The 67,618-nt window shown below is 46.7% G+C and overlaps 1 protein-coding gene and 1 long non-coding RNA gene across 10 annotated transcripts; both read left to right on the top strand.

Annotated features, from left to right (window-relative positions):
* The first annotated feature begins 14,845 nt into the window (after positions 1-14,845).
* Positions 14,846-25,486, top strand: NMUR1 (neuromedin U receptor 1). 2 transcript variants are annotated; one of them, XM_073807126.1, is made up of 3 exons: positions 14,846-14,981; positions 18,073-18,958; positions 21,614-25,486. In XM_073807126.1, exons 2-3 carry the CDS (start codon positions 18,313-18,315, stop codon positions 22,021-22,023), a joined length of 1,056 nt encoding a protein of 351 aa, XP_073663227.1. In that variant the 5' UTR covers positions 14,846-14,981; positions 18,073-18,312; the 3' UTR covers positions 22,024-25,486. The 2 variants fall into 2 exon arrangements, with proteins under 2 accessions (XP_073663227.1, XP_033715444.1); XM_033859553.2 differs by lacking the exon at positions 14,846-14,981 and adding an exon at positions 15,016-16,138.
* Positions 25,487-30,267: 4,781 nt separating this feature from the next.
* Positions 30,268-60,200, top strand: LOC109548034 (uncharacterized). Of its 8 annotated transcripts, XR_002174030.3 has the most exons (8): positions 30,270-30,885; positions 31,111-31,216; positions 33,624-33,720; positions 33,830-34,040; positions 34,132-34,226; positions 38,516-38,655; positions 39,610-39,733; positions 47,620-60,200. It is a non-coding gene; the product is annotated as an uncharacterized lncRNA (long non-coding RNA). The 8 variants fall into 8 exon arrangements; XR_012332941.1 differs by having other exon boundaries at positions 30,268-30,885; positions 31,108-31,216; positions 33,830-34,226; XR_012332939.1 differs by having other exon boundaries at positions 33,830-34,226; positions 47,620-60,199.
* The last annotated feature ends 7,418 nt before the right edge of the window (positions 60,201-67,618 follow it).

Here is a 67,618-nt window from a genome sequence, read left to right on the forward strand (position 1 = left end):
AAACACAAGCTTTAAATGACACAATAGACCAGATAGATTTAATTGATATTTATAGCACATTCCATCCAAAAACAGCAGATTACACTTTCTTCTCAAGTGCACACAGAACATTCTCCAGGATAGATCACATCTTGGGGCACAAATCAAGCCTCAGGAAATTTAAGAAAATTGAAGTCATATCAAGCATCTTTTCTGACCACAACGCTATGAGATTAGAAATCAATTACAGGGAAAAAAACGTAAAAAGCACAAACACAAGAAGGCTAAACAATACGTTACTTAAAAAACCAAGAGATCACAGAAGAAATCAAAGAGGAAATCAAAAAATACCTAGAGACAAATGATAATGAAAACACGACGATCCAAAGCCTATGGGATACAGCAAAAGCAGTTCTAAGAGGGAAGTTTATAGCAATATAATCCTACCTCAAGAAACAACAAACACCTCAAATAAACAACCTAATCTTACACCTAAAGGAACTAGAGAAAGAAGAACAAACAAAACCCAAAGTTAGTAGAAGGAAAGAAATCATAAAGATCAGAGCAGAAATAAATGAAATAGAAACAAAGAAAACAGTAGCAAAGATCAATAAAACTAAAAGCTGGTTCTTTGAGAAGATACACAAAATTGATAACCCATTAGCCAGACTCATCAAGAAAAAGAGGGAGAAGACTCAAATCAATAGAATTAGAAATGAAAAAGGAGTTTCTGTAAAAGGTGTCAGTAAAAGAAGTTACAACAGACACCGCAGAAATACAAAGCATCCTAAGAGACTACTACAAGCAACTCTATGCCAATAAAATGGACAACCTGGAAGAAATGGACAAATTCTTAAAAAGGTATAAGCTTCCAAGACAACCAGGAAGAAACAGAAAATATGAACAGACCAATCACAAGTAATGAAATTGAAACTGTGATTAAAAATCTTCCAGGGGCTTCCCTGGTGGTGCAGTGGTTGAGAGTCTGCCTGCCGATGCAGGGGACACGGGTTTGTGCCCCGGTCTGGGAAGATCCCACATGCCGCGGAGTGGCTGGGCCTGTGAGCCATGGCCGCTGAGCCTGCGCGTCCGGAGCCTGTGCTCTGCAACGGGAGAGGCCACAACAGTGAGAGGCCCGCGTACCGCAAAAGAAAAAAAAAAATCTACAAACAACAAATGCTGGAGAGGGTGTGAAGAAAAGGGAACCCTCTTGCACTGTTGGTGGGAATGTAAATTGATACAGCCACTAATGGAGAAAAGAATGGAGGTTCCTTAAAAAACTAAAATAGAATTACCATATGACCCAGCAATCCCACTACTGGGCATTTACCCAGAGAAAACCATAATTCAAAAAGACACATGCACCCCAATGTTCATTGCAGCACTATTCACAATAGCCAGGTCATGGAAGCAACCTAAATGCCCATCGACAGATGAATGGATAAAGAAGATGTGGTACATATATACAATGGAGTATTACTCAGCTGTAAAAAGGAATGAAACTGGGTCATTTGTAGAGACGTGGATGGATCTAGAGACTGTCATACAGAGTGAAGTAAGTCAGAAAAAGAAAAACAAGTATCTTATATTAACGCATATGTGTGGAACCTAGAAAAACGGTACAGATGAACCAGTTTGCAGGGCAGAAATAGAGGCACAGATGTAAACAACATACATATGGACACAAAGCGGGGAAAGTGGTGGGTGGGTGGGGGGGTGGTGGGATGAATTGGGAGATTGGGACTGACATATATACACTAATATGTATAAAATAGATAACTAATAAGAACCTGCTCAGGCTTCCCTGGTGGCGCAGTGGTTGAGAGTCCGCCTGCCGATGCAGGGGACACGGGTTTGTGCCCCTGTCCGGGAAGATCCCACATGTCACGGAGCGGCTGGGCCCGTGAGCCATGGCCGCTGAGCCTGCGCGTCCGGAGCCTGTGCTCCGCAACGGGAGAGGCCACAACAGTGAGAGGCCTACGTACCGCAAAAAAAAAAAAAAAAAAAAAAAGAACCTGCCCTATAAAGAAATAAATAAAATAAAATACCAAAAAAAAAGATCCTGCATGCTGCATGGCATGGCCAAAAAAAAAGAAAAGAATTTTCTCATAAGTCCCACTCAACAATTTCTATTGAACAGTATCTCCTGTTTGGGAAATGTAATTATTTAGCTGGATACATACTGTATAAAGGGTCACTTGGAAAAGCAAAGACACTAGGATCTGGGAGTGAGGAAAGAGCAAGAAAGGAGAATGGATATTAGGTGGGCAGCTTGCGTCTCTGTCGCAGGTCCCAACCCAAATCCCCTCTATCTCTTACAGTCCGGCCTCCACCTAGCAGTCAGAGCAATTGTTTTTTTGCTTAAATTTTAAGGCAGTACCTTTACAGAGTGGAAAGAAAAAAATCTAGCAGTGTAGCTGATACTGCTAGATACTGTACTGATACTGCTGGTGTAGCTGATACTATAGTAAAAAATGTCCCTCTCTCACCCCTACTCCCCACTCCCTCAGTCCAGAAACAATCTCTGAATTTTCAACATGTGAACCAGACCATAGCATTTTCCTACTGAAGACCCTTCCCTGGGTCCCAGAGTCTGCTCTCAGGCCCTGCCCTCCTTTCTGCCCTCAGCTCACGCGGCTCTCCTCCTGGCTCATAGTGGGAGGTCCTCTGGCTTCCAGTCAGTTACTGAGGGCACTGCCCGACAGCACTTCCCCTGTTGTTCTCTCCGCCTGGAACACTCTTCAGGGCTCATTTCAGTTCCATCTTGTTTGGCAGCAAGTTTTTCTCTTTAGGTCCAACCCTGGTCAAGGTATCCAAGTCCTGTACCCCACAGTGAGGGGCCCAAACCCCTGCACAGCTGAATTCCATGACTGTACTGTCAACAACCAAGGGACATGATGGGGCTGGTCCAGGGCACTGTGGGAAGGGGGAAGGGCTCCTGACCAAACATGGATGAGCTTAGGAGCTGAGGGATCATTATTTATTGAATATGTATCAAGGGAATTCCCTGGTGGTCCAGTGGTTAGGACCCAGTGCTTCCACTGCAATGGGTATGGGTTCGATTTCTGGTCAGAGAATTAAGATCCTATAAGCTGTGTGGCATGGCCAAAAAAAAAAAGAATACGTATCAGGTGCTCTCTCCTATGACCTGGTATCAGGAAGATAGAAGAGAATGAGATGAGCATGTTCTCCTGGACCCTCTAGACAGATCCAAGAGATGCAATAAACAAGAAAACGAACAAATAAGATCGTTCCAGGCTGTAATAAGTTCCATGAAGGGCATAAACAGGGGATGTAGCAGAAGGTTTGGGAGTAGAGGAGGGCATGCCAGAATGTGTGGTCAGGGAAGCCAGCTCAGAGCTCTGAGGATGAGAAGATGCCAGGGAAAGAGCCAGGGGAAGCTAGGACGAGCAGAGCAAGCAGCACGTGCAAAGGCCCTGAGGTGGCAGAGAGTGGTCTGGCCAAGCACAGGGAAGCAGAAGGTGAACAGAGTTGGGCAAGGCTGAACTGCAGGCTGACTTAAGCTGGGGTTTATTCTAGGAGCCTTGGGAGGATTTTCAGAGGACAGTGGCATGATCAAGCTGGCTATGGGACCTGAACTTCATGAGTCCTTTGAGTGGCTTCTGTAATTTTCCGTTTGCAGCGCTGTCTTGGGATAGCATTATGGGGGTTATTTTTGGTTTTCTGGCCAGCTTGGTTAAACCAACAGCAGGATGCATTTTATGAGTGCAGAGCAGCAGGGCAAGTCTCAGCAAATCTCCTACCTGCTTTTCTATGACCTTGGGGGTTGTCTCCCCAGGAGTGACACTCGTGCCCCCTGAATGGGGTACCCTTATCTTTGACATCCCGCCACTCAGCACCTCTCCGTCTTGCCTTCCACTGAGAGTAGATACATCAATCAGGGCTCTCTAGAAAAACAGAACCAATAGGAGATAGGTGATAGATAAATAGAGAGGTAGGTAAGTAGATGGATGGATGGATAGATAGATAGATAGATGGATAGATAGATGGATAGATAGATAGATAGATAGATAGATAGATAGATAGATAGATGGATATTGAAACCTTTGAGCCAAACTGGGCTCTTTGGCTCTGTTGCTCTGGGCAACTCTGTGTATGTTGGGAATATTAACATCCACCAACTATCTTTTGCTTGAAGATGAAGGCATTTGACTCGGGCTGAGCATGTCTGAATTTGGGAAGGAATAAAGTTCTGGGCACCTGGTTCCCAATCTGGGCCTGGAGGCTGGAGTGAGAAGCCTGGTTGAGCCCAAACCTCTCCCCTCTGCTGTTTGACTCTCAGTCTTTGCTCAGTGACTGTTGGTGAAGTTCACTGCCAAAGTGACCTGGGACTCGCTGGGCAGGAGATGCCTCACCACACTGGTCCCTTTGCCTGGGGGACCTCAAGAGGTGTTCCTGTCTCCCTAATTGCAAGTCTTGGCTGTGCAATCTTTGCTTTTTCTTAATCAGATACCTCAAGATCACACTCGAAGGGTCTGACCCTTCCCACAGACTCTGCTGAACTCTCACCCCACAGCCTTTCATAACCTCCTGCTTCTCTGTCTTGGTGGTTTGTGTGGTCAGATGACGCCCAGCCACAGAGACAGGAAGAATAAGCCCAAGGGGAAATGAACATGTCCCACATATCCCATCTCGGATAAAACGCAGAGGCAGGGCCTGGTTGTTTAATGGTCCCACCACTGTTCCCAGGCCTGAAAGTGTGTGTGTGTGTGTGTGTGTGTGTGTGTGTGTGTGTGTGTGTTAGCATGTGTGCACATCACACCAGGCTCATGCCACGCATGCTGTGGGGATGGCCAGCTCTGCGACTATTTTGGACTTTGGTTCAAGCCTTTGCCCTGGACAGTCAGCCAGTGGGCAGTCCCCCCAGCTGAGATCCGTAGGGATGGGGCTCAGAATCAGCCCCACCCCGGAGGACCTTGACTCTCAACCTGAAGAACATGCTCGCTTTCGTTTGGGTTCCCTCAAAAGCGAACCTTGAGACAAGAATTGGGTTAAGTAGTTTATTTGAGATGTGATCCCAAAAAGCGTGGGGTGGAGGAGTGAGACAATGACGAGAGGAAAGAAAATCCAGTGTTTATTAACAGACTAGCTCTGGCTTTGTGCAACTAGTGTTCAGTCCTACTGGGGACCCTCTGAGAGGCTCTGTGGAACATGCCTCAGAGTTGTTCCACCAGGGGGAAAGGAAGCTGTGGTGTATTCGTCATCTGTTTTTTTAAAAAATAAGTTTTATTACGATATAACTGTCAGGACTTCCCTGGTGGCGCAGTGGTTAAGAATCCACCTGCCAATGCAGGGGACACGGGTTCGAGTCCTGGGCTGGGAAGATCCCACATGCCGCAGAGCAACTAAGCCCGTGTGCCACAACTACTGAGCCTGCGCTCTAGAGCCCTTGAGGCACAACTACTGAGCCTGTGTGCTACAACTACTGAAGCCCACGTGCCTAGAGCCCGTGCTCCGTAACAAGAGAAGCCACCGCAATGAGAAGCCTGTGCACCACAATGAAGAGTAGCCCCTGCTCACCACAGCTAGAGAAAGCCTGCACGCAGCAATGAAGACCCAACGCAGCCAAAAATATAAATAAATAAATTTATTAATTAAATATAAAAAATATATAACTGCCATCCATACAATTCACCCATTAAAAGTATACAATTCAAAGTTTTTTTTGTATATTTACAGACATGTGCAACCATCACCAACCATGGTCAATTTTAGAAGACTTTCATAGCCTCAGAAAGAAATCCCACACCTTTAACTGTCACCCCTATCCACCACCACCCCACCTCAACCTAAGCAGCCACTAATCTACTTTCTGTATCTATAGATTTGCCTATTCTGGCCATTTCATATGAATAGAATCATATAATACATGGATTTTTGTGACCAGTTTCTATCACTTTTCAAGGTTCAGTCAAGCTATAGCATGTATCTGTACTTCTTTGATTTTTATGGCCGAATAATATTCCATTGTACGAATATACCACATTTTGTTTCTCCATTTGTCCATTGATGGACATTTGGGTTGTTTCCACGTTTTGACTCTCATGAATAATGCTGCTATAAACATTTGTGTACAAGTTTTTGTGTAAACAGATGTTTTCATTTCTCTTGGGAATATACCTAGGAGTGGAATTGCTGAATCATATGTAACTCTATATTCAATCATTTGAGGAACCACCTAACTGTTTTCCAAGGTGGCTGTTCTGTTTTACATTCCCACCAGGAGTGTATGAGATTATCAGTTAGCTATTGCTGCATAACAAATTACTCCAGAGCTTCAAAGCTTAAAAAAATAAACATTTATATAACACACTTTTTTCAAGGGTCAGGAATCCAGGAGCAGCTGAACTGGTGGTTCTGGCTCAGGGTTCTAGCTACTGTCTCTCATGAGACTGGAATTATCTGAAGGTTTGACTGGGACTGGAGGATCCCTTTCCAAGGGGGCTCGCTCGCTTGCCTGACAAGTTAGTGCTGGTTGTTGGCAGGAGTCCTTAGTTCCTCACCCCATACACCTTCTCCTGTGCTGCTTCAGTATCCTCATGACATGGCAGGTGGCTTCCACCAAGAGCAAGTGGTCCAAAAGAGAGAAGGGCAGAAGCCTCAATGCTTTTATGATCTAGGCTTGGATGTCACACACCATCATTTCTGCAATTGCATAGTTCAACCCTACTCAGTGTGGGAGGGAACTACACGGGGTGTGAATACCAGGAAGCGAGGCTCATTGGGAGCCATCTTGGAAGTTGCCTACCATGTGGGGCATTTATCCATCCATTCCCATCCCTCCATAGGAGGGTTGTTTCTGGGGAGTTAAGTCCCTGGAACTTTTGGCCTAAACCAGAAAACTCTGAAGACACTACCATGCTAAAGAACACCCTCAGGCGGAGAGAGAGGTTCAGGAAATTGTCACTGTGTATGAGCTGCATTTGCAGATGTTTATAGGAGATAAGGGCAGGGTGCTGACTTCACCTGTTATAGTGATCAGACCCGTCCCACGTCAGGTCTCCTGTGTCCTCCTTCCTTGCCGAAAGGCCCACCACCACCCAACACTTGCCTTCATGCTAACATCCCTCCCCTCCCCTGCCTGTGCGTTCTTATCTGTTCCTCCCTTACTTGGTCAACAGCTGTTTCAGCAGATTCCACAGACTTCTTTAACTATTTATTTGATTTTTGTTTGTTTTGTGATTATACAAGCAATACACATTGCTGAAAATACAAACAACACAAAAATATATTACTTAGGAAGTAGAAGTCCCTTATAATCCCACACTCTAGAAACGATCACTGTTCCCTGATTGTTGTATGTTCTTCAACAATTTCCTGAGCATAAAAACCTACCCTAGTTTTTTTTTAAAAAAACAACAACCTAGTAATATACATGCCTGGGATCCAACCCTTCCTGCTGCTATGTTTCTTACAGGCTCCTCTTGGCAACATACCTTGTCTGGGTGCCTTTCTAGGGCAACATGTGTAGATCAGCCTCCATCTTTCACATGCATGCACAGTGCCAATTAATATGCGTGTTCTACCATTTATTGTGCCCATTCCCTATTGACAGAGATAGCAGATGTCTTTGGGGTCCCCTGTCTCCTCCCCTTGGCCTGACTCTGATTTCAGCCTCAGCTGGGGAGGGAGGGTCCCTGCTCAGGCACATGCTTTGCATCTTCCTCTTTCTACTCCAAGACCTTCTCTGGCACACAGGAGCCCTCTGGACTCTTGTACAAACACAGTCAGGAAGTACAGGGGGAGCTAAGAGCTCTGGAGGAAGTCAATTAGAAACCAGCTGTCTGGTCCTACAGGCAGATGACTCTGGGAGGCATGCAGGGTACTCTTCTTTCAGGAGCTAAGATAAAGAAAGTTTAGGTTGTCTCCAATTTTTCATTATTACAGACAAAGTTATAACTCATACCCTCTTACATGTATCTCTGTATTTTAGCTACTATTCTTTCCCATAAATTTTTGGAGGTAAAGTTGCAGGGCGAAAGGGATAAATCTCAATACTTTGGTGGCTATTGCCAATTTGCCCTCCAGAAATGTTGTAATACTCATCCATGGTGAGGGAGCCTGTTTCCCTCTATCTTGGAAGCTGAGTGCAGTGAGGAGGGTGTCCTGCATGCTTCTCAGCTAGAGGAGGGGAGGGGGCAGGGACGGCTCAGAGCTAGACTTGAGTGGGTGAGGAGGGGTTGGCACGATTGGTTACATACTGAGGGGGGTCCACCTAGTAAGTAAATATGCTGAAAATAACAGAAGGCACATTTCTCACTGTCAGGGAGGGATAGTAAAGGATGAATGCTGTGGCGTTGGATTGGAATTAGGGGTACTGATGTCCGTTCATGTTTTTCAATGTTTATGGCTAGACATACAAATAAATATTGATGTGTGCATATATGTGTGTTATGTTTACCTACATGTATATTTATGTTTATACATGTATTCCCTAGTTGGGCTTCCTGAGAGGGCCTGGGGGCAGCAACACCCTAGTAGTAATGAGCACACATGGCACCCAGATCTTGGTTTCTAAACTCCAGTCTCTGCTAAAAAGAACCAGAGCTCCTTGGAAAATGGCTGATTCCAGACTGGTGCAGGGAAATACATGATGAGCCTGGAATATCTGACTGTGCCAGAAGACACAGAAATATTTATGATGAAGACATGTGAAAAGGATATAGCAGGCAACTTGAAGCGGTTCCCACTGGCCAAATCTGGGACAATTTAAACATGATAAATAATGATAATGGATTATTATTCATTGAATACAATAAGAAATCCTGAGTCCACAAGGATATAGTGAGAGGAAAATTTTTTATCTTAGAGTACAGTACCAACTAATCAATGAAGGAATGATAGAATTAGAATTACCATTTGGCAACCAATAATTAATTCATCTAAGAATCATAAATGAATGCTAAAATTAGTGGGTAAGAGTCTGATGAGAAATGGGATATTTACACAATCTCAAAGTATCTTCCATAAAATACAAACTAATCCCAAAAGGAAACGTAGTAGCTTTCTAGAGGAGAACCCCGGCAGGTACCACCCTAATCAAGGGAATAAAATTACCATTTTCAGTAACAGGGCCAATCAAAGCTGGGTGCTACCTCATAGGATGCGATGAAAAGGGCAGATCTCCCTTTCTATGATATTCCCGCCCAAAATGTATAACCTGAATGTATCGTAAGGAGACATCAGCAAGCCCTAATTGAGAGAAATCCTACTAAATAACTGGCTTGTAATCTTAAAAAATGTCGAGGTCACGAAGTCAAGGGATGATTGAGGAACTGTTCCAGACTGGGACAACTGGCAGAACTTGAAAGGGTTTGTGGATTAGCCGGCAGTAATGCCTCAGTGCAGTTCCTGAGGTTGATGGCTGTGTTGCGGTGATGCAGGAGGGGCTCCCCGTTTGCAGGAAACATGTACTGAAGTATTTAGGGAGACTGAGCTTCAGGCCAACAACTTACTTTCAAAAGGTTGAGGACAAGAAGTCTTTTGTACTTTTTTTTTTTTTTTTCCCCGGCTGCACCGTGCAGCTTGCAGCATCCTAGTTCCCCGACCAGGGATCGAACCCGCGACCTCAGCAGTGAAAGCGTGGAGCCCTAACCACTGGACAGCCAGGGAATTCCCTTTTTGTACTATTCTTTTTTTTTTTTTTTTTGCGGTACGCGGGCCTCTCACTGTTGTGGCCTCTCCCGTTGCGGAGCACAGGCTCCGGACGCGCAGGCTCAGAGGCCATGGCTCACGGGCCCAGCCTCTCTGCGGCATGTGGGATCTTCCCGGACCGGGGCACGAACCCGTGTCTCCTGCATTGGCAGGCGGACTCTCAACCACCGCGCCACCAGGGAAGTCCTTTGTACTATTCTTGCAAAATTTTTCTGGAATGTATTTTGTCATTAAAAATGCCACATGTACCCCGGAGTCTGTAAGAATTATTTCATCCTCACAGCAGCTGGGGAAAGATGGTTAATGAGGCCCTGCAGCTCACACAGGCAGTCGGGGCAGCAGGGGTTTCAGCCAGGCTTGTGCTGTCCTTTTAGGTCATTCAATGAGGGATGTGGCTGGTCAAGATCAGGGCTTTGCACGGGGAGTGAGAAGTGGGGAGAAATAGAGAGGATGGCGCCCTCCCCACGGAAGCAATACTAAAGCCTGTAAGTGCCCACAGGCCCACGCTGTTAGGCGTGATGCATCCCCCGCCGACACAGGGGCCACACAGGGGATGGGATCTGGGTCCAGGCTCCTGGCCAGAAGCCCCTGTTTGCCCCTGGTGGCCAGGAAGTGCCCATACTGGGCCTGGGCAGAGGTTGCCCTTCCATCCCGACCGCTGCACGAGGACCAGGAGTGGGGGACCATAGGGCAGAAGGCCCTGTACCTGGGGGCGAGGAGAAGGGAGCAGAGCAGGCTGGTGTTGTGGCTCCTGGCTCCTCGCACAGGGCCTGGGATCCTGGGTGCGTGGTAGGGGTGACACAGTGGAGGGCGTGACAGTTGGGGATGACAAAGTAGCAGCGATACGGAGGGGGCCTTGGGGACACCAGGGCATGTGACCAGCTGCAGTGCATCTCTGTGTCCAAGTCTTCCCCACCTGTCCTTGGAAGGCTTCTGACCAGGCTAGGCCTGACCCCAATGAAGGGCTTGGCCCGAGACAAGCTACCAGGATTAAGCAAGGAACTGCATTTTAAAATAAAAAAATATATATATATCTACATATATAATTATTATAAGAAAAACAAATGTTGACTGTTGAAAAAAATCTGTTTAACGGAAAACAAAAAGAATTATCTCCCCTCCTCTTACCCTAATCCACTCCCCAGAGAGAACCCCTGGCAACTTCAGAGCTGAGGGCTGCTGGGTTATAATATCCGTCTCAAGGCAGCTGGGAGGAGAACTGACATTGTCTACTTGAGGACAGGCTGTTTACAAGTCCGCCATGTTTTTGGTCCAAATGGACCAAAAAGGATTTCAACTTTCAGTTCCTGGATGTGGCCCCCTCAAATAGGAGTGTGAACTGGTCCTTCCAACTTTGCATAACTGGAATCTCTTATTTTCTTTGCAGACACGTGTTCTCCTGGGTGTAGTTTTCCAAAAAGGTTTTGTTGACACTTGTGAGCCTGTTGGGACAAGCCACCCCACCCCTAATGCCAGGCTCCCCTGTGCCCATGTGAGCACCAGCCCCTCTCTCTGATGCTGGTGCATTTGAAGAGGCCTTGGACCCCTGGGTGGCAGAGACTTGTGTGCTTTGTTTTGGTTGCTTGGCAACAGCACGTCTGCCAGGGGCTGTGGATGCCCCTCTGGGCGGGGCATCTGCCTTCCTCCACTCCAGAAGGCTTGAAGGCTCACCTGTCCCAAACAGTGAGAGTGCTGGGGTAGGATCCAACTTCACAGCATCCGGGGCGTCACCCCGGGGCAGGGGTCCATCAAGTGTCTCAAAGAAGTAGGGACATGGTCCTGGACTGGGGCTCATGTCCAGGGGACACAGGGCCGCACCACCAGCACTTTCACCTGCAAGGGGTCTTCAGCTACCTAATGGTCTTCAGGAAACCCTGCCTAAATTAGCCAGAGCCAGTTTTGATATTTGCAAACCAAGATCCTCATCTGGCACAGGAGCCCACCATCACCTGCGACAAGAATTGCAGCAGCAGCATTCCTGGCACGCCGCCTTCAAGCGCACAGACTCCTGGCCTTCTTTAACTTTGGGCCAACTGTACCCACACTGATGCCTAACCCCCAACACACTCTCCGTGTCCCTGTGTTTTGTGCCCTTCGCCACGTCTAACGATTGCTGGTGGATACAGCCAGCACTTTTCACTTACCTTGCGATAACCCCAGAAAGACTCACGCACAAACAGTTGTCACTTTTTCACTGCTTTTAGGTTCTTTAATTTATTTTCTCCAATTTAATGTTATTTCCTTTGTAATCCTGAGCCTCTTTTTGCTAACACTTTGAATACTGCTTTTGTATCTATTGGCTTGAAAGCGGTCTGCCTTGGGAATGGCAATACTTGGGAAGAAAGGTAAAGTGGTAATCAGACCAGCTGGAAGTGGTCTGCTCTCTATAATCACAAAGTGCTGAGTGGAAAGATATTATTCTTGCCAGGCTGACTGTTCCTTCTACCCTCACCCCTTGGTATGCCACCTCCTATGGGAAGGTAGAATTAATAATATTCATGGAACACTTTGAAACTAAACCAGAACTGAAGTATTAAGCGGTAAAGGGGCATTATGTTTGCAACTGACTCTCAGAGAGTCCAGAAGAATTGCATACACGCATATCCATACACACAGAAAAGGATTTAAGAAATGGAAAATTTTAACACTTGGTGAATTAGTGTCAAGGGTGTATAGGAATTCTTGGTTGTATTCTTTCAACTTTTCTGGAAGTGTGAAATTGTGCCAATGTCAAACGCTGAGAGACTGGGGTCACTCAGAAGCAGCTCACGGCCCTTCGGCAGGAGGGGCCGGACGGTCCCAAGTGGGCCTCTTCATGGGCAGGACAGGCGGAGGTCTCCGAGGTCCAGCTGCAGGGCCTGGCCTGCCCATGCCCCCCACAGCTTTGTGTGCTCCTTCCCTCCCACTGGGGCCAGCTCTCCCGCCCCAGCTTGCTGGGGACCTTCCCCCACAACCTGCTGAGTGACGCTCCTCTGTCTTCCGGCTCCCATACCAGCCCTGACTCCTGGCAGTTTTCTGGTGTCTCCCAGAGAATGCTGAGCAGAGTTATGACCACCATTTCTTGAGTGTGTCAGACCGAAGTGTTTAACCCATGTTATCCCGCTGAATCCTCACAACACCCTGACAGACAGGTGCTGTTCTTGCTGGTTTACAGAGCAGGAAGCTGGGGTCTGGCGTGCACAGTCTCTGGCAGAGCGGGGATTCTCATCCAGGCCCCACTGTCCCCTGCCTTCCTTTACTGTCTCTCTTCTTGGGAGTAGGCCAGTTTCTGTGAGCGGAACCAGGAATGGGGGCTCGGCAGTACTGATGACCACACAAGCCGCACGGCTTACTGAGGTGCATCCCAGCCCCCCACCACCTTGTGGGACCCAGACCTTTCCTCCTCTCTCCTGGCCATGGCCTGGCTCCGAGCCAGCCGAGCAGAGCCAGGTGGAAACGGCTCTGACCTGGGAAAGTGCCCAGGTGAGCACAGCGACTCTCCTGCTCGGATGTTTGCTGTTCCCAGCTCTCCGTGTTTGCTGAGCCCGATTACTGGTGGGTCCCGGGCTGTCCCCCTTGCCCAGGCTGCAGAACTGCCCCTCCGTCCCATCCAGCGCCCCAGTGTCCCCAAGCTCACCTCATCCTCCTTGTCTCATCCCCGAGGGCAGTAAAGCAGGCGGGGTGGGGTTTCTGGACCTCCCAGGAGTCAGCAGGGCGGGGAGGGCTATGGGACTCATCACGTGCCTCAGGCCCAGTGAGCCCTGTACACGCTCCAGGACCTGGGAGGTGTGCCCACCGGCTCCCGGAGGTCCCAGTGGCACACGCTTGGCAGATTTGCTGTCGTGTGGAGTTGGGCCCCTAGCACCCAAGTCTGGGTAGATGTCCACCGGCTAAGCTCAGGAGACTGAGGTATACACCCAGAAAACCTGGCACCCATCTAGGCCAGGCCTCAGCCTTGTGGGAGTCCCCGGCCGGACACGGCCCTGGGGAAGCCACCTCAGGATGGAGAGGGAGGCAGTAGATGTCATGGGGTTCTGATGGGACATGCTGCCGTTGTGCTCTCAAGCTCCAGCCCGGAGGCTGGGACACCCAGGGTCCTCTGGTCAGTGCCACAGTCATGATGGCCACTGGGCCTCTCCTTTTGGGGGGCTACCCTTTTAGCATGACATGGTGTTTGACGGCTGCTGATGCTGTGAAGATGCAGCCAGCTGTAGGAATTCCCAACAGGCGGGAGCCATTCTCCCTCTGGAAGACAGAGCTAAGGTCCTTCCCCATCCTTTCCTGGGCTCTGAGCGCCTCCAAAGGGTCCACAGTGGGTTTCGGGCCCTCAGAGTCTGTACGAAGTGGTCACAGTGGTGTGCGTGGGTGTGTTCCATTGAGGGGGGTAGGGGTCGACAAGGCTCATGACGTGCCAAGTGCGGTCTGTGACCCCATGGTGGGCTGTCTTCCCCTCACTGCTCAACTGATGTGATGGCGGCCCTGATCTTGAAGTTTCCATCCAGCCAGGCTCACGCATCTGAGGCTGAGTAGTTAAGTCTCAGGGACACCCCAGAATCCTTTCCCCCAGGGACATGGGCACTGTGTGTCCCTGTGCTGCCTGCAACCTCTCTGTGCCTGGGGCTGTGTTTACATGTGGAGTTCCTGGGAAGGCAGCGAGGGGGACAGGATCTAACTCCCGGTCTCCAAGACCCGGACAGTGACTCATGAGGAGGGGGTGGGGCAGCGAGAGTCTGAGGGAAGAAGGTTTTGCCTCCAGTTAACATTAAATAGAGATAATCCCACCCAAATCCCACCCGACGTTCTTGAGTGCTGGCCCTGTGCCAGCCCTGGGCTGAATCTTTGCAGTCCGCGTCTCACAGCGAGCACACAGTAGTGGTAAGGATGGTTACACGTCCTACAAGGCACAGAGGGGCTGAGTCTCTTCCCTCTACACAGCTCACAGCAGCCTTCCTGGGGCCTGGGGCTTTATACTTAACCCTTCCTGGTGCTTCTCACAGCGAGATTCTGGGGCCTGGGGCTCTCTGGAGGGTGTGTGTATCAAAAACGAGGATTTCTGGATCTCGCCCAGACTAAGTAAATCAAACCTTGGGAAGAGGCCCAGGAGCCAGCATTTCAGCCTGTGAGATCCACGCTTCTAAGCTCCCTAGCAAGTTCCTGATGAAATAACTTCAGCTAAGGAGCTGGTTGGAGGAGGCGGGCCAAGCGGGGAAGGTGCCCCCTGCTGGGCTGAACAAGTGCACAGTTTGGGGGAGAGGAGGAGGCCTCTTCCCTCTCTACAGTCTCCTCCCTCCTGTGGACCCCCTGCGGTAGGGAGAGAGGAGCAGGGGGAACATTTGAATGGCTGAGAGGTATTTGGGGTATTTGGGCTGGGAGAACATAGTGACAGGGGACCAGGAAGGCAAGTGGGGTGGGGAGGTACGAAACCAGACTAGACTTTGGTGTTCTTTTTCAGAAGGGAGTGGGGGGCCCTACAGAAGGTTTTCAAGAAGAGGAATGCCGCGGCTTCCCTGGTGGTGCAGTGGTTGAGAGTCTGCCTGCCGATGCAGGGGACATGGGCTCATGCCCCGGTCCGGGAAGATCCCACATGCCGCGGAGCGGCTGGGCCCGTGAGCCATGGCCGCTGAGCCTGCGCGTCCGGAGCCTGTGCTCCGCAGCGGGAGAGGCCACAACAGTGAGAGGCCCGCGTACAGGGGGAAAAAAAAAAAAAAAAGAAGAGGAATGCCATGGTTGGGGTTTCAGGAAGATGACTGGGCTGTGGGAGCCCAGACCAAAGGAAGAATGGAGGTTCCGGCAGCAGTCCTGTGGGGTGCTGAGTACTGGACCCAGGGGCTGGAGGACCCGAAGGGAGAGAGCGTTAAGGGAGAGGGCGTGGAGACTGCGATCCTGGGACTGAGATAGACGGGGAGGAATCCCATGTGAAGCCTAGGAGGCGGGGTGAGACCTTTAGGGGCTTGTTGACTTGGAGGGGCTGGTGGGACCTCCTTGGAGGTGCATTTGAAACGTGGGGCAGGAGGAGGTGGGATCTGGAGGGCCACCGTAATAAGGGATTAAGCTAAGAGTCAGCACGCTGGAGCGCAGGGACATGGTGTGAGACCCAGATCATTCGAACTTCATCTCTCTGAGGCTCAGTTTTCTCATCTGTAAAATGGGTTGTTGTGAGGGTTCTATGAGGTAAGGGTGTTCCTGGAAGCGCCCCATCAGACACTTGGAAACACAGTCGCTACGGTTTGGGTGGCTGCGGGGGGCCCCAGACGGGCGTGTCTGGGTTCAGCGGCCGGGTGGGCTGCAGGGGCACCACTGCCCCCTGTTGGCGGTCCTGGCCAGAGCGTCCCCGACCTCTGACAGGCGGGGCGACCCGGCGGGCTGCTAGTGCGCTGGCCGCCCTCAGTCTGCCCGTCGGCTCGCTTTGGCGCCGCGTCTGTCCGTCGATCGATCCGCGGACGCCCGCCCCACGCTCGGCGGGTGGGCTCTCGGCCCCTGGATCTCGCGGGGCGCAGACTGCATGGTAGGTGAACGGGATGCCGGCGTGGGCACGGGCGCGGCTGGAAGAGCGCGCGGGCAGGGTCTCCCCAGGGCTGTAGGGATCGGAGGGCGCGTCGGGACGCCCCCCTTCCCGGGGGACTCGCAGCCTTCTAGGGTATTTGTGTCTTTTTGTCGGCCACGCACGCCGCGGGGCTGGGGGCTCCGGTGCAGCGACCTTTCTCGGGGGAGTAAGGGAGTAAGGGAACCTCTCTCGAACCTGGGTTGGCGCCTGCGCATTCCCAGCTCATCTCCTCTGTCCCCGCCCGGCTCCCGCAACAGCCGGCGTAGGGAGTGCGGGTGCGGCGGGCGCGGGCGGAACGTTTGAGTGGATGAAGATGCCCCCCGATTCCAAAGTGCGGGGATTAGGGGTAAGAGAGGCAGGGAGGCTGGGGGAGGCTTCTGGGTGGAGGCTTCGGTGAGGAGAAAGATACTCAGGATTAAGAATACTTGGGATCTAGGAGAGAGACGGACCTGAAAAAGAAAGTCGAGTGGTAGGTGCGCAGGTACATGGGCCACGGGAGCCCCAACCCCCCATCTGAGGACAGGAAATGGAGCCGAAAAAAGAATCGAGGGAGAGGATCCAGGAGCCGAGCCTGAAAATCCGCAGTTGCTCCGAAGGGAGGGGAGGTGGTGGTGGCGGGCTTGGGGAATAGGCTCAGAAGGGCAGCTCCTGATCTTTCGCACCAAGACACATGCCCAGTGGAATCCCGTTCAACCCCTGCCCCATGTCCCTTAGACTGTCCTTCCCTTGCCAGGTGGGAAATAAGGATCATGTCACTATGCACCGAAGCTGAGCACCTGAAATGTGTCAGGCACACTCCTGAGAACTTTATTCTTTCATTTAATCTTCCCAGAAGCTATGAGGTAGGCTCTACTTACCCATTTTACAGGTGAGGAGACTGAGGCACAGTGAGGGCATGTCACAGAAGAGGATAGCAGAGCTAGCATTTGACCCCAGGCCAGTCTGTTTAGTTCCATGGCCTGGTTCCTTAACTACTATATCTGGTGGACTGGCAAAGAGATGGGAGCTGGAGAAAGGAGAGGGAACCCCAGAGCTGGCAGTGTCAAGGGTGTCAAATATTCCTACTTCAAACAGTTCAGGTGATAGAAAACAGAAACAAGGACCAACTTTTGGATCAGCACCATAGTTTTTGGCCTTTTCACTGCCTTGCTTGATCCCCACCGTGACTCAGTCCTCACAGTGAGTTGATGTAATCAGGCCCTTCTGTGCGTCAGGCAGGCCCTGTGTCAGGCAGGCCTTTCATGTCTTAAATTCCTGGATCCTTGTAATATGGGAACAGCCACAGAGAGATCACCATGCAAATAGTCCCACAGTTCGAAACTGGGGAGGCTGGATTTGAATCCAGGCAGCTGCTTCCAGAGACCTTGCTCTTAAAGACCATGTGATACTGTGCATTGTGCCCATTTTACAGATGCCCAAACTGAGTGTCTCTCCCAAAGTCCATGACTTGAAAGGGGAGAGACCCAAAGGGTGACTGCTGATGGCATAGCCCATGCTTGAGCGTCTCCATCACTGTTCAAAGGTTTCAGTAGATCGTGAAATTTAAAATTGAAGTCCCACTTTTTATCATTTTAAAGATATACTTGTTCTTGTTTTTTTTGGCCACACCGCGCGGCATGCGAGATCTTATTTCCCCAACCAGGGATTGAACCTGTGCCCCCTTCAGTGGAAGCACACGGTCTTAACCGCTGGACTGCCAGGGAAGTTCCTAAGATGTACATTTTTAAGATGAAATTGTGATGCATCTTACAATGGATGGCGGTGTTTTTCCTTCTCAGTGGCACACGATATATCGGCCTTCTTGGTGTTGATGGCATCTTTGGTTTGACGAATAACAACAGAACCAGATTCCCTGAGTGACTTTTCTGGGTGTCTCTCTCTCTTCTGTTCCACAGGCTCCTCTCTGCCTCAATTGCTCCACCCTCCCTGGAGACAGGTCCCTGGGTACAAGGACCCCGGTGCCCTGCAATGGCAGCAGGGCCCTGGGGCCCTTTGACCCCCAGGACTTGAACCTGACTGATGAGGAGCTCAGACTCAAGTACCTGGGGCCCCAGCAGACGGAGCTGTTCGTGCCCATCTGTGTCACGTACCTGTTGATCTTCGTGGTGGGCACCGTGGGCAACGCACTGACCTGCATGGTCATCCTGCGCCACAGGGCCATGCGCACGCCCACCAACTACTACCTCTTCAGCCTGGCCGTGTCGGACCTGCTGGTGCTGCTTCTAGGTCTGCCCCTGGAGCTCTACGAGATGTGGCGCAACTACCCTTTCCTGCTGGGCCCCGGTGGCTGCTACTTCCGCACGCTGCTCTTCGAGACTGTCTGCCTGGCCTCGGTGCTCAACGTCACTGCCCTGAGCATAGGGCGCTACGTGGCCGTGGTGCACCCACTGCACGTCAGGTCCGTAGTGACTCATGCCCACGTGCGCCGCGTGCTCGGGGCCATCTGGGGCCTCGCCCTGCTCTGCTCTCTGCCCAACACCAGCCTGCACGGCATTCGGCAGCTGGACGTGCCCTGCCGGGGCACGGTGCCCGACTCGGCCGTGTGCACCTTGGTCCACCAGAGAGCCCTCTACAACCTGGTCGTGCAGGTCACCGCGCTGCTCTTCTTCTGCCTGCCCATGGCCACCATCAGCGTGCTCTATCTGCTCATCGGGCTGCGGCTGCGGCGTGACCGGCTGCTGATCCGCAGGCAGGAGGCCAAGGGGAGGGCCAGGACTAGCAACGGCCGCAGGCTCCAGCTGCTGCAGGATAGGGGTCGGACACAGGTGACCAAGATGTTGTGTAAGTGTTGCTGCTGGGAAGAGGGGCGGAGCCAGGCACTGGGTATGGGGCTGGGGCTTCCAGGGGCCTGGGGGAAAGGGCCGAGTGTTTCGGTTTAGGGTGGAGGCTGAGTGTGAGGTGTGGAGTAACCCCCCCGCCCCCCACTCCCCCCGTGTGTGTGTGCATGCACTGCACGTGTGTATACTCTTCTAGATTACCCTTGAGAAAGTGACACTGGAAGTAAATGCTAATGGCTCATGGCGGGATCAGCTACATAATTTGTGGGGCCCAACGCAAAATGAAAATTCAGGGTCCCCTGTTAAAAAATCATTAAGAATGTCAAGACAGCAATAGTAGAGCAGCTGTCTTTTTTTAAATAATTAATTAATCAATTAATTAATTATATTTATTTTTGGCTGCATTGGGTCTTCATTGCTGCACACGGGCTTCCTCTAGTTGCGGCGAGCGGGGGCCACTCCTCGTTGTGGTGTGGGGGCTTCTCATTGCAGTGGCTTCTCTTGTTGCGGAACATGGCCTCAAGGCACGTGGGCTTCAGTAAGCTGCAGCACACGGGCTCAGTAGCTGTGGCTCTCGGGCTCTAGAGCGCGGCTCAAAAGTTGTGGCACACGGGCTTAGGTGCTCCATGGCATGTGGGATCTTCCCAGACCAGGGCTTGAACCCATGTCCCCTGCATTGGCAGGCGGATTCTTAACCACTGTGCCACCAGGGAAATCCCAGAGCTGCCGTCTTGAAGGTTTAAAGGTCAGGGCTCTGTGCAAACGCACAGGTGGCACCCATGAAGCCAGCCCTTGTTCATGGAACCAACCACAGACAGGGCAGAGGCGTGCAGCTAGGCTCCAGGATAACAGAGCTGTTCATGGGCTCTGGACCCTCCAGGTCTCTCATCTTTGCTCCCAAATATGTTTTGGTTCTGTCCTTCCCTAAGTAGCCTGGGAGGCAGGACCACGGGCACAGAGTTCCCCTTTCCTGAGGAGCTAACTGTCCTCTTCCCTTAGTGGCTATGGAAAATCCCAGGGAAGGATTCTGATTGGTGGGCTTGGGTCATGGCCTGCCACCGGGCCAGAGTGGCAGGATGCTGAGGTAAGCAGCCCCCACAGACCCACATGGGGATCCGGGGGGAGCAAAGTTCCCAAAAGAAGGGGAACAGGGTGCTGGAAAGGCAAGATAGTGAATTTCCTGCACACCATGTCTGTGGTTCCCTGGGGACCAGAGGAAGGATCATGATCTAAAAGAGGTGGTTGGAGGCATGTTTGTGAGGGTCTGTGCACAGAACACAGGAGAATCAGGGCAGAAGTGTGGATTGGGGCCGACCAGGGCACGCCCAGCTGGCTTGAGGCTCTGGAGCTTACTGTGGCCTAGGCCTGGTGCTTTTTCAAAAACAGTGGCCCTGGGGAAACCAGGCAAACTGATGCTAAGCCAGTCATTGATTCCCTCCCCATCCTGCCCTGTCCCACAGAGCCTGACTCAGGTAGGTGGGGTGAGCCAGGGCAGGACAGGGCTGGTGAGACCTTGGTCAAAGCCATGGGATTATGGCCAGCTAACTGGGAACTGCCCCATTCCCAGAGAGAGACTCACTCCTCTCCCCCCACCAGAACAGTGTCCCAGAGCCTATGGTCACTTGTACAGCCCCCTAAGATGGGACTGACCTGGAGCTCTGTGCTTGCCTCCTGCACTACAGACCACCTGCCTGGGTCTGCCTCTGCTGCCTTCTACTGCCCTGCCTACCCGGGCTGAGTCTGCTCATCTGAGATGGCTCTCGCGCTGGGAAAGTGGGGTGTTTCCTTAAGGCTGCCTTGCTTGCTGGCCTGGGGCTCTGGCTTTCTTCTCTCCCTCCTGCTCCTGTCTTGTCTTTCTGAGGGCCTACTGTGCATCAGGCTGTGTGCTGGGGATGTAAGCAATGTTCTGATTGAAATCCGGGATTAAGAGGAAAACCACGCTGGAATGTAAGGGGGAAGACACTGCAGGGGAAGGATTGTGAGCTGGAGATGCAAACATGAGAAACAAGAAACAAAAATCAACACAGACCTGATAGCAAAGACCCAGGGAGGGTAGGGTGAAAACCAGGGCTGGAGGGAAGCTCTGGAGAAAGAGTGAAGGATTGGCTGGCCTGGCCTGCCTTTTACTGGGGCTTGGGGTGGGGCTGTCGAGGAAAGGGGAGATAATGCAGGGCAGGATATTCAGGGGCACCCAGGAGAGCTGGGGGCTGGGGCTGGGAAGGCTTATAGGGCCAAGACAGGCAAGTGCGTGGTGGCGGGGGGTGTTTGTCTCGCTCTCCCTGTAGCTCCCTGGCTACTGCTGTCTGACCACGGGCCTCATCCTCCTGTTCCTTTCTGCTTATGCATAAGCGGGCGTGGCCCCTGAGTGGCACCCAGAGTGGGCCTTAGCCGCACTGTGTCACGCTGGGGCTCAGCATACACAGCTGTCACTTAGGTCCAGTTCCACGGTGAGAGAATCGGACCAGGCCAGTTTGGCCCGGGTGTCCACACCGGGTCCAGGGCGCACGCCCACTGCCCCGTCGGTGACAGTGGCGAGAGCAGCCTCTCCTATAGGGGTGTGGCCAGGACAGGCAAACTTCCAGAAACTTCCAGATGGACAGTGGGTGTGGGTGGCTGGTGAGAGGGGAGAGGAGAGAACAGGCTCCCTTTCTGCCCACAGTTGCCCTGGTCGTGGTGTTTGGGATCTGCTGGGCCCCGTTCCACATCGACCGCCTCATGTGGAGCCTCGTGTCCCACTGGACCGAGGGCCTGCACCTGGCCTTCCAGTACGTGCACGTTGTCTCCGGCGTCTTCTTCTACTTCAGCTCGGCCGCCAACCCTGTGCTCTACAGCCTCATGTCCAGCCGCTTCCAGGACACCTTCCGGGAGGCCCTGTGCCTGGGGAACCGGTGCCGCCGCCACAGATCCCGCCGCAGCTCTCACAGCCTCAGCAGGGTGACCACGGGCAGCACCCTGTATGACATGGGCTCCCCCCGCAGCAGGGCCCAGCCCCTGGCTGAGAATGATGGCCCAGAGGGGTGGCAAGAGACGGACCCCTCCCGAGAGGAGCCTCAGGCAGCTTCACCCTGAGGGGCCAGAGGGCCACGCCCAGCTTTGGGGACCACACCTGCCTCCTCTGCAGCATGTCTTTGTGGCCTGTCCCCCTTCGTGCCCCGTCCCCACTTCAGCCTAGAAACCCTGACCAGCACCTCAGTGATCCTGCCCCACCCATGGCTCAGGACTGTAAGGTTGCTGTCTGTCCTCCAGACTCTCAGGTCCCCAGTTCCAGCCCTTCCCCTGGAAGGGGAACATCGTGGTCGGATAACTGCGCACCGCAAGACTCTATCTGGGGAGATAGAGTCTCCCCAGCCCGTTTCTGACGTGTTTCCGTGGCGCCCTTCCTTTCCTTCCCGTTTCTTGCAGAGCTTCTGCAAGATCTGGCCCATTCTGTCCCTCTCTAGCTCTTGGCCTGCACCTGGGATTCTGACCCGACCCCCTCCCTGGCCCCCAGTCGGCTTGTTTTTCTCTGGGAGCTCCACCCGGTGGAGCCACTAGGCGGCAGGTGTGTCAGGGATCCAGGAGACCTGACTCCGGTCTCAGCTGAGCCACCGGTCACCTGGTCCCGGCATCAAGCGAACTGCCTCGCCTTACAAGCCTTGGGCCCTGCTTGCAAAATGAAAGGGGCCATGACATTCTAGAGTGCCGCGCTTTGGCACTTTAGCTGTGGTTTTGTGCGCGTGCCTAAGTCCCTGCTTGTAACAGATCCCTCAGATTAGCAAGTCGGAAATTACTCTTTACATCCTCACTAACCCCCAGCCCTTACTCCCTCCCTGACCTCTACAAGCCTCCCACCCCACCCCCTCGAGAGCCACTCAGGGAACATGCTTTGCTTGTCCTAGAGCAAGTGAGGCTTGGCACCGGCCAAGGGACTGTGTGTGAGCAGAGGCCCGTGCCTGCCTCTGTTTTCACCTCCTCACAGGTTGGCTTGGGGGCCTGAGGTGAGCAGAGAATTGGGCCTGACTGGCCAGAGAATCTCTGGGGGCGAGAGACATGGGCCAACCAAGGGCAACGAGTGACTCCGCGAGAACTGCTTGGGACTCAGTGAGGTGAGAAGAGAGACACGTGAGTCCTGAAACGAAGCTCCATCCCGAGTCCCTGTGGGTAACTGGGTGCTCAGTCAGGACCCAGTTAATGGCCAGAACTTGTCCTGCTGCAGCCCCTGACCTGTCCTCCTCCTAAGAGGGGACTGCAGCAGAAGGAGCCCTGGCCTCCTTTGCGGGGAGCTGCAGGACACCCAGGGTGCTACAGGTTCTCCCTGCAGACTCTCCACAGCTCAGGCCCCAGGTCCCCTGACTGCAAAGTGGAGAAGATTGTACAAAAGTGTCCTGGAGTTTTTGAAATTCAGTTGTAAAAATAATACATACTCATTTTAGAAAAATTGGAAAGTACAAATGAGCAAAAATGAAAACAATTTAAAATAATTAAAACCCACCCTTGCTAGGGGATGGGGGAGGGGGAAATAGAGAGTTGTTTAATGGGTACAGAGTTTCAGCTTTTTAAGATGAAAAAGTTCTGGAGATTGGCGGCAAAACAATGTGAATATGCTTGAACAATATTGAATTGTACACCTAAATGGTTAAGATTTAAATTTTATATGTATTTTACTACAGTTTTTTTTAAAGAAAGGGTTAAGTCTAAAGGAAAAGAAAAAATTAAAAAGCCACCCATAGCTTTACTTTCCAGGGTAACCACCACATATAAGACAGGATGGGGGGATCTGAGAAAGGAGCTTGTGAAAAGAGGCTGTGCAGAGCTACGAGTGCCCAATGGCACCTCTGAAATGAGCTCCCAGGCGGCCTTGGGGTGTCGTCGGGGGAAGCAGCTGAGGCCAGACTTCAGGCTGGAGCCTGCTGTTGTCCCCAAAGACAAACTGGACTCCCCAGGGCCTCTCTTAAGTGACAGAGACGACATGCTCCTGAGGCTCTGGTCAGTATTTATGAAGGGGCTACTATGGGCAGAGAAGCAGCGGGCAGGTTGGGGAAGCGGGGGATGTGAGTTATCAGAAGGCCTGGGCTCTGTAAATTTGATGTCTCTCAGATGTCTCCACGGCATGTCAGTGGATAGGTCCCACTTGTCATGAGTCACTGGTTACCATGGAAAGTGGAAGCAGCAGCAGTGGGCTCAGCCCTGGAGAAGAAAGGATGGAGGTGGAAAGGCCAGCCAGCAAGATCCCACTCTGTCCTGGAAGCAGCATCCCCTGCAGCTCGCTCTTCTGCACTGGTCAGGGGGGCAGCAGCATTCCTGAGTGCTCAGTGCTACTCCCGGGACAGGAGTCCTGGCTCGTCTGGGACTCGGGTCACCTCCCGTCCTAGCTCTGGCTGCAGTCACACAGATGTCTCCTCCTCCCATGTTCGAGAGTTTGGGCCCGCTCTACTTCCCGTCTACTCCACTCCTGCCATTACCCTGGGCGAAGCTGAAGTCCCCGTGGATGGCCCGCCGCTGCCCTGGTATCAGCTCCTGATCTCTCCTGCAGCTCTGGAGGCTCTCCTCCACCGTGGCCTTTTGGCCCCTTGGTAACATCCTGACTCCCAGAACCTCTGGGCGTTTATCCATTTCTGGAAGTGTGAGCTCTTTGACCATGATTGCCTCCTTCCTGCTCTGCTGCTTTATAAATGATACATTTATTCTTTAACCTCATCTAACCTTCCCAGTTCTCGACCACTCTGCTTTCTCCCCATCCATCAGCTTCCTCTCATCTTCACTTCCTTTCTGATGGGTCCTAGATCCCACGGTCCATCACACACAACCCTCTCTGCCAGTATTTCTGTAGGGCCAAGGGGAACATACTGGGATCACCCTTTCCTTCTCAGAAAAAAGGCTTATTTTCTTTGGGAACTCACCAAGATGAGTCTCATCAACAAACAAAGCTGCATTTGCCCACCCTTCCTTCTGTGAAGTACCTGCTCAGGAAATATAAAGTGTGCAACACTTCACATCTATTCTTACATAGTCAGATGGCGTTTCCAAATCAATCCTGACACATGGGAGCCCATCTCATTTTGTACACTTCTTGGTGTCTCCCTTTTCCCCATCCTTGTCTTCTAGTGGGTCCACCGAGTCTTCTTTGTTCCATGTCTTCCCTGTAGAGAGGAGTTGCCTTTTTGGAGGGCTTCCTAGTATTTGCACTCCCTTCCCATTGAGGGGGATCCCTGTGTGTGTGACTCGGTTTGAGACCAAGCCCAGGCTCCTACCACAGAAGCTGAAAGGGCTCTGGACACCGCATCACTGACACCACTGTGTGACCCAGGACTTGCACTCAGGCAGCTGGATGGTCTGACCTGGGACTTCCACTGGGAGTGATACTAAGACCCATGACAACAGGGGCAGACATGTCCAGGGCAGCAGTGCTAACAGCAGCATCCCATGCAGGCTGCTCCCGGGGCCCCTGCTGCCCAGCCCGCCTTGGCTTCTGCCCATTTTCTCTGCCGGTTTTTCAGCCTTCTTGTTGTTCTGAGCTACTAAGAGCCTTTCAATAAATTCCTTTTTTGCTTAAGTTGGCCAGAGTTGTTTGCTGCTGTTTGCAACCCAGAACCTTAACAGATCCATCTACCACTGCTGTGAAGGTTACACATTCTGCTTGTTCTACTAGTGGTTGTCTTTACATATTTCTAAGATGAACAGATATTATCATTGTTTTGAAACCCCAAACTACGGTCTGTAATACTTAATCATTCTCCTCTCTCACTCTGTTTTTAAAACTTTTTTTAAGAGGCAAGAACGATGAGGACGCACTTAAGGAATTTGATCCTAGAAACACATTTACATTTTTCTAACAGTCTAATCCTCTTCAGCACAAGAACTTTCGTATGCTTCTTCTGACAAAGCAGTAGGGTAAAAGGTGGTGAGCAGGGACTCGAGTCAGGCTGCCTGGGTTCAAATCCTGACTCAAAAGTCAGACTGGCCTTAGGCCAAAGTCAGACTGGACTGAAAGGTACTGACATTTCTAAACAAAGGATGAGCAACCTGCCTGCACACAAATAAGAGACTCAGAGGCCAACACTGAGCGCTGCATCCTTCCAAACAGTGTCCAGGTTCCTAAGTCTACGAGGTTTAGTTTGAGGATGGTAGTTACTGAGGTAAATGTCCCTTTGTGTGGCCTCTTTAAATGCAACACCCCAACTTCACCTTCTTTCAAGCTTCTGCACAAGGCAGGGCAGGACAACTGGGGGGCTGTTTAGGAATAGAGGCCACGGCCCAGGTGAGGGACAGTGGGGATCCAGGGAAGGCCGTACCTGGCTGGGTAAGAGTGCCCTGGCTCAGGAGAGGTGGCCACAGGCTAGAGCTAGGCTGGAGGGCCTGGAAGCTGCTGCCACATTCTCTGGAACATCTACAAGAGTACCTGGGGTCTTTTAATCTAATATTCAAGTAGCTTCATCAGCTCCGAGCAGTGTGGGTGTCATTCATTCAGCTAACATGTACTGAGTACCACGTGCCAGGGACCGTACAAGGCTGGGAGCGGGGGCATACAAGTGTTCTGACAGCTGCAAGTCTGGGGGCACAGAAGAGAGGCAGCTGCCCCAGTGGAGGGAAGGTTTCCAGGAGGAGGCGATGCTGCTCAAAGTTCTGGGAGAAGGGGTTGGACTGGCCTCTGAGCTTTGGCCAGGGAAGGGCGGAGCAGCTATACTGACAGTTCCACCAACACTGAATCCAGGGGAGGGGGACCCTAAAGGAAACAGGGGCCGTCAGGAGGAGGAATGGACATTGGACAGGCAAAAACAATAGCAAAGCAGACTGCGGTCCAAGTTCTTTGCTCTCATTCTCTGGACTTCCCTGGTTGCTCTTCCTGGAATTTGCACTTGGAACCTTCCCTCCAGTCTTCCTGTCTGTCTGGCCTTCATGCATAGGTAGGATGTGTTTCCATTTTAGTAAATTTGAAAAAACAAAAAAACGAAGTATACAAATAAACTACTTTTATTCCCAACACCTAAATTAACCACTATTAACATTTTGGCAATTTGATCCCTGTCATTTCCCACACATATACCCTCCCCTCATTAATGAATAATACACTGTTTTCAATCGTTTGCTTTGTGAGAGAACTGCCTTGAACCGTCTGGTACAATATCCATGGTTACGATGGACGGATGAAGCTAACAATACCCAAACTGTGAGATCAAGTTTACCATCACTAGAAGTGGTGACTTAACGAGACATTAAGTGCCTCCTAGAAGGATGTAACAAGTACACAAAACCAACCATAAGTCTTGCAAAAAAAAAAACTGAAGCTGAATGTCAGGAAGCTCCAGATCTAACTGGCAGTTTACAAGATCACTGCGGATGGAGGAGCGCGTTCAAGACACCTCGGCGGTGTAAGGCAAATCTAGCATAAGGACAAATTCTATAAGACAAATGGCCTGGTTTCTTCAACAGATAAATGGTATTTAAAAGGAGGTTTCTATTACAAAGTAAAAAAGATTTAAAAGATGTATCAACCAAATGTAATGCATGGAAATGTTTGAATCCTAATTCAAACATGCTAACAGGGCTTCCCTGGTGGCGTAGTGGTTGGGAGTCCGCCTGCCGATGCAGGGGACATGGGTTCGTGCCCCGGTCCGGGCAGATCCCACATGCCGCGGAGCGGCTGGGCCCGTGAGCCATGGCCGCTGAGCTTGCGCGTCCGGAGCCTGTGCTCCGCAGCGGGAGAGGCCACAGCAATGAGAGGCCCGCGTACAGCAAAAAAAAAAAACAAAACAAAAAAACATGCTAACAGCAAAAAACAACAAACACGCTAACAGCAAAAAGGCATTTTTGAGACAGAAAACTGAACACAGACTAGATATTAGATGATATTAATCCTGATAGCCTGTATCAGTACTTAATAAAGTGTTTACTGGCAAAATAATAGGATGCCTGGGATTCACATTAAAATACTCAAGCCAAAAAAAAAAGGGAGAGAGGGAGAGCAAAACTAAAGTGGGGCAGGGAATAGCTGAAAAAAGAATTGCAAAAATACTGAAGTGATTGAGGTGATGGGTAAAAAGGGATTCATTAAATTATATTCTACTTAATAATGTATGCTTGAAATGTCCATAATAAATTTTAAGTTTGCAATAAAGCTTCACATATTTGTATCTTCAGCAGCGTGATCCCTTATCTCTAGGTGAGAAAAGTGGAATTCCTCAATTTAAGGAAGGAGAATTTTTACCTCAACAGGAAGTCACCAAATTTCTCTCCAGGTGTTTGTAATGAGGGGGTTCAGGATATGCTACCCCAAAATACAGCCCCTTGGCATACTGAATATCTTAAGCCAAATGCATCGGTAACACAGCAGGTGCAGAGAGGACTCTGACCTTCCCCTGAAGCAGGTCATAAGACCCTCACGTGAGAGGTGCTCTCCCTCTACCCAGAGGAAAGAAGCATTCTTTTCTCCAAGACTGAGGAACACCAAGACCACACTTACCTCACACTTCTTTCCTTACTTTCACATTTTGTGACACCCTCTACTCTTCATCACATCTAGCAAAACACTCAGGTTTAACCCATTCTTCAGGTCTTCATTTCCTTATGAAGGCTCCTGTGTCACATCAAACTGTATGCTTTTCGCTTGCTAATCTGCCTTTTGTCACAGGGCCCCAGCTAACAATTTAGACAGGTAGAGGAAAAAGATATTTTTCCTCCTCCACTGTAACAATTTGCCTTCTCACCAGTTTCCCCACAATCCCCAAACACTTGTTTGATGTTTTAATTTCTGTTAATCTGATGATACAAAATAGCATTGTATTATTGTTTTAAATGGTATTTTCCCTGTGGTTGTATAGCTGAGCATCTCTTCGTTATCTTTTCGTGCCATCTAAATTTCTTCTGAAAACTACTTTTCATATCCTTGGCCCATATTTGTTTGCCGATTTTTTTTTTTTTTTTTAACTTTCGGCATGTGGGATCTTAGTTCCCTAACCAGGGATGGAATCAGCCCCCCCATGCATTGGAAGCGCAGCGTCTTAACCACTGGACCACCAGGAAAGTCCCTGTTTGCCTTTTTCTTATTGTAGTTTTTCATATTCTGATACTAACTTTTTATTATATATGTTACAAATATTTCTTCCCAATTTGTTCCTTACATTTTAAATTTGTTTATAGAGACTCTTGCACCCAAAGGTTTTAAACTGTAACATGGCCAAATCTGTCATAATTTTTTTGCTCTGTCATAATCTTGCTGTGTCTTAAGAGTGACATTCATATTCCGAGTTCTTATTACAGATTTTAATAAGAATGCTTCTTACTTTTTGCCATCAAATATTCTACATTTTCAGATAAGGTTTATCTAAAAGATATGTATTTTTCTTCCTTTAGTCTCTTAGTTTGACATTATTAACTTACCTTGCGACATCTGGCATTCCAGAGATAAATCCTATTGGTCAATATTCTTTTACTATATTCAGTCAAGTACCAAATCTAAAATACGTAGGCAAATCGTTCTTCTCACTCTTCTTCCTCCCCAATTTGGGACTTTCTGAAGCTAGGACAAAAGCAGGGCCCCTTACTCAGGGTCACCCTTCCCCACCCCTCAAAAACACACACATGACCCAAAGTGCTCATTTTCAAATCCCAATGTGGGTATTATTCCTAGAATTTTGATCCCACTACAGGGCCTAATGGTGCTAATGGTCGTTAAGAGAGCACATATTAAAGATGGCTTAATTCAAAGAAAATAAGAGACCATATTAAGTAATTGAGGATGCAAATCAATGGCCTCGGACGTGTTCCTTAGCCTCACTCTGTGAGCCTGGGAAACCAGTAACCGATTCTAATCACAGATTTGTTTTGAAAAGTCCATGATAAAATGTATGAAAAGCAACCGGTATAAGGCCTGGCACAAAACAGATATTAATGTTTTAGCTGTGACCATTACTACTATCACTAACTGCTTTGAGGGCAGCTTCAGACGCGGGTGGGCAGCGAGGGAAGGTTCCCCGGGGTTAAGAGGCCGACTGCCGGCTTCTGGTCTCCGCTCCACCTCGCGCTGTAGGGTCTGTGCCTCTTTCTAGGCTGAAAATGTCGAGAGTACTAACACACACCCCAATGAGGGGATGGCTGCCTAACCGGATTAATGGATGTGAAAGCCTGGAACCGACCCTGGGTCCCCGCATGTAGCGGAGGCCGCGCCTCTTTCCACGGAAGCGCTGCACTCACAGTGAGCGCCCACATCACCCACTCGGGGGCCTCCCGGGCCCGCCCACACCAAAATGTCCGCCCTGCGCGCAGGCGCAACACTTGCTGCCGCGGCTCGAGACCCCGCCCCCAGGCTCGCGCACTGCCCGCTCCCCCAGGATTGCGGCTCGGGACTGGCCTCAAGGCAGCGCGGGCTCTGATTGGGCGAGGCGGAGTCACGAGGGCGTCATTCTCTTCTGTTTTGTATTCTGCCTGGGCCTAGAGTTCTAGGGGGCTGCTGGGAGGGTACTGCCAGCCAGTTGGCGCCTGCGGGCTGTTGCAGGCTCTCCCCGGGCGTGTAGTGCAGGTGGCCGCGCGTGGTGGCCCGCGGGGCTTTGAGTGGGCGGGACCCTACACCAGCGATAGCTTTAAGGGGAGGAGTACTCGTCAGGGACAACACTGTGCGGGTTAATTTGGGAAGTGATGGTTAAAGGTCATGGCTTGAGACTCACTTGTGTTGTTAATTTTGATGGGGGTAGAGATGGAAGCTGCTCCAGTTAACAGTGAGTTCTCAGTCTGGAGAGGTAAAGACACTTGAATTGTAGGTACTGATTTTGTTCCGCTGTGGGGCCTTTATTTTGGTCCCGTGTGCTTCCGTTTGAGCAGTCGGTGGTGGAATTACTGATTTTTAAGAGCATCAGAGTTACTTGAAAACGATGGTGAAGGGAGCCGAATGAGAGGAAAAGGGAGGAATTCCTTTTTTACCTCGAGGAGTTTCGTTTCTAGATCGTGGCGAAAGAGAAGGTATGGGAGACCTAACCTACAAACATATACCAAAAATTATCTGTGCAATATATTTTGATATTAGCTGGTGAGAGTAAAAGATTCCAAATGAAGATAACTAGGATGAGGCCTAACACGGACTTATTGCAAATGGAAACTTAACACGAATACTAGAGGCAAAAGGTGCATAGCCTGGAATGTTGAAGTCCCTGTGATGTGCCTAATAATCTTGTCCATTTGAAGCAGGAAAACAAATCAAGGTGAACTGAAGAAAATGAGCCTTTCCCCAGAGGAGATAGAAGATGGGGAAGATGAGACATCAGAAGATAAGGACAATGGCAGTAGAGATGAGGTAACTATGTGTACAGTGTGCAGCACAGTAACTTACTAATGTCAACAATCCAAATCCAGAGGAAAGCAGTTAAACTGCATTGTTTGATCTGAAAAGTGGTTTTGTGAACATTTTCCAACTAGTTTCACAAGCTCACCCTAAACTCAATACCAAAATCTGACAAGGTCATTTTTAGAAAGGAATGTTACAGACCATTCTCATGAGCATAGATGTAAAAATTCCAAACAAAGTATTAGCAAACTAAATATTAGTGTTATGCAAAAAGAAAAGTACATTGTGACTAAGAGCAGTTTATTTGGGGAATACAAAAGTGTTCTTTGTTGAAAAGTTATTTTGATTGCCTGGAAATACCGGTTTGAAAGAAAATCTCTTGATTCTTAAAATTGCTTCCTTCAATTCCATTAGTTTGTGTGTCCACCAAACATATGTTTCCATATTTATCCTTTCGGCAAATATTTAGGTCCCTAGTATGTTCTGTTTCTGGCTGGGAGCCTCTGCATTAGTATTCCAATGTAGATAGGTTTAAGTTGGGCCCTAAAAGAATTGCGGTGGGTGAGTGGGTACACAGTTAGTGAGTATTGAATGCTTCATCTGTGCAGCCACTGTGCTAGGACTTGATGCACTATCTCATTTCATCCTCACAGTGACCACGTTAGGTAGGGATCCTTAGCTCCATTTTATAGACAGGAAAAGAGAGTTAGTCATTGACTAACTTGCTCATGGTTTCATGAGCTAATAAGTGACAAATAATAAGTGACAGAACCCGCGTTATGCATTTGGCTCTGCCGAATCCAAAGCCTCTACTCTTTTCTGGTTCATTTCTCAGTCTTCGCCCAAGCAGCTCTTTTGGAGAGACAGATAGGTATTCAATCGCCAATCTTTTGATATGGGGCTAAGGCTTTGTCTTTGACTTTGAGTTCACTGTTGCAGTAGCTTATCTTTGTATAAAGTATACCCATTGTGCATCTTTTGCAATTTAAAATTTGTTTCTTTAAAACAAAGCAAAACTTAAACGCTAGGAAAGCAATTCGAAAACAGACGCCTACATTTTTACATTGTTTTCCCCATTCTTTTATGGTTCCTCACCCACACCTAATTTGAGCTTTATTGAGTATGTCCAAAGCGTTCAACTTTGTTTTACTAGGTTCAATAACTTTTTGCATTAATCTGATTGGTTTATATGACATTTATTATGTAATTGAAACTGCAACTACAATGGTCATATATAGGTTTGCGAACAAAAGACTGAGGCTTATTAAGGATACGGTTCAGCTTATAGGATCAGAAATTTCTAGGTGTACCGAGTACCACTTAGTAGCCCATTAGCCGCATGTGCTTTTCGCATGCATTTCATAGGCATCAAGTTAGTAAATCCTGTTTGGAATTGAGATGGCCATTTAATCCAGCCACAGACTAGCTTAATGTGACACAGTTAAGTGGACATAGTTAGTAGACATAGTTAGGAGAGCACCTACTGTACTGTGATGTCCACAACACAGTGCATTGACTCTCTATACCAATCAGACACACAAAATTCTTGGTGAATGCAACTTTTGTTTCGGAACCCAGACTGTGTTAGCTCAGAGGAAAATAGGAGTAGTCACATTATATTTTCCTTAAACTGAGATGCATGTGTTATGGTTCTAGACTGTTCACACTGGCAGCCTTTGGTCATTCCTCTTTAAAATGTGATGCCTGTGACCGTTTACTCTGATTGGTGCAGCACATAGTGGTGGTATCACAGTTAGATTAACTTCTAGGCTAACCATACCCTACTGTGGGCTCGTTGAAATTATTTAATTCAAACGCTAGTCTCTTTCACGTGCCTTCCCTGATCCCATGTCATTCCTATGCCAGATGAACTGGTCCCTCATCTGTTTGCCTGTAAATATTGTTCATAGCCAGTAATGCTAATCACATATTATAGTGACTCATCTCTTCCTGTGATGTGGGTTGAGGTCTGTATGTGTGTATGTGTGTACGTATATATACACACATACATATACATTCACACACACCCAGTTGTGTTTTTGCTGGGGCCGCCATAATAACATATCACAGATGTGTGGGTGGCTGAAACAACAGAAATTTACTTTCTCTCAGTTCAGGAGGCCGGATCAAGTTGTTGGCAATTCGGTTATTTCTGAGGCCTCTCTCCTTGGCATGTAGATGTCTTCCTTCTTGCTGTGTTTTCACATGGTCATCCACCGCCCATAGTTCTTCATTTTCTCCTTTTGTATGTGGCGAGACTTCATTCAGTGTTCTGCTAAAATTTTCATCTTTAGTCATTTAGTTTTGTAATACTGTGCCCAATTTTTAGTAGCTCTGGGATAGGAATCAGTGGTGTAATTAGGAAGCACGAGGTCCAATTTTGGGGGCCTGGCTCTCATTCCTGTGTATGTTTTAGGTGCCTGCGTGGGGGTCCTCACCTTTGGTGTTTTACTTGAATGCAGAGAGTTGGGACACTACAGACACACTGAGCCACCTGAACAGTCGTTGACTTGGTATGTTTTCCTTGTATACTTTTAGAAACCTAGATCCTTCCCTGTAGAGATTCTGATTTCGAAGCTCTAAGTGAAATACAAGAATTTTCTTTTTCTCTTTTTTTCTTAGACAAGCGTGCCAGGTAATTCTGGTGCTGGGAGCTCTTTTACTGCACACTGAGAAATTCATCCTGGAGAAATCAACACAGATGTTGACACGTGGACCTGAGCAGATCTTGCACTTGCTGACTGTGCAATGTGACTGTCGCCTCCTGGCCACAGAGGAGGCATCTCTTCATTGTTGTTCTTCCTCCTCTAGGTTGATGTCCCTCAGAAAAATGGTAGGAAGATTACTACTGCTCCAGGAAATAAAATCGAGGAAAAAAAGTTTCTGGCTCCCATGTTTGCTGAGAAATTAATATCACCATGCAGGAAGGGAGCCACAGGGGCCAAGGTTCCAAAAGACAGGAGGAGTGCCCTGCTCGAGAACCATGAGAAGTGACTTGAGAACCCTGAGGAGGATGAAGGTAAGAACTGTGAGTTGTGTCAGGTTGAGGGATGTAAAGAGTCCCCTCTGGGGACATCCCTGCTGGTGGCTGTCAGGGGTCAGCCCTACGTGCCATTGTACATGGCTCTCGAAAGGGTTCTGTGGAAATGCCACCCTTGGCATCCCTGGCCGATTCTCCAGGCTTGGCTTGAGGAGTCCCAGTGGACATTTGACTTCTGCTGTCCACATGACCAGAATCAGAGTTTTCTCTTTGAGTATTGTACACTCTTTCTCTCCTTGTGCTTATGAGCCAGGCAGGTTAATTGTCCCCCAGATTTCACTCTGAGTGATTTTTTTGTCCTGATGGCGTCTGTGTAACATTTTAAATGGTATTGCTTCCAAAGCAGTAATTCTTAGCATTGTTATGAAAATAGAATAATACATTTTAAATTATTTCAAATAAAAGGTTAAAATGACAGCGAATTTTTTTCTGAGATTTATATATACAGGCTGACTTATGAGCAGTTTCTCTGAAAGAACAACTTGTCATTTTCATTCTTAACAAGTCTGTGCGGCAGTAATTGATTGGGTGGGTTTTCATTTAGATTCTGAAAAAGAAGCCCTGTATCCTTCATGGGCCAGGGGGAGAAAAGCCTTTCCCCTGGGGGCAGAGGAAGACGAGCAGGACCATAAGGGTGATGACGAAGGCTGTGAGGAAGAGGAAGGTCAGAATGACCTAAACCAGTTCTGTTAAGTGGTAGGCAGTATCAAGGAATTAGAGTTATAAGCGAAGCTGTGGGACAGGCCTGTTGAAGTTCTTTTAGGAACTTGAAGAACTTTTCCTAATTAATTTATAAATGCTTTTAAAAGTATTCTGGGGCTTCTCTGGTGGCACAGTGGTTGAGAGTCTGCCTGCCGATGCAGGGGACGTGGGTTCGTGCCCCGGTCCAGGAAGATCCCACGTGCTGCAGAGCGGCTGGGCCCGTGAGCCATGGCCACTGAGCCTGCACGTCCAGAGCCTGTGCTCCGCAACGGAAGAGGCCACAACAGTGAGAGGCCCGCGCACCACAAAAAAGAAAAAAAAATCCAATTAAAAGTATTCTGACCAGACCTAACCCAGGCATCTTGTGGAGAATAGGCACAGTGTAGGTATGGTATTTGTGGACAGTGTAAAGGCTCCCACTTTACTCATTTAGTGGCACAGACAGACGATTAAAAATACTATATTCTGGGGACTTGCCTAGTGGTGCAGTGGTTAAGAATCTGCCTGCCAACTCAGGGGACACGGGTTCGAGCCCTGGTCCGGGAAGATCCCACATGCCGTGGAGCAATTAAGCCCGTGCACCACGACTACTGAGCTTGCTGTCTAGAACCTGTGAGCCACAACTACTGAGCTCGCGTGCCACAACTACTGAAGCCCACATGCCTCGAGCCTGTGCTCCACAGCAAGAGAAGCCACCGCAATGAGAAGCCCGCGCACCACGACAAAGAGTAGACCCCGCACGCAGCAACTAGAGAAAGCCCGTGCAGCAACGAAGACCCAACACAGCCAAAATAAATAAATAAATTTATTTTACAAAAACCCAAAGAAACAAAAATTTGTATTCTGGCTTTTGCCCACAGAGCCTGTGAAGAAAGCACCTGATAAACCAGAAGGAGGAAATGACCAAACAGAATGCTTCCCCTGAAACCAAAATTCAGAAATTAGAAAGTAACTTCTTTGCTGCGTTTTAGAGCACAAGAGACACGTGGAGAGTTTCATATTGGCAAAAACCAAAACTCTGTTAGTCCAAATGATGGACAAAGGGATTTTAACTGCAGCCTGGTGTTACAATATGCCAGATTCTTCAATGGAAATTTTTTTTAGCATCATTCTTTCTGAACTGTTTCTTTGAGTTCTTTCTCTCTCTCTCTCTCTTTTTCTTTGCCTTTTTGTATGTCAGCTAAACCACCTGTAAGTTTCAAACTATTTGTTGGAAACCTGAATTTCAACAAAACTGTTGCTGAACTAAAAACTGGTCTTAGTGAATTTTTTGCTAAAAATGATGTCGCAGTCGTTGGTGTCAGAGTTGGCTTGTCCAGGTAAATACTGATAAATTAAGGGTGTTGTTAAGAGTTTATCAGCCCAACAATTATTATTCTTGTCAGATCCTTTTGTTACTTGTTCTTCGCCCTTTATAAGATATTACCTCAGCCTCTTGCAGTTCAGAATGAGTATTTAAAGTCCTTCAGTGGCTCGTTTAATAAATCCATTATATTAAATTTTGCTATCCCATTTTTCCAACCAAAATACTAAACTAATCACAAGATCTTCCAGGTCTTTACAGAAACATGTTTTCATGATTTTCCAACTGTGAGCAATGTTATTTGCCTAGAATTATTTTAAACGAACACAGATTTAATCACAAAACCCCTAGCTTTGGTGGCAAATATAGGTTCTGTATCAGTTCTGCTTTTTTGCTGAATTGAATTTCATCGTTTCTTACTTCTTTCTCATCAGAAGCATATGTCTTGGGTGTGAGCATGCTTATTTTATGGTACTCAGGATTTCTTAGGTAGAAATGAAAAGATAATAATAATAGTAAACATTCATTGAGTACTCATTCTACCAGGCATTGTTCCTTGTTTATTTAACTCATTGAATCCATAAGACAATTCTCAGCGGTAATTATTGTCATTATCCCCATTTTACAAAGGAGGAAATTGAGGCACAGAGAAGTTAAGTGACATACCGAATATCACACAGTTAGAAAGTGACAGGGTCAGGATTTGAGCCCAGCATTCTGGCTCCAGAGGTGATGCCACAACTTTTGACACATTGCTCTGCTTACACTTTTTATTAACTATATTGTGAAATATTGTTGTGTTTGTAGTAAATAAACATTCCTTTTGCATTAAAAAAAAATTCTTGGGACTTCTCTGGTGGCACAGTGGTTAAGAATCCACCGGCCAATGCAGGGAACACGGGTTCGAGCCCTGGTCCTGGAGGATCCCACATGCTGCAGAGCAACTAAGCCGTTTGCCACAACTACTGAGCCTGCACTTTAGAGCCCGCGAGCCATAACTACTGAGCCCGTGTGCCACAGCTACTGAAGCCTGTGGACCTAGAGCCTGTGCTCCGCAACAAGAGAAGCCACCACAATGAGAAGCCTGTGCACTGCAACGAAGAGTAGTCCCCCCTCGCTGCAACTAGAAGAAAGCCCGCAGGCAGCAACGAAGACCCAGCACAGCCCCCCCCACCAAAAAAAAAAAAAGAAACTTACTCTAATAGCCTTTGAGTTTGCCAACACGTTCTATTTTAAGAATGATATTTTTGGGAGTTCCCTGGTGGTCCAGTGGTTAGGACTCTGCACTTTCACCGCCGTGGGCATGGGTTCAATCCCTGGTCAGGTAACTAAGATCCCACAAGCTGGGGCTTCCCTGGTGGCGCAGTGGTTAAGAATCCGCCTGCCAGTGCAGGGGACACAGGTTCGAGGCCTGGTCCGGGAAGATCCCACATGCCACGGAGCAGCTGAGGCAGTGCGTCACAACTACTGACCCTGCGTGAGCCGGCGAGCCATAACTACTGAGCCCGTGTGCCACAACTCCTGAAGACTGCATGCCTAGAGTCCATGCTCCACAGCAAGAGAAGCCACCGCAATGAGAAGCCCGTGCACTGCAACGAAGAGTAGCCCCTGCTCGCTGCAACTAGAGAAAGCCCGCGCGCAGCAACAAAGACCCAACACCGCCAAAAATAAATAAATTTATTTAAAAAAAAATCCCACAAGACGCATGGCGTGGCCAAAAAAAAAAAAAAAAGATATTTTTGTTTCAATTCACAAGTGCAATGGCTGTTTCTTAAAACAGAAATTCAAAAGCGTGTCGTTTCATTTTTTATAGCTTTTGGTTAAATCTGGCCGGTAGTTAGAAAACTAATAATGATTTCAGCGGGTGAGTTTGCCCTGACTCTCAGTCCTTGCCCTGGAGGAGGGCTTCTCGACTCTTGCACTATTAAAATTTGGGGCCAGCTAATTCCTTGTTGGGGGGGACTGTTCAACAGCATCCCTGGATTCTACCCACTAGATGCTAGAAGTCCCCCAGTTGTGACGGCCAAAGATGTCTCCAGGTATTGTCAGACTCACCCCAGGTGAGAACTGCTGCTCTCCGGTTACTTGATGGCACTGATATTGCCAGTTGGGGGAGCCTTGGTTTTAATTTGTAAAATTTGACAGCTGCGTTTGACTCAATGCTAATTTCCACTTTCACAGCCAGTGTGAGTAGCCAGCTGGAAGGCATATGCCTTTTGACTCTACTTGTGTTTTTTTTCCCTTTTCGGCTGCATCTCTGTAGGAGATTTGGTTATGTGAATTTTAAATCTGCTAACGACCAGGAAAAAGCCTTGGAACTTAGTGAGACAAACGTCCTTGGATATGAAATTAAATGGAAGAAACCGAAAAGGGAAAGGAAACAAAGAAACGTATGCAAGCAAGGTAACTTGTTCAGAGATACCTGTGTACCTAGAAGACGCTGCATCAGACAGGAATATTGTATTCTTTCTTACTCCGTGCAAGCACTCCTCAGTTTCTAGCAAGTCGCCTACTTCCACAGCACAGACTCTCTCTGCTGTGCTCACTCCTTCTGCTCTAGCCGCACGGCTCACCTTCTCTGTCCTAATGTTCGTGACTTATCCCCTGGCTATTGACAACCCATTCAAGAGTCTCAGCTTAAAGCTTACCTCTGCAGATCAGAAAAATTTTCCCTTGCCCCCAGACTAAGTTAAGTCTTCTCTACTTGATGTTCTCATTTCCCTTTTTACTTTTCCTACCTGACACTTACCACAGTTTGTAATTATGTGACTATTTGTTTACTAGCCTTTTCCGCAACAAGACTACATTCTCAAGAGTGGAGGCCAAGTCCGTATTTTCACAGCCAGCACGTAGCACAGGCCGTTGTCACCCAGACGCTGTGTGCAAATGTTTGGTTTTTTTAATATTTTATTTATTTATCTTCCTTATTTATTATTATTATTTTTTTGGCTGTGTCAGGTCTTAGTTATGGCACATGGGATCTTTGTTGAGGCATGAGAGAGCTTTTTGTTACGACACGCGTGGGCTTCTCTCTAGTTGTGGCATGCAGGTTTTCTCTTTCTGCTTGCAGCGTGCAGGCTCCAGAGCATGTGGGCTCTGTAGTTTGCAGCACGTGGGCTTAGTTGCCCTGCAGTATGTGGGATCTTAGTTCCCTGACCAGGGATTGAACCTGCGTCCCCTGCATTGGAAGGTGGATTCTTTACCACTGGACCACCAGGGAAGTCCCCAAATATTGTTAAATGAAGGAATATGTACTACTCTCCAACTCTTTGAGAAGTATTTTTTCTCTCTTGGAGAACTCTTGATGCTTATGAGGTCTAAACTCAGACTAAAAATACTCTTTTTGTGTTTATGAAGATGGAAATGCCAAAACACTTTTGATCAAGAACTTGCCTGACAGAGTCACTCAGCATGAATTAATAGAAGTGTTTGAGGATACTTTTCAAATCAGATTGGTGAGCAAGGATGGGATGAGTGAAAGGTATGTCTTTGTACCTTGTACTGAAAAAGAATATATGATAACAGAATTTCATTGTATTCTCCCAAATCACTCATACCGGATTTTAGAGAAGGAAAAAGTAGTTATCCAGCCTTTCTACCAGCAGGCAGAGAAAGCATCATAAATGGATAGCCAAAGGCTTCTAGAAGACTGTAGGGCTGTCATAGAGGAATGAAGACTTTATTCTATCAAGTACAAGATTGAAGATTAGAAGAATCCACTCCTAGGTTATCATCATCCTATCTCTCCAGGGCTGACACAGGAAAATAACACCCTTGGTGACTTGTCTGGACAGGTACCAAAAGAGAACATTAACTTGGTCTGTTAGAATTATGTTGTAGCCAATTAATGAAACACTGTCACTATATACCTGGGCTTTGGTAGCCTAAGAGGGTGAATATGGTGAAATTAGAAAGGATGGAATAGAATGTATTTTGAAGGGATTCTCAATGTGGTAAAAATTGGGTATCAGGATTACAGATACAGTTGAGCTAAATTTGTTGGTGTAGGTGAACTCTAAAATAATCTATGCCACTGTATTCTGATGACCATGATCTCTGGAAAAGAATCCCACAGATTTAGAGAACAAGTCTGAAAAGATAAATCCCAAATTGTTAGCAGTGTTTACTGTGAGGAGGTTTGGGGGCACTCTGCTGGGCTTGCATACCATACCCCCAAATTAACTCAAAATAGATCAAAGACCTAAATGTAAGAGCTAAAATAGAAAACGACAAACAGAACACAGGAGTAAATCTTTGTGATCTTGGATTAGGGTCTTGCACAAGCAATAAAAGAGAAGATTGAGAAGTTGGGCTTTATCAAAATTAAAAACATTTGTACTTCAGAGGACACTATCTAAAAAGTCAAAAGAAACCCTACATCCTGGGAGAAAATATTGCAAATCATATATATGAAAGAGACCTGTATATATAAAAGATATATAAAGAACTCCTACAGCTCAATAATTAAAAGACAACCCAATTAAAAAATGGGGAAAGGGCTTGAATGACCGTTTCTCCAAACAAGGTGTACAAATGGCCAATAAACATGTAGAAAGATGCTCAACATTAGTCACTGAGGAAGTGCAAATCAAAACCATGATGTGAAGGAGGACTGAGTCAAGATGGTGGACTAGGAGGACGCGGAATTCGCATCTCCGCACAACTAGGGAACCTACCAGGCACCGTTGGGGGATCATGGACATCTAAGGGGATGGGAGGAACTGCTAGCAACCGGCTTGTGGGATATTGGTTCCCAGGCTGGAGGTCGGGCCTGAGCTCCTGTAGTGGGAGCTCTGAGTCCAAACTGCTGGACTAACAGAGAACCTCAGACCCCAGGGAGTATTAATTGGAGTGAGGCCTCCCATGGGTCCTAATCTCAGTACCAAGACCCAGCTCTATCCAACTGCCTGCAAACTCCAGTGCTGGACGCCTCAGGCCAAACAACCAGTAAGACAGGAATACAGCCCCACCCATCAAAAAAAAGAAAAAAGAAAAAAGAAACGACAGAAAAATATGTTACAGATGAAGGAGCAAGATAAAAACCCACAAAACCAAATAAATGAAGATGAAATAGGCAACCTATAATTCAGAGTAATGATAGTAAAGATGATCCAAAATTTCGGAAACAGAACGGAGAAAACATAAGAAACAGTTAGCAAGGATCTAGAGGAACTAAAGAGCAAACAAACAGTGATGAACAACACAATAACTGAAATTAAAAGTACCCTGGAAGGAATCAATAGGAGAATAACTGAGGCAGAAGAATGGATAAGTGACCTGGAAGATAAAATGGTGGGAATAACTGCCAGGGAGCAGAATAAAGAAAAAAGAGTGAAAAGAATTGAGGACAGTCTCAGAGACCTCTGGGAAAACATCAAATGCACCAACATTCGAATTATAGGGGTCCCAGAAGAAGAAGAAAGAAAGAAAGAAAGGGTATGAGAAAATATTTGAAGAGGTTATAGTCGAAAACTTCCCTAACATGGGAAAGGAAATAGTCAAGTCCAAGAAGCGCGGGGAGTCCCATACAGGATTAACCAAAGAAACACGCCAAGACACACATTAATCAAACTATCAAAAATTAAATACAAAGAAAAAATATTAAAAGCAACAAGGGAAAAGCAACATATAACATATAAGGGAATCCCCATAAGGTTAACAGCTGATCTTTGAGCAGAAACTCTGCAAGCCAGGAGGAAGTGGCAGGACATATTTAAAGTGATGAAAGGGAAAAACCTAAAAGCAAGATTACTCTACCCAGCAAGGATCTCATTCAGATTGAACGGAGAAATTAAAACCTTTACAGACAAGCATAGTTAAGAGAATTCAGCACCACCAAACCAGCTTTACAACAAATGCTAAAGGAACTTCTCTAGGCAGGGAACACGAGAGAAGGAAAAGACCTACAAAAACAAACCCAAAACAATTAAGAAAATGGTAATAGGAACATACACATCGATAGTTACCTTAAATGTAAATGGATTAAATGCTCCAACCAAAAGATATAGACTGGCTGAATGGAAACAAAAACAAGACCTGTATATATACTGTCTACAAGAGACCCACTTTAGACCTAGGGACGTATACAGACTGAAAAAGGTATTACGTGCAAATGGAAATCAAAAGAAAGCTGGTGTAGCAATTCTCATTGACTTTAAAATAAAGACGATTACCAGAGACAAAGAAGGACACTACATAATGATCAAGGGATCAATCCAGAAGATACAACAATTGTAAATGTTTATGCACCCAACACAGGAGCACCTCAATACATAAGGAGAATGCTAACAGCCATAAAATGGGAAATCAACAGTAACACAATAATAGCAGGGGACCTTTAACACCCCACGTTCACCAATGGACAGATCATCCAAAATGAAAATAAATAAGGAAACACAAGCTTTAAATGACACATTAAACAAGATGGACTTAATTGATATTTATAGGGCATTCCGTCCAAAAACAACAGAATACACTTTCTTCTCAAGTGCTCATGGAACATTCCCCAGGATAGACCATATCTAGGGTCACAAATCAAGCCTTGGCAAATTTGAGAAAATTGAAATCATATCAAGTATCTTTTCTGATCACAATGCTATGAGACTAGATATCAATTACAGGAAAAAAACTGTAAAAAATACAAACACATGGAGGTTAAACAATATGCTACTAAATAACCAAGAGATCGCTGAAGAAATCAAAGAGGAAATCAAAAAATACCTAGAAACAAATGACAAAACACGACGACCCAAAACCTATGGGATGCAGCAAAAGCAGTTGTAAGAGGGAAGTTTATAGCAATACAATCCTACCTCAAGAAACAAGAAAATCTCAAATAAACAACCTAACCTTACACCTAAAGCAACTAGAGAAAGAACAAAAAAAGCCCCAAAGTTAGCAGAAGGAAAGAAATCATAAAGATCAGATCAGAAATAAATTTTAAAAAATGAAGGAAACAATGGCAAAGATCAATGAAACTAAAAGCTGGTTCTTTGAGAAGATAAACAAAATTGATAAACCATTAGCCAGACTCATCAAGAAAACAAGGGAGAAAACTCAAATCAACAGAATTAGGAATGAAAAAGGAGAAGAAACAGCTGACACTGCAGAAATACAAAGGATCATGAGAGATTACTACAAGCAACTATATGCCAATAAAATGGACAGCTTGGAAGAAATGGACAAATTCTTAGAAAAGCACAGCTTTCCGAGACTGAACCAAGAAGAAATAGAAAATATAAACAGACCAGTCACAAACAGTGAAATTGAAACAGTGATTAAAAATCTTCCAACAAACAAAAGCCCAGGACCAGATGGCTTCACAGGAGAATTCTCAAACATTTAGAGAAGAGCTAACACCTATCCTTCTCAAACTCTTCCAAAGCATAGCAGAGGGAGGAACACTCCCAAACTCATTCTACGAGGCCACCATCATCCTGATACCAAAACCAGGCAAAGATGTCACAGAAAAAGAAAACTACAGGCCAATATCACTGATGAACGTACATGTAAAAATCCTCAACAAAATACTAGCAAACAGAATCCAACAGCACATTAAAAGGATCATATACCATGATCAAGTGGGGTTTATCCCAGGAATGCAAGGATTCTTCAATATACGCAAATCAATCAGTGTGATACACCATATTAAGAAACTGAAGGATAAAAAACATATGATAACCTCAATAGATGCAGAAAAAGCTTTTGACAAAATTCAATACCCATTTATGATAAAAACTCCCCAGAAAGTAGGCATAGAGGGAACCTACCTCAACATAATAAAGGCCATGTATGACAAACCCACAGCCAACATCGTTCTCAGTGGTGAAAAACAAACCATTTCCTCTAAGATCAGGAACAAGACAAGGGTGCCCATTCTCACCACTGTTATTCCACATAGTTTTGGAAGTTTTAGCCACAGCAGTTAGAGAAGAAAAAGAAATAAAAGGAATCCAAATCGGAAAAGAAGAGGTAAAACTGTCACTGTTTGCAGATGACATGATACTATACATAGAGAATCCTAAAGATGCTAACAGCAAACTACTAGAGCTAATCAATGAATTTGGTAGAGTAGCAGGATACAAAATTAATGCACAGAAATCTCTTGCATTCCTATACATTAATGATTAAAAGTCTGAAAGTGAAATTAAGGAAACACTCCCATTTACCACTGCAACAAAAAGAATAAAATACCTAGGAATAAACCTATCTAAGGAGACAAAAGACCTGTATGCAGAAAACTGTAAGACACTGATGAAAGAAATTAAAGATGATATAAACGGAGAGATATGCCATGTTCTTGGATTGGAAGAATCAACATTGTGAAAATGACTGTGCTACCCAAAGCAATCTACAGATTCAGTGCAATCCATATCAAACTACCAATGGCATTTTTCACAGAACTAGGACAAAAAAACTGCACAATTTGTATGGAAACACAAAAGACCCTGAATAGCCAAAGCAACCTTGAGAAAGAAAACCGGAGCTGGAGGAATCAGGCTCCCTGACTTCAGACTATACTACAAAGCTACAGTAATCACGACAGTATGGTACTGGCACAAAAACAGAAATACAGATCAATGGAACAGGATAGAAAGCCCAGAGATAAACCCATGCACATATGGTCACCTTATCTTTGATAAACGAGGCAAGAATATGCAGTGGAGAAAAGACAGCCTCTTCAATAAGTGGTGCTGGAAAAACTGGACAGCTACGTGTAAAAGAATGACATTAGAACACTTCCTAACACCACTCACAAAAAAAAAGTCAAAATGCATTAAAGACCTAAATGTAAGGCCAGACACTATAAAACTCTTAGAGGAAAACTTAGGCAGAACACTCTATGACATAAATCACAGCAAGATCCTTTCTGACCCACCCCCTAGAGAAATGGAAATGAAAACAAAAACAAATGGGACCTAATGAAACGTAAAAGCTTTTGCACAGCAAAGGAAACCATAAACAAGACGAAAAGACAACCCTCAGAATGGGAGAAGATATTTGCAAACGAAGCAACTGACAAAGAATTAATCTCTAAAATATACAAGCAGCTCATGCAGCTCAATATCAAAAAAACAAACAATCCAATGCAATAATGGGGAGAAGACCTAAATAGATATTTCTCCAAAGAAGATAATACAGATTGCCAGCAAACACATGAAAGGATGCTCAACATCACTAATCATTAGAGAAATGTAAATCAAAACTACAATGAGGGGGCTTCGCTGGTTGCGCAGTGGTTAAGAATCTGCCTGCCAATGCAGGAGACACAGGTTCGAGCCCTGGTCTGGGAAGATCCCACATGCCGCGGAGCAACTAAGCCCGTGCGTCACAACTACTGAGCCTGCGCTCCAGAGCCTGCGAGCAACAACTACTGAAGCCCATGTGCCTAGAGCCAGTGCTCCACAACAAGAGAAGCCACCGCAATGAGAAGCCTGTGCACCGCAGTGAAGAGTAGCCCCCCGCTCGCCATAACCAGAGAAATGCCCGCGTGCAACAACGAAGACCCAACGTAGCCAAAAATGAAATACATTAAATAAATAAATTTATATAAAAAAAAACCTACAATGAAGTATCACCTCATACCGGTCAGAATGGCCATCATCAAAAAATCTACAAATAATAAATGCTGGAGAGGGTGTGGAGAAAAGGGAACCCTCTTGCACTGTTGGTGGGAATGTAAATTGATACAGCCACTATGGAGAACAGTATGGAGGTTCCTTAAAAAACTGAAAATAGAACTGTCATATGACCCAGCAATCCCACTACTGGGCATATACCATGAGAAAACCATAATTCAAAAAGAGTCATGTACCACAATGTTCATTGCAGCACCATTTACAATAGCCAGGACATGGAAGCAACCTAAATGTCCATCAACAGATGAATGGATAAAGAAGATGTGGCACATATATACAATGGAATACTCTTCAGCCATAAAAGGAAACGAAAGTGAGTTATTTGTAGTGAGGTGGATGGACCTAGAGTCTGTCATGCAGAGTGAAGTAAGTCAGAAAGAGATAAACAAATACCATATGCTAACACATATATATGGAATCTAAAAAATATGGTTCTGATGAACCTAGGGGCAGGACAGGAATAAATATGCAGATGTAGAGGATGGACTTGAGGACATGGGGAGGGGGAAGGGTAAACTGGGATGAAGTGAGAGAGTAGCATTGACATATACACACTGCCAAATGTAAAATAGATAGCTAGTGGGAAGCAGCTGCATAGCACAGGGAGATCAGCTCGGTGCTTTGTGACCACCTAGAGGGGTGGGATAGGGAGGGTGCGAGGGAGACGCAAGAGGGAGCATATATAGGGATATATGTATGCATATAGCTGATTCACTTTGTTATACAGCAGAAACACAACATTGTAAAGCAATTATACTCCAATAAAGATGTTAAGAAAAACCAAAATGAAACAAAACCATGATGTGATACCACTGCACACTTGTTAGAGTGGCTGTAATAAAAAAGACAATAAGAAGTGTTGACAAGGATGTGGAGAAATCAGAACCCTCTCTCATTGCTGGTGGGAATGTAAAATAGCACAGTTGCTTTGGAAAACGGTTTAGCAGTTTCTCAAATGTTAAACATAGAGTTGCCATACAGTCCAGCAATTCTCCTGTTAGGTATGAATCCACAAGAAGTGAAAACGTATATCCACACATTTCTACAAATGTTTGTATGAGCTTTACTCATAATAGCCCAAACCGGAAACAACCCAGAATGTCTTAACAGCTGATGAATGGATAAACAAAATGTAGTATTTTCATGCAATGTAATGTTACTCAGCCATGAAAAGGAATGAAGTACTGATACATGCTACAACACGGATGAATCTCAAAAATATTAGGCTAAGTGAAAGAAGCCAGACACAAAAGATGGCATATTTGTATAATCCCAGTTATGTGAAATGTCCAGAATAGGTAGATCTACAGAGACAGGAAGTAGCATAGTGATTGCCTACAGCTGGGGGATGGGAGTGAGTTGGGGGGGATGAGGAGGGACCGGGGCTGGGTGCTTAATTGTCCTAAAATTAGATTATGGTGATGGTTGTAGAATTCTGTAAATATACCCTTGTACACTTTAAATGGGTGAATTTTATGATTTGGAAATTATATCTCAGTAGAGCTTTTTAAAAAAAAAAACAGTGTGTGAATGTGTATACATTTGCTTTTATTCATACAGCATGTTGCCTCTAAGGATAGAAATTGGGCAGAAGGAAGACGTCACTGTATCCTGTCTACCTTTTGCATTTCAACTCTTGTATGTGCATTACTAATTCGAAAGACAATACAGAAGAGTCCTAAATGTTGACTTCTTTCTTCTCTCCCCTACCCTATCCCCACAATTGCAGGATCGCCTCTATTGACTTCAAGTCACAGGCCAATGCAGAGAGAGCCTTGGAAGAGAAGCAAGGAACAGAGATCGGTGGGCTTTCTGTAGTTCTGGAACTTGTCGGAGCAAAAAGCCAAGGCCAAGATGAGAGAGACGGGAGGGAAAAAAGTGCAACTGGCAAAGTAAGGGTGTGACAGCTCTGTAGATGGAGACTCGCCAGGTTTCCCAGGGAGGGGCTAGTATGAGGTTAGGGGCACTTGGCACTGTTTTGTTTTTTGTTTTTTTTGTTTTTTTTGGCTGCGTTGGGTCTTCGTTGCTGCACATGGGCTTTCTCTACTTGTGGTGGGCGGGGGCTACTCTTTGTTGCAGTGTGTGGGCTTCTCATTGTGGTGGCTTCTCTTGCTGCAGAGCATAGGCTCTAGGGGCACGGGCTTCAGTTAGTTGCAGCACATGAGCCCTAGAGTGTGCAGGCTTCTGTAGTTGCAGCATGTGGGCTCAGTAGTTGTGGCTCGCGGGCTGTAGAGCGCAGGCTTGGTAGTTGTGGCGCGCGGGCTTACTTGCTCTGCGGCACGTGGGATCTTCCTGGACCAGGGTTTGAACCCGTGTCCCCTGCATTGGTAGGTGGATTCTTAACCACTGCACCACCAGGGAAGTCCCACTTGGCACTTTTAAATACAGTTTCTCTATCAGAAATGTGTAAGTCATCCTCATAATTCTGTCAAGCTAATAAGTATTGTCCTCGTTAACTGTAACCTCGAAGCCTGCAGAAGGCATGGCACTTTGAGAGACATCAGTTTAGTTCCCCCTTTTGGGGTATCTTCTAGGATTCTGTTTCAACAAGCTCTTAAATCTGTGGTTTTAGAGTTAGATATTTAATTCTCTTCAAGTTGTGCTTTTTGTATTTTTGTTTTTTAAAAAATTTTGGCTCTGTTGCGTGGCTTGCGGGCCACGGCAGTGAAAGGGCCGAATCCTAACCACTAGACCACCAGGGAACTTCCTCAGGTTTAAAGACCCCAAACCTAATCTCCCTAATCTGATTGCTCGACGTGGTGGCTTATACAGAAAAAATAAATAAAACAATAGAATTTACCATGAATATTTTTTAAAATCAAGAGATTTCACATAAAAAACTGGATTTCCAACTGCTTTTGCTACATCAGAAAATCTGGTGGCCCTGGGGCTGCGTCCCTACACGTCCACAGGCGTCTGGAGAGAGGCAGCTGCTTCCTCTCAGCTGTGGCATTTGTTCTGCTGGCTATAGCCCCACTGTTCTGGAAGTTCTTACCAACCCTGAAGGAGTGAACATCACGCTGACACTTTGAAAAAATAGTGAATACTTTTTTTTTTTTTTATCACAAAGCCATACTTTTTTCTTCTTGGTAAAGATATTTTTATATGTCTTATGCATTTGTCTCTTTCAAAAGTGGGAAAATGGAAGTTAGACAAGAAAACCATAGACTTCAAGAAAAATGGGAGAGAGCTTATTTCTTTGGAGGTAAAAGAACGTTCCTTCATATTTAATATGCAAACAACGTCTGTCTGTGTCAAGAGAATGTGACCTAAGACACCATTATGAAAGCAGCCATCGTAGGAACCATGATGAATCTACAGAAAAGCTGTGTGATAGAAAATTCAATGAACCGAAAAAAAGACTGAAATTTCAACATGATTTGCTTTTGAATGTGAATAAAATAAGTGATGCTGCTATGAAATGTAGTTACATATTAAGCGAGAAAATTGCCCGGGCAGCCAAACCTTTTGCAGATGGTGAGTTTATCAAGGACTGTCTGTTGAGTGCGGCAGAAATCATGTGCCCTGAACAGAGACAAGCGTTTGCCAACATAAGACTGACTGGTAGTGTTGTTGCCCAGCATGTTTACAACACGACTGAGAACTTGCAGGACAAGTTGCAAGAAAAAGCCGAATCATTTGTGGCTTTTTCCATTGCAACTCAGGAAGGAGTGGATGGAAATATGGACCCCCACGTAGGTGTATTTATTCGTGGTGGCAATGAAACTTTTGATGTGACCGAAGAACTTCTGGACCTGGCCCCCATAACAGGCACAACATCAGGAAATGAATGTTGAGAAAAGTCTTAAAACATTTAACGTGGACTGGTCAAAATTGGTGAGTATTAGCACAGATGGTGACTCTGCGATGGTTGGTGTTAAAGAACTAGTTGCAAAACTGAAATCTAAAGTGTCAGGGCTGGGCTTCCCTGGTGGCGCAGTGGTTAAGAATCTGCCTGCCAATGCAGGGGACACAGGTTCGAGCCCTGGTCCAGGAAGATCCCATGTGCCGTGGAGCAACTAAGCCTGTGCGCCCCAACTACTGAGCCTGCTCTCTAGAGCCTGCGTGCCACAACTACTGAAGCGCGCACGCCTGGAGCCCGTGCTGCACAACAAGAGAAGCCAGTGCAATGAGAAGCCTGCACACCACAATGAAGAGTAGCCCCCGCTCACTGCAACTAGAGACAGCCCACGTGCAGCGACGAAGACCCAATGCAGCCAAAAATAAATAAATTTATTAAAAAAAAAAAAAAAAGTGTCAGAGGTTTGCCAAGACACGGAACTAAAGTCTGTGCATGGCCTCATTCTCCAGGAGTCACTTTGTGCTAAAAGGTTAAAAGTGATAGTTAAGGGCTTCCCTGGTGGCACAGTGGTTGAGAGTCCGCCTGCCGATGCAGGGGACACGGGTTCGTGCCCCGGTCCAGGAAGATCCCACATGCCGCCGAGCGGCTGGGCCCGTGAGCCATGGCCGCTGAGCCTGCGCATCCGGATCCTGTGCTCCGCAACGGGAGAGGCCACAACAGTGAGAGGCCCGTGTACAGCAAAAAAAAAAAAAAAAAATGGTAGTTAAAAAACGACTATGTCATGGACATAGTAGTTTATACCATAATCTGGATACGCTCCCATGGCTTGGACCGCAGAAAGTTCGGTGCTTTGTTTAATGAGTTAGATGCACCATATGGAAGCATGTTCTGCTCCATGGAACTTAAGTGGCTGAGTTGTGGTGTGGTCCTAAGGCAGGTTTTTGAATTGTTGGAGGAAATTAACTTTTTCCTGTCTTCTAGAGGAAAATCTGTGCCTCAGCTTACAAGCAAAGATTGGGTCAGAGACTTAGCCTTTTTGGTTGACATTATGACATATCTAAACATGTTGGATATTTCTCTGCAAAGGCGTTCTCAAGTGGTGACAAGTGTATGATTCAGTTGGCTCATTCCTAGCAAAATTGTGTCGTTGGGAGACTCATATGGCAAGGAACAATCTGGCCCACTTTCCTACACTGAAATTAGTTTTTGAACATGAAAATGACGGCCTGAACTACATTCACCAAATTAAAGAGTTGAAGGCTGAATTCCAAAAAAGGTTCTCTGATGAAAACTTTATGAGAATGAACTAATATTGTTCAGTTCCCCTTTCTCAATTAGTATCAATAATGTGAATGAAGAGCTACAAATGGACGTTATTGAACTGCAGTGCAACAGTATACTGAAAGCCAAATATGGTGACGTTGGCATCCCAGAATTCTACAGACACCTTGGGAACGGTTACCCGAAATATAAAAACCATTGCGCAAAGGTTCTGTCCATGTTTGGAAGTATTTATGTTTGTGAGCAGCTCTTTTCTGCTATGAAACTAAAGAAAAGTAAATGTTGCTCCCAGTTAAAGGATTCAGAGATGAATGTGCAGCACAGGATTCACAGCCTGACGTTGATTGACATCTTGGGGCATAAGAAAGGAGTGTCAGATTTTGAATTTCAAATCTGAGGAGTAATAAATTATGGAACTTTGAATAATTATTTCTATTTTCAAATTATGTTTTTTCAATGTCAGATTTAAAGCATAATCTCTGGCATCGTATGTTTGTACCTTATGACAGATAAAATAACGTTTCCTTATATCCCGGCAGCTTATTTGTCCTATACTTGGCTTTTCTGGCACTTAGATTATTCAGGTTTATAAACCTGTGCCCTAAAAGTAGCCACATTTTCCCAAAAGGCACTTGTGAGCCGGCGACGTGAACCAGGGAGTCAGCTGGATGAACGGAATGTTTAGATGCCTCATGCAACCCTGTCCCCTAGGGTGACAGACGTGCCACAGTGATCCTGGGGCTCACCACTTCCTTAGACAGAGCTGGGGCGGCATAGGCAATTCTGGCCGCTGGGCTTCCTTTTTGGTGCTTGCATTTTGCATTTAAACACCTTCCTTTTGAAATTTCAATATTGCTGGTCAGCTCACAGTCAGTTGTGTCTGGACCTGGGAGCCGTTCTGCCTCTTACAGACAGGGATGGGCATTCCTTTGGCATCCTGGTCACCCCAAGGGGATGCAGAATGGGGTGTCAACATGTCTAAGAGCTTATGAGCATTTTTCCAGGGAGAAGGCCCATAGCTGCCTTCAGAGTCTTAAAGAGGTCTGTGATCCAAAAGTTGTTTTTCTACTGTGAAATTGGGACAGGACTCCTCACTGTTGCAGAAACTATATCTTGAAAAATCAGTCACATTATAGAAATGATATGTACTTACTGTAGAACATTTGGAAACTCTAAAGAAATAAAGGGAGGGCTTCCCTGGTGGGGCAGTGGTTAAGAATCTGCCTGCCAATGCAGGGGACATGGGTTCGAGCCCTGGTCCGGGAAGATCCCACATGGCGCAGAGCAACTAAGCCTGTGCACCACGACTACTGAGCCTGCACTCTGTAGCCTGTGAGCCACAATTACTGAGCCCGCATGCCACAACTGCTGAAGCCCGCGTGCCTAGTGCCTGTGCTCCGCAACAAGAGAAGCCACCGCACTGCAACAAAGAGTAGCCCCCGCTCACTGTAACTAGAGAAAGCCGGTGTGCAGCAAGGAAGACCCAACGCAGCCAAAAATAATAAATAAATAAAAAGAAAAGAAATAAAGGGGAAAACCTATAATCTCAACAACCAGAGGTAACCCCTATAAATATTTACGTATGTTTTCTCTGTCAACTTTCTGTGATTATTTTATATGGTCGAGTACATCATGTATTCTGCTGCCTTCCCCCTCACTCCCTCACTTAGTAAATTCTAAACATCCATCAGCTCTTCCAAGCTTACGGTTGAGTTTGATTGTGTCAGGTGTGCACTGATGGGCCTTTGCCAGCCAGAGTGAGTTCTCTGGGCAGCACGTGAGCCACAAGGTTGATTTCCAGGGGTGGGATTCCTCTTCCATTCTGCCAGGCTCTGCGAAGGCCAGAGAACTACCCTGTTGTCTAGGGAAGCAGAGGCAGATGCCACCTGCTGACCCTCAAGGCAGTCTTCCAGCGGAGGTCCTGGGACCACTACTGAGGAGAAGCTTAGCTGAACAGCCACAGCAGAGCAAAGAGGGAGATGGGGGCGTTAGGACGGGGTCTCACCCATGGCTCCAGTCTTGGCTGGGCCATCAGTGCTCCCCGAAAGTCTTCCATTTCCCTTGTCCCGTTGTCCATATGACCCCGTCTTCTTCCTACAAGTCAAACCAAATTTACCACTCTTCTCTCCTTCTCATTCAGTAACTTCACCTCCTAAATAAAAGCCATTTGAGAAGGACCCCCTCCTCTCCTGTTCACCTTTACACACTTGCCAGGATCTGTAGCCCCCTCCCTTCCTAAGGTGCCTTCTCCTTGCCCACGGCCAGTCCCTCCCCCTGTACTCCGGTCTCCATCCCTTGCCTCTGTAGGGCTTTCCTCCATCCTCTACCTTTCTGTACTTCTGGGATTTTTGTTTGTACTGGCTCCTTCCACCAATATTTTTTTTTAGTTTTCTGAATTTTTTAAACATTGAATACTTTTTGAATATTCACATAGTTCAAAATAATACAAAAAAGTATATGGTGAAAATTATGGCTTCCTTTCCAGCCCACACTCATGTTCACCCTTCACCTCTCCTCCATCTTACTAGTTTCTTGTGTTATCTTTTTTTTTTAACATCTTTATTGGAGTATAATTGCTTTACAACGATGTGTTAGTTTCTGCTTTATAACAAAGTGAATCAGCTATACATATACATATATCCCCATATCTCTTCCCCCTTGCTTCTCCCTCCCTCCCACCCTCCCTATCCCACCCCTCTAGGTGGTCACAAAGCACCAAGCTGATCTCCCTGTTTCCACCAATATTTAAATATGCCCATGTCTCTGACACACTCTTTTAAATTTTCTAATTAAAATGTTAAAATTAGGACACGCGTTTACTAGTTCAAAATTTAACAGGTGTAAATTGAAAGTCCTCCTCCCCCATCCCCTAGCCACCTAGCTCCCTTGTATGGAAGTAACCAGTATTATTGGTTTCTTGTGTCCTTCCACTGTTGTGCATGGTCAAGGAATCATGTTTACGTTATTTTTCCCACCTATTTTTTTTTTACACAAAAAACTAATAGGTTATACAGGTGTATAATAGGTTATACAAGTGTAACCTACTAGTACCTTGCTTTTGCTTTTTCATTTAAAGTATCTTGGAGATCATATCAATAACAAAGAGGTGCTCTGTTCGTTTTTACAGTTGTAGTGTTGTGTGGATGTACAAGGATTTGTCTGCCAGTGTATTAGGTTAACTCCAGCTCCACTCCTGTAACAGATGGACTCCAAATTCTTAGTAGGTCAACAGAGTAATCATTTATTTCTCACTCATGACACAGTAGGGAGTGAGTATTCTCGGTCACATGGCCTTCCATGTGATCATTTAGGGACCTAGGCTTCCTCCACTTTGTGCCTCTGTCCTGGGCCATTGGAAATCTCTTCGTTCAGCAAGTGGATAGGAAAGAGCAAGGAGGATCCAATGTGGGGACTTTTTATGTCGGGCCTAGGTGTGTGTTCACTACTACCTTTGGCTAGAGCTTGGTCAAATGACCGTACCGCTAGTCCCAAGGGAGGTATAGGGAAAGCTGGACCGCAGCTGCATATCCAGGAAGAAGGAATAGGTTGGACGAGCAGCTCACCAGTCTGCTGCCACTAGTCTTCTGCTGATGCTGCCTCCGTTTCCACAGAATCCAAAACAAAGCCTTTCCCTCAACCCACATCTGCCTTTGAAGTCCTGCTCTCCTTCCTTTTACAGCTAAATGTATCTTGAAAGTGTCCCAATTTGCTGCCTGCAGTCCTTCTCTGACTCCTCTGCGCACCTGTGATGGAGGTGCCCCCCTCCCCACCTGCCGTTCTGCTGAGACTCTTCCCAAGGACGCCAAGGACCTCTGCGGCAAAGGCTCCTAGATGCTTTTCAGTTCATATCTTAATCCCTGCAACGTTTGACACCGCTGACCACCCCTTCCTCCCCCTTTGAAATCTCATTCTTTTCATTATTCTCCTCCTCTCTGAATGCTTCTTCTCAGGCTGTCCCCTTTCTCTGTCCCTTAAATGTTGATGTTCCTTCGATGACTTTTCCCCCTCACAGCGTATCAGTGGCTTTTAACCTTTTGGGGGAGGGGAAAGGGGAGGGCAGTCAGGGATCTCTTGGAGCATCCGTTAAAAGATGTCAACCCTCTTCCAAGAATTATGCACGTGTGCACCTACATGTGTATTTTTGTTACACTTTCAGAAGGTCCCCGGATCCCAGAAGCCCACCTTGATATCCAGGTTCAGAACCTCTATTCTGTGTGTCCCCTGGGTGACTCTGTCTACCCCCACAGCTTCCATTGTGTGCAGAGGCTTCCAGAGTAGAATCTCCAGCCAAGCACTTCCTTCTAAATGCCAGCCTGTAAGTGCTGGACCTCTCCATTAGGAGATCCTCCAGGCCCTGCCACTGTATGGTGTTGATAATTGAATTCATCATTTCTCTCCCCAGCTTCTAAACCAGTTCTCCCCTGGCTGGCTTTATTTTAGTGAATGGTGCCGCCATCCATCCAGTTTCTGGCTCAAAGTCAGAAACCTGGGAGTTGTCTTGCACTTCCTTCTACTTACTCATTTCCCATTTCTGTCTAATTGCTAAATCCTGTTGACTAAGCTTTTGAATCTCTCACTTCTCTACAATCTCATCGGTAGTGGACAGTACCACTCTTGTTGGGACCATCGTCATCTCTTGCTTGAACTTCTCTGCAAAAGCTCCCTAATTGGTCTCCCTGCCTCTCCATCTCTAATCTTTCTGCCTTCAAAACATTCTCCACCCAACAGAGTGATCAAAAAATAAACCCAAATTAGGTCACATTACCCCCCTGCTTAACATTCTCCAACGATTCTTTAAATCATTTATAATAAAACCCAAACTCTTCTTAACAGCAACAACAACAACCAAACAATTAAAAATGGGCAAAGGACATGAATAGACATTTCTCCAAAGAAGATGTACCAAATGGCCAATAAACATATGAAAAGATGCTCAACATCACCGATCATTAGGGAAATGCAAATCGAAACTACAACGAGGTACCACTCCACACTCATTAGGATGGCTACTATAACAACAACAACAAACAAAATAACAGGTGTTGGTGAGGATGTGGAGAAACTGGAACCTTTGTGCGCTGTTGGTGGGAATGTAAAATAGTACAGCCGCTGTGGAGAACAGTTTGGTGATTAATCAAAGAGTAAAAAATAATCACGTGATCCAGTAATTCCACTTCTGGGTATATATCCAAAATATCTGAAAGCATGGTCTCTAAGAGATACCTGTACACCCATGTTCACAGTAACTAAAACCCAGGTGTCTCTCAATGGATTCATGGGTAAGCAGAATGTGGTGTATATATACAATGGAGTATTAGTCCTCCTTAAACAGGAAGAAAATTCTGACACGTGCTACAACATTGATGAACGTTGAGAACATTGTGCTAAGTGAAAAAACCAGTCTCAAAAAAACATACAGTATGATTCTACTTACTTGAGGTGCTTAGAGTAGTTGAAAATCATAGAAACAGAAAGTTGGACAGTGATTGCCGGGCCTGTGGGGAGGGGCACTGGGGAGCTGTTGCTTCATGGATATGGAGTATCAGCTTTATGAGATGAAACGAGTTCTGGAGGTGGATGCTGGTGATAGTTGCATATTATGAATGTATTTCATACCATTGAACTGTACACTGAAAACAAGATGGTAAATTTTGTTAGGTGTATTTTACCACAGTCAAAAAATTTAGGGAAAAAATCCCCCAAACTTCTCACCTACCATGTGACCACAGAGCCCCATGTAGTAGGCGTTTCCCTGTCTTCCTGATCTCTTCTCCACTTCGCTCCTCACTGCACGCCGGACACTTGCCCTCTTTCTGTGCCGTGAGTCCTTTTACGTAGCTGTCCCTGCTACCGGGAGCACTCCTCTCCAGATCTTCTGACCACTGAGGTCAGAGCTTAAATGTTGCCACTTCAGAGAAGCCTCTCCTGACCCATCTTAGAATGACTGCCTCTGCCCCGTCACCCCTTGTTTTGTTTTCACTTAGGTGATGTTCTTACTCCCCAAATGTCATATCCTTCTCAGTGCATCATATCAGGAGGCACACGTTGTCCATCTGCCCCTTTCCGGGCGATGTTCACTTTGGTCATTTGGTTAAGATGATTTCTGTCAGGTTTCTTCATTGTAACATTACTCGTTTTGGGACTTCCCTGGTGGTCCAGTGGTTAAGAATCTGACTTCCAATGCAGGGGATGTGGGTTCGATCCCTGGTCAGGGAACTAACATCCCGTGTGCCGCGGAGCAACTAAGCCCACGTGCCGTGACTACTGAGCTTGTGCACCTCAACGAGAGAGCCCGCGTGCTGCAAACTACAAAGCCCATGTGCCCTGGACCCCGTGGGCCACAGCTAGAGAGAAGCCTGCCCCCTGCAACGAAGAGCCCGTGCACTGCAACTAGGACCCAATGCAGCCAAAAGTAAATAAATATTTTTTAAAAATTAAAAAAATAAAATTACTTGTTTATAAGTATCTTATGTAGAGAGACTTTGCAACTCTCTGAATATTCCTATTTCTTATCCTACTTATCCCCACTCATTTTAGCGTCTACTGGTAATTCTTGCCTGACACAGCTATTACTGGGGTATTTGCCAAGTGGTGGTTTTCAGTTTTCCTTATTTTACATTTATGGGTTAGAATTCTACCATGAGAAGGGCTTTTCCCTTCACCTTTCTCCCTCCCTCCCTCCCTCCCTCCTTCCCTTCCTTCCTTCCTTCATTTATTTACTTACTTATTTATTTATTTGACTGCACTGTGTGGCTTGTGGGAATCTTAGCTCCCCAACCAGGGATTGAAACTGGGCCCTCGCAGTGAAAGCACAGAGTCCTAACCACTGGACTACCAGTGAATTCCTCCTCCTTTATTTCTTCATTCATTCAAGTATTTATATTGATACGGACTCACAGGTTCTTATTTTATTCTATAGGTTCTTATTCTATGAACTATCATCCATTACTGTCATTACTTATTTTGTCTGTCAGATTGCCCCTGGTTTGGCATGGGGACATTCAGGTTGCCTCCTGTATCTATTGACATGTCCCAATATGTCCCCATTACTATTTGAGCTCTTCATTCCCTTTTGACACCATAAAATGTTGGAGGCTCACCTCGTACTTTCCTTGCTGCAGCCCTGGAAATAGCCATTTCTCCAAGGAGTCTTGGTGCCCTTTATTGGAGAATGGGTTAGATACCAAGATCCAGGAACTGGGTGAGTTCACTGGTGTTGGGCGTTACAACTTTCAGGCCCTCTCAGTGGACAGTTAGGAAGCGTATGTGCACACACATGCACATCCAAAGCTATTTCTATATCTATTGATACGTATTTTGAAAACCATGAGCTCACACTGATGCCCCTAGTTCCAGTTCAACACCACAGTGTTTATTTTGGCCTACCCCCTTCCTTCTTTCTTTTTTTTTTAAAAATAAATTTATTTATTTTGGCTGTGTTGGGTCTTTGTTGCTGCACGCGGGCTTTTCTCTAGTTGCGGTGAGCGGGGACTACTCTTTGTTGCGGGGCACGGGCTTCTCATTGCAGTGGCTTCTCTCGTTGTGGAGCACGGTCTCTAGGCGGGCAAGCTTCAGTAGTTGTGGCACATGGGCTCAGTAGTTGTGGCGCACAGGCTTAGTTGCTCCATGGCATGTGGGATCTTCCCGGACCAGGGCTCGAACCTGTGTCCCCTGCATTGGCAGGCAGATTCTTTTTTTTTTTGCGGTACGCGGACCTCTCACTGTTGTGGCCTCTCCCGTTGTGGAGCACAGGCTCCGGACGCGCAGGCTCAGTGGCCATGGCTCACGGGCCCAGCCGCTCCGCGGCATGTGGGATCTTCCCGGACCGGGGCACGAACCCGCGTGCCCTGCATCGGCAGGCGGACTCTCAACCACTGCGCCACCGGGGAAGCCCCTTTTTTCTTTTTTTTTAACATCTTTATTGGAGTATAATTGCTTTACAATGGTGTGTTAAGTTTCTGCTTTATAACAAAGTGAATCTGCTGTACATACACATATATCCGCATATCTCCTCCCTCTTGTGTCTCCCTCCCATCCTCCCTATCCCACCCCAGCAGGAGGATTCTTAACCACTGCGCCACCAGAGAAGCCCCCCCTTCCTTACTTCTAACTCCTTTTTCTGACAGTGAGAAAGCTGGCTCTCATTAGTCACCATATATTTATTTGCTTAGTGGTAGAATACACATAAGCAGTTTCTGAATTTCTAACTCACAGCTCTGAAAAACAAACCTACTACTTAGAGTACAATACTGTGCAGTTTTTTCCCTTTAGTCTTAGAATAGATGGTCAAATACCCTTTTCTGAAGTCACTTAGAGGAGCGTCCCCCGGCATCCTCCGTGTCGTGACGCTCTCCATTTGTAGTACAGGTGGGCTCATTTGTTTCTGTTTATATTCCACTTTGGGTTGTCTCCACTCCCCCTTTCCCAGTTCCTTGTTGATTAAAATTTTTAAAAAAATTTATGAAACACAGTAATGATTCTAAAAGTCGGAACTACACAGAGATACTCAGAGAAGTGTCACTTCCCCTATGTCTTCTACCCCCTCCTGTCCTTCACACCCTGCCTCTCCCGGCAAGTAAGCAATCTCTGTATTTATCTGTATTTATCACTATTTTTCTTTTTGCATGGTGTGTATTTTCTAGTTCCTCTTGTTTACGTGGTAGGCAGCCTGCTAGAAAAGCTTTTGCACTTTGCTTTTTTCACGTCACAATTTCTTGGAAATCATTAGTAAACATTTGGGGCTGTTATGTTGTGGCCGTGCTTACTCAACCGACGGTTTGTTTCAATAGTTTCCCCCGTCTTAGAAGGGGATGTGGAGGGAAGTCAGGCCGGAGAGGCAGGCAGAGGTCAGATCCTGGCCAAGGCCATTGCTTGCTGCACTAGTGAACTGGTACAGGATGGATGGGGATGAGGCCAGGGCCAAGGCCAGGGTGAGGAGACAGGGAGACCAGCCAGGAGAGCCTGCCGTGGCGTCGGCCTGGACCAAGGCGGGGTCAGAGGAGCTGGAGGGAAGGGGACTAATTGGGGAGGGCATTCACTTGTGGTCCAGTGGTTAAGACTCCGCGCAGGGGGTGCGGGTTCGATCCCTGGTCTCAGGGAACTAAGATCCCGCATGCCTCGTGGCCAAAAATGAAAAAAAAAGGGTGTGGCGTGATATTAAGTGAAAGATGCCAGGCTCCGAAGCCCACCTGCTATATGATTCCACTTATGTGACACTCTGGAAAGGGCAAAACCAGAGACAGGAAGTGGATCAGTGGTTAGTAGGGAGTGGGTGTGGGGGGAGGGAGGGAACTGACTACAAAGGGCGTGTGGGAAATTTTGGGAGGGGTGGAAATACTCTGGATTATATCATGACTGCATGCGTTTACTGAAACTCACTGAACTGCATACCTAAAAGTAGTGAGTTTTACTGTATGTAAATTACACCTCAATAAGTGACTTTTTTTTTTTTTTTTTTTTTTTTTTTTGCGATACGCGGGCCTCTCACTGCTGTGGCCTCTCCCATTGCGGAGCACAGGCTCCGGACGCGCAGGCTCAGCGGCCACGCCTCACGGGCATAGCCGCTCCACGGCATGTGGGATCTTCCCGGACCGGGGCACGAACCCGTGTCCCCTGCATCGGCAGGCAGACTCTCAACCACTGCGCCACCAGGGAAGCCCTCAATAAGTGACTTTTTTAAAAAAATGGAAGCCTAGGGGACACTGATTGTTGTGGGGCAGTGAGGGGAGAGTCCAGAGGAGAATGAGGGCCCCTGAGCTGAGTCCTGAGACGCTCTGGAATAGAGGAATTGAGTGTCAAATACCAAAGGGGTCAAGTAAGTTGAGACCTAGAAGGTTTACTCACCAACAGTTGGTTGGTGGGGGAACGTTTCCCTTGGATGTGACAACCAGGCCACCGATGACCTTGACCAGAGCAGATATTTTCCCCCCATTTAGGGTCCCCATCTTCCCCATATAGGGTCCCCATCCTCCCCCCCTCACTGTGTAGGGCCCCATCCTTTCCAGGGTTCCCAGCAGACAGTGAGCTGATCAGGAGCCCCAGGAAGGCTGAGCGAAAGCACAGCAAAGGGAAGGGCCCAGCACATTTCTGGGAAATAGCAGTGATGGGGATCCCCGAGGCAACGTGAGTCCTGCCACCAGCACCATAATTTAGGGCCAACTGCAAAGTGAAAATGCAGGGCTCCTGTTCAACAGTTACTAAGGTTTCAAGATGGCAACAGCAGAGCATTAAACCAATCCCAGGGCCCTTCTAAGTGTGGATGGCATGCCTGTGAAGCTGGCCCTGCTGCCACCTGAGAGCTGGGTTCCCAAGAAAGCACAGTAGACCACAGGATCTGGCTGGGGAGGCCCAGCCTCCTTCTCTGCAACTAGGACTCCCGGGCTTCACCAGAACCAGGACATGCTTCAGGGCTGCCACCTGCTGGCTATGTCAGGCCACTGCGCCTCCCTTCGGAGAGAAGGACGTTGGGTGGAGCAGGAAAAGCGGCTTGTTGATCTCCAGGTGACCCAACCCTTCCTTTCACTGAAGAGAAAACAGCCCCTGAGGGGCATTCCGTCCGAGGTCACACTGGCCATAACTGTCGCGCTTGAACCTCTCCGTTCTGTACAACCTCACAAAGTAGAGATGATACTCCCATGGAGATGAGGAAAGGAAATTAACAATTTGAGTTCCCTGGCTACTGTGGTTGCCTCCCATGACCCTTCTCTTGTCTAGGCACTCCCCTGATGATTCTGTGGGTACCCACTAGCCCAAGTGCTGACCCACCTGGGCCTGGGGCTGGAAGAGGCAGCATAACCTCATTACCTGGCCGCAGAGTGGGCCCATAACCCAAGGACAGTGGAGGGGACTTCTTTTTGGCCGGGGCTGCTGGAAAAGACGTTTTCTAGCTCCCTCTGGACACTAAGGTGTGTAGACATGAGGGTCATTGCTTGAACTGCAGCAAGAGGTTTTGCCACCAGGATGAAAGCTGGTCTGAGCGTGAAACTGACATGGGGAAATGGGGAAAGAAAGACAAAAAAGCAAGTACTGGATGACATCTTTGAGCTACTGGATCAAGCCAGCCCTGAAGAGCTGAGAGTCAGGGTACCCAGCACTTTGCAGTGCTGAGAGCCAGTGAATCCCCTTGTGTATTTAAATAGTTTTGAGCAGCTGCTTGCGATGAAAGGTGTCTAATGCAAAATTTCCTCAAACCTCCATCTGTCTCTAGCCCCATCTGCTATGATCACGAGTCCTCAAGCCCTTCAGTCTCCCTTGAGTGTTCAAAGGCACCAGGCCTCTCTCTCCAGGGCCTTTGCACAGGCTGTTGTGTCTGCCCAGGCCACTCTCCCCTCCCCCATCTAGCTGACAGATCCCATGGGCCGTTATGGTCTCAGCCTAGATGGCATCTCCTCAACGTTGGCTCTTCCTAATTCCGGTTCGCTCCAGAAACATTCGCTGAGCTCCTGCTCTGCCAGGCACCAGGCCAGGCCCACCTCTACCCCCCACCCCACCCCCCGCCCCTCATGGGGAGCTCTGGAGATGCAGCAACATGAATCAAAGGGTCACACTCATGTCCTCAGACGAAGAGAAGAGACCTGGGCCTGGAAGTGAGAGTGTGGCAGGATGACCCGGGGATTTCAAAGAAAGCCAGTGAGACTGGAAAGCAGGGTCAGGGAGTTGGGAGTGGAACTTCCTGTCGTAGGAGCACGGAGGTGGTGAGGAGGGTTAGGGTGCTAGATACATTGTGGAGGTAGTCAACTGGCCTTCCCTGTTTGCCAAGCTGCCTTCTGATTCAGCTTCCATCGTAGGTCTGCAAAGAAGCTGGTGCTGGTCCAATGAGAGCTGTATTTGTCCCTGAAGGTTAATATGTTTTTATATGGATTTTAAAATTGTGATACAATTCACATACCATAATGTATACTCTTTTAAAATGTACAATTCTGGGGTTTTGGTGGTTTTTATTTTGGCATCTTCACAAAGTTGTGCGACTATCACAACTGTCTAATTCTAGAACATTTTCATGACCTCAGAAAGAGACCCTATGCCCATCAGCAGTCATCCCCCATTTCCCTCTTCCCCTAGTCCCTGGAAACTACTAATCTCCTTTCTGTCTCTAAAGATTTGCTAATGTTGGATACTTCACATAAATGGAATTATAAAATATGTGGTATTTTGGATCTTCTTTCACTGAACACATTTTCAAAGTTCATCCATGTTGTAGCACAGAGAAGTACTTTCCTTTTATTGCTGAATAATATTCCATTGCGTGGAGAGACCACATTTTGTTTATCCATTCATCATTTGTTAGACATTTAGGTTGTTTCACTTTTTTGTCTACTGTGAATAATGCGAGTGTGAACACTCATGTGCAAGTTTTTTTTGTCATGTGTGAGTTTTTGTATGGACGCACGCTCTCATTTCCCTTGGCTGTATACCTAAGAGTGGATTTGTTGGATTACATGGTAACTCTATGTTTAACCCTTTGAGGAACTGCCAGACAATTTTCCAAAGCAGCTGCACCATTTTACACTCCCACCAGTAGTGCACAAGGCTTCCAACTTCTCCACATCCTCACCAACACTTGTTATTAGCTGACTTTTTGATTATTGCCATCCTAGGGGCTGTGAAGATGCATCTCGCTGTGGTTTTGATTTGCATTTACCTTGTTGGCTAATGATGTTGAGCATCTTTTCTTTATTCAGTATTTGTTATATCTTCTTTGGAGAATGTTTATTCAAATCCTTTGCCCATTCTTTAATTGGGTGTTTTGTTTTTGTTGTTGAGCTATACGAGTTCTATGTGTATTCTGGATATTAACCCCTTATATGATTAACAAATATTTTCTCCCATTATATATTATTATCTTTTCACTTTCTTGATAGTGTACTTTGCAACACAAAAGTTTTTTTTTTTTTATTTTGCTGAAGTCCAGTGTATCTCTTTTTTCTTTTGTTGCTTATGCCTGTGGTGTTATATCTAGGAAACCATTGCCTACCCTAAGATCAGGAAGATTTCCGCCTATGGTCTTTTTTTTCTTTCATTTTTGGCTGCGTTGGGTCTTCGTTGCCGTGAACGGGCTTTCTCTAGCTGCGGCGAGTGGGGGCTACTCTTCGTTGTGGTGTGCGGGCTTCTCATTAAGGTGGCTTCTCTTGTTGTGGAGCACAGGCTCTAGGCTCGTGGGCTTCAGTAGTTGTGGCATGTGGGCTCAGTAGTTGTGGCTCACGGGCTCTAGAACGCAGGCTCAGTAGTTGTGGCACACGGGCTTAGTTGCTCTGCGGCATGTGGGATCTTCCCGGACCAGGGCTCAAACCCGTGTCCCCTGCAGTGGCAGACGGATTCTTAACCATTGCGCCACCAGGGAAGTCCCCACCTACGTTTTCTTCTAAGAGTTTTATAGTTTTAGCTCTTACATTTACGTCATTGATCCATTTTGAGTTAATTTTTGTAAATGGTAGGAGATAGGTCTCCAGTTTCATTCTTTTGCATGTGGATATCCAATTGCCCCAGCACCATTTGTTGAATAGATTGTTTTCCCACTGAATTATTTTGGCACCTTTGTCACAATCAACTGACTATAAATGTATGGGTTTATTTCTGGATTTTCAGATCTATTTCTTTGATATGTATGTCTATTCTTATGCCACTACCACACAGTCTTGACTACCGTAGCTTTGTAGTAAGTTTTGAAATTAAAAAGTGTGTCTACCAACTTTGTTCTTTTCCAAGATTGTTTTGGCTATTCTGGGTCTCTTGAATTTTTATATGAGTTTTAGGATCAGCTTGTCAACTTCTACAACGCAGGCAGCTGGTATTTTGATAGGGATTGTGTTGAATCTGAGATCAATTTGGGGAATGTTGCCATCTTAACAAAATTAAGTTTTCTAATCCATGAACACAGGATTTCTTTCAGTGTAATTTTCAGTGTACAAGTCTTGTACTCTTGTTAAACTTGTTCCTAAGTGTTTTATTCCTTTTGATGCTAGTGTTAACATAATTGTTTTCTTAATTCCATTTTTGATTGTTCATTGCTATTGTATTGAAATATAATTGATTTTTGCACATGGATCTTGTATCCTGCCATCTTGCTGAACTTTTGATTAGCTCTAATAGTTTTTTGTGAATCCCACTGGATTTCTATATATAAGATCATGTCATCTGCACGTAGAGATAGTTTTACTTCTCTCTTTCCAAACTGGATGACTTTTTTTCTCCCCCAAATCACCCTGGATATAACCTCCAGTACAGTGTTGACTAGAAGTGGTAAGAGCAGACATCTTTGTTTAGTTCCTATTCTCAAGGGAAAAAACTTTCAGTCTTTCACTATTGAGTATGATGTTAGCTGTGCGTTTTTTGTAAATGCCCATTATCAGATTGAGGAAGTACCCTTCTATTTCTTGTTGAGTGTTTTATCATTAAAGGCTATTGGAGTTTGTGAAATGCTTTTTCTGCATCTATTGAGGTCAGTACAGTATATGGTTTTTGTCCTTTACGGTTAACACATTTTTAAAAGCAGTTACCTGTGCAGGTAGAGGAAAAGGAACCAGGAGAATGGGAGACAGGAGTGCAAAAGAGACTTTTTACTGTATATTCTTTTATATTTTTTGGTTTCTTGGATGTATTTCTTATTCAAAAATGAAATAATCTTTTAGAAAATTGTGGCAACATAATATAAAATTTACCATATTAAACATTTTTAAGCATACAGCTCAGTAGTGTTAAGTATATTCACATTGTTGTGCAACCTCCAGAACTTTTTCATCTTGCAAAACTGAAACTCTATACCCATTAAACAACTCCGCATTGCCCCTCCTCCCAGCCCCTGGCAACCACCATTCTACTTCCTGTCGCTATGAATTTGACTACTCTAGGTGCCTCATATAGTGAAATCATACAGTATGTGTCTTTTTTGTGACTCACTTATTTCACGTAGCATAATATCTTCAAGGTTCATCCATGTCGTAGCATGAGTTAGAATTTCCTTTCCTCGTGTTTATCCATTCACTCATTGATGGATCTCTGGGACCTTTGGCTATTGTGAGTAATAGCCAAACACGGCTGTTGAACAAGGGCGTGCGATGTCTTTCAGACCCTGCTTTCAATTCTTTTGGATATATACTCAGAAGTGTTACTTCTGGATTGCACAGTAGTTCTGTTTTTAATTTTTTGAGGAACCACTATAGTGTTTTCCGTAATAGCTGCACCATTTTCGTTTATACCAGCAGTGCACAGGGTTCTAAATTTCTCCACATCCTTACCAACATCCGGCTTTTTACAATTTTTATTTATTTATTTATATTATTTTTAAAAAATAAATTTATTTATTTTTTAAAAATAAATTCATTTATTTTTTTGGGCTGCGTTGGGTCTTCGTTGCTGCACGCGGGCTTTCTCTAGTTGCGGTGAGCAGGGGCTACTCTTCGTTGCAGTGCGCGGGCTTCTCATTGCGGTGGCTTCTTGTGGAGCACTGGCTCTAAGTGCGCGGACCTCAGTAGTTGTGGCACGCGGGCTCAGTAGCTGTGGATCGTGGGCTCTAGAGTGCAGGCTCCGTAGTTGTGGCGCACGGGTCCAGGTGCTCTGCAGCATGTGGGATCTTCCCGGACCAGGGCTCGAACCCACGTCCCCTGCACTGGCAGGTGGATTCTTAACCACTGCGCCACCAGGGAAGCCCCTCACCTGGCTTTTTTTTAATAGCAGCCATCCTGATAGGTGTGACGTATAAATTATCTTTTAAAAGTTCAGGTTTCTGAATCTACAAAGCTGAAGTCCAGACTCTCAACTACTTTTAATCTTACCTTCTTTCAATCTTCCATGAAGGCAGGGCCCTAGACCCAGCTTTGACCCTCCTAGACCCAGGAGGACAACTGGAGAGATGGACAGGAACAGAGAAGAAGGTCCAGTGGGGGACAGTGGGGATTCACGAAAGGCAGGGTGTCCCAGCTCAGGCAAGGTGGCCATGGGCTAGGGTTAGACTGGAGGACCTGGAAGCGGCTGCCTTGTTCTCCACAGTCTCTGGAAACCCATCAGAATTCCTGAGCTCTCTGTGGCTAATCCTGGATTTCTCCAACAGCTGTAAGTCACGTGGGCACCACTCACAGAATCAGCATTTATTTATTTATAAAATGCAAATGTCCTTTTGTTTTTAATATTTATTTATTTTATTTTATTTTTGTCTGCGCCGGGTCTTAGTTGTGGCATGCAGGATCCTCTGCTGTGGCATGCAGGCTTTTCTCTAGTTGTGGCACGTGGGTTCTGTCGTTGTGGCGTGTGGGCTCTCTAGTTGTGGCCCGAGTGCTCATTAGTTGAGGGTGTGCGGGCTTAGTTGCCCCATGGCATATGGGATCTTTGTTCCCTGACCAGAGATCGAACCCGTGTCGCCTGCATTGGAAGGCGTATTCTTAACTACTGGACCACCAGGGTAGTCCCTGAATCAGCATTTATTGAGCACCACCTGTTCGCTGACACTGTGCAGAGCCCAGGGTTAAAAGTACAAATCCCACAGGACCTCAAGAAACTCACTGCAGAGTAGGAAAACAGACATGGAAGCATACTCACCCAAAGGCACTGTGACAGCTGGTGCTTTACAAGTAGAAATCAGTTTCCAACCCAGTCTGCAGATAACGGGGGTCTCCAGGAAGAGGTGGCTGAGTCAGAAGGTCAACCAGGAGGC

This window comes from Tursiops truncatus, chromosome 7 (assembly GCF_011762595.2).
Source record: "Tursiops truncatus isolate mTurTru1 chromosome 7, mTurTru1.mat.Y, whole genome shotgun sequence".
In the NCBI taxonomy this organism is placed as follows: domain Eukaryota; kingdom Metazoa; phylum Chordata; class Mammalia; order Artiodactyla; family Delphinidae; genus Tursiops; species Tursiops truncatus.

Bases quoted from the DNA above. Each gene is read 5' to 3' on its own strand.
- NMUR1 (XM_033859553.2), top strand. The intron at 18,959-21,613 runs GTAAGTGTTGCT...TTCTGCCCACAG, and splicing joins ACAGGTGACCAAGATGTTGT to TTGCCCTGGTCGTGGTGTTT.